General features: G+C 39.6%; 1 long non-coding RNA gene across 1 annotated transcript; it reads left to right on the top strand.

Moving 5' to 3' along the window:
- Window positions 1-15239: 15239 nt before the first annotated feature.
- LOC126101560 (uncharacterized) lies at window positions 15240-25480 on the top strand. Its single transcript, XR_007522340.1, has 4 exons — window positions 15240-15286; window positions 23130-23210; window positions 25045-25097; window positions 25223-25480. It is a non-coding gene; the product is annotated as an uncharacterized LOC126101560 (long non-coding RNA).
- Window positions 25481-72089: the final 46609 nt, after the last annotated feature.

Here is a 72089-nt window from a genome sequence, read left to right on the forward strand (position 1 = left end):
GATAGACTCAGCAATAGCTTAGTTTGTAGCAGGTGACGTTACCTCACTGCTGAAGCGCGAACGTTACACATATTCTCACTGGCGAATTTGCCTTCTGATACATGATGTGACACACTCCCTACATCTGACTATTGGATCATGGTTACCTGGCGTCTAGCTTTAACCACACTGATGTGTAAGAATAACTGGTTGAAGTTACATCTGATCTTATTGCGATTAACACATAAACAAATCACAGATGTATTCGTGTCCGGCACAGTTTTGCTGATGGAAGATACTTCTTCGAAAACAACACCACCTCGCTACTAAAAACTGCACGCACTTAATCAAGGACATCTTCCCTCTTGTGGCTTTGTTATGAAATGTAAAAGTAATTATATGATAATGACAAATTTTGTAAGTAACAAAATCTCTAGCTTGCAAGAGGCTCAAGTAACAGACTTGAAAATTACATAATCCTACAAACCATTTATTAAGAAGTAAGTCTAAGTATTCCTTAACTTGTGCTGTTGTGTTGTTATTCCTTACATTACTAGTTTCAACCGTTGTATTGTATTTTGTTGCTTGTCAAAGAACTTATTGAGTCTTTATTTTCTGTTTTCGTTTAACATTTATCTTGACCGACATGTGTGTTTTATGATTACATGTATGAGAAACCATCAATCATGAAATATACATATTACTGAATACATTGACATATCCAGCGTAAGAATATTTTTACACTTATGTGCTCTTCGCGTCCCCAAAGTATCGCGTTTTTCATGACATGAGTTTTAGTGACATTTCAAACAAAGTTTTGGGAACACGAAATATTACGATTTAGGTGTATCTGGCTTGGTTAATTACTCTGCGACCACAAGATTTAAATATCTCCTGTGCCCCAATCTTGTTCGCACTTGCGATCTGTTTTCATACGTAACGCAGCAAGCAAGCTGTATATAATTACCACAACTAGTAGTTATCCTTATAAGATAGCTGTATTGGGGTCTAAATAGTTCCCGTCCAGGCTAGCTAATTCTGATCATGCCACAAAAATCATTGTCCGTTTATGAGCGTCACCACCCTCTAGTTGCCCAAAGTTGATTTATTAATTTTGAAGTAACTTACTAATTGGGACAGCTGGTCGAATTTTCACAGCACTTGTGACACTGAGGCAGTGACACACGGCAGCGAAAGATAGCAACAGTAGAATTTGATTAACCAATTTTATTAATAACACTCATCTTTCATTTCTCTTCTTTACTGTAAGTTGAAGGCTCATAATCGATTCTTCGGTATAACTTCTAATGCTGGCCTAGAGGATGCTTGGGTTTCTTGTGTTAACCCTGCGGCGGGCGCATGGCGGCATACAGTGCCGCCAATTTTGTTTTCGTTCAATAATTACGTCAGCGCTCCGAGCACACAACAGTGGTGCTAGATATGCTTCGATTGTTTAGTCACGCGCCAAACTGCATTACTGCGCCGTCATTATACCGACCATAGCAGCGGTGACTCACCTGTGAAGTGGACGACTTCACTGAGACGGCACTGCGTACCACACGCGCCCTGTAATGTAAGTACATGTAACCGTACCACTGTCGAATGTTTTGATGATTAGAAACTTTGTTTTACAACTGCGTGCCTGAATGATGATTTATTTATTAACATTGATTTGGTATTAGAATTATTTTATTGTTTCCCAGGTCCGCACAAAGGATAGGAATAACACCAGAAGAAATTGAGCGTCTTCTTCTGTAATCACCTGACGAAGAAGATTACGCAGATTTCTCTGACAGCGATGGGGAAGCAGAAATAATTGAAACCGCAGATCATTCCAGCGAGTCTCAGCAGTCATGCGTTGACGGGAAGGAAGTGAAAGGAATGCCACATGATGACTGCCATTGTTATATTGGCAAGGACCAAGAAACTTTGTGGATAAAGAACCCGTTAGCACTACCAGGGAAACCAAAACGTAAGAATACAATAAAAGTCCTACCTGGCCCCAAACGCAATGGTAGAAAAGCTAAAACTGAAATTGAAAGTTTTCTCAATTTTTTTGATCCTGAGATAATTGATTATGTCTTTGGAAACACAAACAAGTACATAAAAGACAAGAGATAATCTGTAAAATACTCAAGGGCTAGAGATTGCAAAACTACTTCTGCTTCTGTAATAACGGCTCTTTTAGGAGCACTGTTTCTCATGGCAGTGCAAAGAGGAGGACACACAAATGTATTAGAACTGTGGGCATCAAATGGATCAGGAATGATTATTCTAAGGACAGCATGTAGATACAAGCTCTTTCTGTTCTTGCTCAAGTCACTGAAGTTTGACGATACTTCTACAAGAAAAGAATGACTAGCAACTGATAAACTTGCTGCCATCCGCAATCTCCACACAGCATTCCTGAACAACTACAGAAATAACTACAGTCCAGGGGAGATCACAACGATAGACGATATGCTTGTCCCATTTCGCGGACGTTGTGGTTTTGTTCAGTACTTGCCCAATAAACCTGCTAAGTAAGGATTGAAGTTGCATGCATTGTGAGATAGCAAGACATTTTATACTTTTAATTTTGAAGTATACTGCGGCCGACAGAATCCTGGACCATATGTTGCATCTAACCAGCCAATGGATATTGTGAAGAGATTGGTTGAGTCAATCAAGGGAACGCACAGAAATGTAACTACAGACAACTACTACAGTAGTTATCCTGTGGCCCAGCATCCTTTAGAAAATGGTCTAACGTTCATTGGAACATTGAAAAATAACATGAAGGAAATTCCTCCAGAATTGTTGACCAACAGATCTGGAGAAATTGGAAATGGTCCTTTCGGATTTCAAGATGACTTCTGTCTTGTTTCGTGCCAAACAAAAAGGAACAAGGCTGTGCTTTCCCAGTCGTCAATGCATGAAACTGCTGAAATCGACACCGCTAAAGGCAAGTCTGTTGTAAATTTGGACTACAATGCAACAAAAGGTGGAGTAGATACTGTGGATTATATGCATACTTCCTACACAATGGACCACAAGAAGATGGCCCTCAGCATTGTTTTTTCGTTATCTGAATGTTGCTGGGATAAATTCCCAGGTCTTGTTATTTGCAAACAATCCAGAGAAAAGGTTCAGAAGAAGAACCTACCTAAGAAACCTGACCTTGGCTCTGTTGGACTGCCATTTGAAAGAAAGGGCTCAGCTCTCTACTCTACCATGAGATATTCAAGGATTTCTGTCACCTCATCAATCAATTCCCGCCAATAACGATGAGACTGTAAGAAGGTGTGGGAGGTGCCATCATTGTGGTGGTAAAAAAACTAATAAAACTACTGTCACTCGCAATAGCTGCAAAAGATACGTTTGCAAGCAACATTGCCAAAATGTAGTCACATGTAATGATTGCAGAGCTTCTCTGGAAGAAGAAAGTGTATGATTCTTGATATGTATTTTCTGACTGCCCTATTCTTTATTATTACTAGAAAATTTTTATACATATTACACGTTTTTGTAAAATTTGCCTTAACAGTGGTAAACAATCGAATCAAATCTGTCATTATAATTTATTTAGAATTTGCTATTAAAGTAGCGCTTAGGAAATATACTGGAAACGTATGTCACATATTCTGTAACAATTTTAAATTTCCCATGCACCTTGGATATATGTATACAGATCATATTAAAAGTTGCTCTTAAGAATGATGTTATAAACAATAAATAATTAATTCCACCCAAAATTAAATAAAAACCTTTTTTATGTATTTAAAAGTAGGCAGCACTGAGTGCTGCACGTGCCTGCTGATGCAACAATCTTAAGCGTGTCTGCCACAGGATTAAATCACACGAACACTGAAGAAGTTTGTAGTGATTTATGCTAACACTTTCAATCATTTCGTTTCACAATACAAATTAGTGTAACACACATAACTTGTACCCCATCCTCACACTTCAGACTTGTACAACAAACAGCTCAAAGACAAAGATTTACATCTAACAACATGAAGCACTGAAAATACTAAACAATATCGACCTGATTGTGGATAATCATCTTGGGAACATAAAATTTCGTCAATAAAACACAAATATTTGTTTATCTTCTTATGAAGTCCATAATAGTCATTGTAAGTACATTAAGTGTTTATATAAGTTAAAGCTTAAACATTTTGTATAAGTATGTGCTAGTGGATTTCTGGGATTTAAATCTTCAATCTGGAATCGGTCTTTTCATATGATCCAAGATCGGTTAGTACATGTATCTCACTATAACCTGTCTTATTACAACTACTTGCCTCCACCAAAAAAATTTTAATGCATAAAAGGGAAAACGATTCTGATACAAAATGATAAAACTGGTTATGGCAACAAGATTTGGAGTATAGCAAATCAATATCCACATATTCCTCATTACATGAAATAGAACAATTTGACTACCTTAGTGTCATTACGTCATTCAAGAGAGGCAATAGCAAAATTTCGCTTTAAAAAGTTCTTTTCTCACTAATTTTCAAAGCAGTTTGAAAGTCTGATCTTTTACCTATTGTGTAGCTCTCAAACTTTTAGCAAATATCATGTAACATGTATGGGATATGGAGAAGATGTTAGATATAACAGTGATTTTATCATATTGGCATGACAGTATAACTTGTATTTCATGAAAAAGTCTGTAAACATTCTGATAAACCAAAAAAATACTGTGATCAACCAGTGTCTGTTAATAAGCACTACACAAAAAAATTCTTTTTCCCTTTCTTATGTACTAGTGCTTATAAATCTGTCTTCAGAAATTGAAATATCATTCATTGGTAATGCTATATGACCAAGAGGAACCATGTTAGAACACACAGAGTTCATTGAAGTGCTCTAAAGAAAATAGAGCAATATACTTTGGGCCATGGAAAAAAAACTAATGTACTTAGTTAGGAGCTTACAGCTTTTACTCAGAACAGTAATGAAATGTTTTGGTAACAACATTTTACAATGTCTTTTACACTTAACATTTTTCACTAATACCTGCATATCCTCTATAGAGCCTTACATCATCACCAGGTATGTCAGGCTTTCACTGAAGCAAACTTCACGTTACTTTCTTCAGTATTGTTACTCAGTGCATATTCATTTTACCAAACTCCACAGTTGTCTGTAATTTATCATCTAGAATGGGTACCAGGACCTTATTACTTCCAAATTTAACTTTCATACAGAACATTTAACGCTCAGCATATAAAAATTTGCAACAACAAAAATTATTTCTGGCCCTTCTTCGCAATAATTTTTTATGTACAAAATGGCAGGTGCATGAAGTGCAGACCCATCTATCACCTCACAGAATTTCTGGTGAAATAAAATAGGACACACCTCAGATTGAAAAGAGTAAAAAAAATTGAAGAGCGGAGTGGAAACAGAACCCTGACAGGAAAGACTCTGAGTCTACCAGAAGTTAAGAATGGTTACACCCAGCTTGGAAAGGCACCAGTCACAAAGTGGTGTACCTACCAAAGCCAGCAGACCCCCTACTTCCATTTCATGTGCAAGGTTATCAATTTTATCACTCTTTTGTCATTTAGTCTCCGATTGTTACAAACATTTTACATTTGTTAGTTTACATGTTACATAATAGATTACAATAGGATATGAAAAATTACTTTTCAGATATATCAAATTATGTTACAGAATGAGACAACTAGCTCTTTCTTATGTGTTTTCTTAAAAACTCAAATATTTAGTTATTTATATAAAATATATTTTCCATAGAGTACGCAAAAAATATCAACAACACTTAAATTTGCTTTAAAGTGCTGTTCCTTAACTATTTGTCGCTGTTATATTTAAATTCTTCTTTCACGACTAGATAAAGTTTACTGATTGAATGGGGTAACCTGAAAGTTCAATACATACACAATAAATAATATTAAGCATAAAATCTATCCTAGTACATGCAAGTAAATTACATACAGAAAAATGAAATTGCAGTTATTTTGTGAGAAACAAACACGCTCCCAAAACAAGTTTCATTGGGTGACAAACAATTAATTGTAGATAGCAAACAGAAGTGTTCTAATGGTCACTTCAGATTCCAGCGTCTTTTCACACAAACATCAAGACCAAAAATAACATGGAAATGGCACAAGTACTAATTCATTATATTCCACAAACAAGACCTGAATAAATGTTCAGGAATTGACTCAGACTTATACTTAAAGCTTTGGCTTTTCAAATGATTAGCTAGTTAAAACATCACTCTAAATATTGACAAATGACACTATAAAAAACTAATTACTTCTTATCCAAGAAGATAAAGAATATAACTTGAAAAGTAACGTGGTACAAGCAAAAAGCAAGTTACCACATTTAAGTTGTTAGCCCAAAAATTTATGAAAAACTGTAAATATATAGTTCTTTACCTATGGTCGAAAGCATTTTGGTTCTGCAACACGTTTTTGTTGCAGCTATTACCATGTTGTTATTCAGAATGAAAATTATTGCCGTTTATTCCATTATGTTTCTTCTGATGATAATTGTTACCATCATTGTGGTCACTATGTTCCTTCTTATTGGGATTATTACAGTGCCAATTTTGATTTCTACCTATTTCAAAATGTGTGTATCTACTATAGTTGTATTTTCCTGTTTTTCAGAGCTCTCATCTTGATACATGCATTTCAAAAACAGGTCTATTGTCATCTGGCAAATAGGCTACATCCCACTATACCTCAGCTTGTAGCCTTTTTAAAACATCAGTCTGAATGAGTTTATTAAAAGGTTTGCTCAAATGTGCAAATTTTTTAATTTGATTTTTGAAAAACTGCTTCATGCTAAGATGACCTTCACAGTAATTATGTCCACTGAGAAGTTCACTTTTTTATTCTATCTTTTTTAGTCTCTGATCAACATTTATCTAAATATCTTTTCTCAAAATCTGTATATGTTGTGCCATCAAAAAATTTCAGTTTGGTGTCAACATTACTTTCCCATATTTGAATTAGACTATTTACATTTTTTTTACAGGAGTTAATTTGTTGTGCACTTTTTTTAAAGCAATAGTTTCTCTGTCTTCAGCGATCTCATCTTTGATGTATTTGATTTTGGTGTTAAATTTAAGTTCCATTTCTTACATTTTGGGCTCAACAATCTCTAATCACGCATCCAACCCCAAATTTTTTCATTGATATTGTTTAGTTTAGCTGTATTTTTACCCATATGAGCAAATAATGCTCCTATTTAATGGCCGAATTCTCTAAACTGATGTTTACTTTCTTGTTCATGATTTTCAAATTGCTCATAAACTTTTGCAAACTGCTGCTTATTACCTTTAAGCATTTGATTAATCATTTTCTTAACAATGTCAGCATGGTATTTATATCAATATTACCATCCTTTTTAAAATGTACATGAATCCTCTGTGCCTTTTTTCCACACTACTGCATCATCAATGGAGTATTCCAGTTTTTATTTCGCAACACTACTTTAGTTTCCCCTGTCTTATTTCCATCCATTACCTTAGACTCCTATTCAATGACTTTCATTGCTCCCATGTACTATTTCCCTCCATTACCTTAGACTCCTGTTCAATGACTATCATTGTTAATGATTATTCCAAGAAACACTTCATCAGAAAAAGGGAAAAATAAGAAAATACATCCAGTACTTAACTTTGTTGTTGGACGTTGACATTGTTAATTGTTCACCTCACTTTTTGGTTTTCATTATTTTCTTCTTCTTCTTCTTGTTTTTGAACTCTTTTTGCTGCTGTTGTTACTGTCTTGTCACAGTGATTCTTACTTTGTAGGTTACTTGTATAAAATTTTCGCAATGCATCCACTTTCAATCTAGAATAAGAAAAATAATCGAACACAGTATTCGTAAGTTACTTTCAGACGATCTGGATGATGCCAACGTATTCTGTCCATCACCACCCTGTAGTTGCCAAAAGTTGACTTATTAATTTAGAAGTAAGTTACTAATTTGAGCAGCACATTACGTTTTCACAGCACTTGCCACACTGAGATAGTGACAAACTGCAGTCAAAGATAGCGACAGTAGAATTTGAATAACCAATTTAAATAACAATACTCATCTTTTATTCCCCTTTTTTGTTGTAAGTTGATTGCTTATAATCGATTCTTAGGTATAAGTTTTTATGCTGGTCTCGAGGATGTCTGGGTTCCTTCTATTAATTCATATGTTCACTGATGGACTCTGTGGTGATTAACGCTTATACTTTCAGTCATTTCATTTCACAATAAAAAACAGTATAACACACATAACTTGTACACCATCCTCACACTTCAGACCCATAAAGCAGACTTCTCAAAGACAAAGATTTGCCTCTGACAAGATGTAGCAAACAAAATACTATCATGTATCGATCCATTTGCGCAAAATCATCTTTGGAAGATAACATTTCGTAAATAAAATACAAATAATTGTTAACCTTTTAAGAAGCCCATAATCATCATTGTAATTTCATAAACTGTTCATATAAGTTAACGTTTAAACAATTTTGTACAGCTATGTGGTAGTGAGTTTCTGGGTTTGGAATATTCAACTTGTAATCTCACCATAACCAGTTTCATTACAACTTCCAAGGGATGCTCCATGAAATATATGTAAGTAGCGTAAGCTTTGGGGAAAATTAAATGTACTGTACACACACACACACACACACACACACACACACACATATATATATATATACAGGGTGTTACAAAAAGGTACGGCCAAACTTTCAGGAAACATTTCTCACACACAAATAAAGAAAAGATGTTATGTGGACATGTACCTGGAAACGCTTAATTTCCATGTTAGGGCTTATTTTAGTTTCGTCAGTATGTTCTTCCACCTACGCTCAATGGAGCACATTATCATGATTTCATACGGGATACTCTACCTGTGCTGCTAGAACATGTGCCTTTACAAGTACGACACAACATGTGGTTCATGCACGATGGAGCTCCAGCACATTTCAGTCGAAGTGTTCGTACTCTTCTCAACAGCAGATTCGGTGACCGATGGATTGGTAGAGGCGGACCAATTCCTTGGCCTCCTCGCTCTCCTGACCTCAACCCTCTTGACTTTCTTTTCTGGGGGCATTTGAAAGCTCTTGTCTACACAACCCCGGTACCAAATATAGAGACTCTTCGTGCTCGTATTGTGGACGGTTGTGATACAATTTATTTAATAAAATTGCAGCCAAATAGCCATATACAGTTACTTTGCTTAACATTTTACATTTACATTTTACATTTTTGCATATTCATTTATCGATTTCACTCTTTCACTGCACAGTTCTATGTGATATCGTTCACAGGCTTCGTTACACAGTTCACATACACATGTTGCGATTGGGTCGTAATAAGTTTTGTTCTTGCAGATTAGATGATGAAAGCCGTGAATAGAAAGTCTAGTTACGACATGTCGCTGTTCAAAGTTTGGTGCTGTCCATTGCTTCGGTGCCATAAAACTCCGGCCATATTTTTTCTCGTTTGTCCTCCATGATCTTCAGTTGCTTTCTGGAAGCCCTGGTGTGTGGCATCATATATCGAAGTCTGATGTCTTTAATTAGGAATGTCTCTCTCGCTAGCAGGTACACTAGTCTAGATCTTGTTGTCTTTGAGAGACCTAGTGCTCTTTTTAGATAGGTCGATTTTACCTTTTCTAGTGTTTCTAGATTTTTTTCTGTCAGTTGGTCCCATATATCCTCCATCCCATAGTCCAGGATTGGCAAGATTTTTGTGTTGAATAATTTCATGGCTGTTTCTAGACTGAGTAGGCGGATGTTTTTGATGTCCTGTATTGCTATTATTGCTTGGGCTGCACGTTCTGTTGTATGTTTTGTGAAGCATTTGGCTGTTGGTTGCAATGTCACTCCTAGGTATTTAAAGCCTGATGAGATTTTTATTTTTTGTCCTCTGATACTGATTTCCGCATTCTTGGGTGGTTTGCCTCCTTTTCTGAAAATTACCATTTCTGTCTTTGTTATGTTTATGTGTAGTTTGTGTTCACTGCACCATCTGCCTACTTTCTCAATGATTCTCTGCAGCTTCTGTATATCTGTTGAACCTACGGCTATGTCGTCAGCGTATGCATACACATACACATCTTATTCATTTTCTCCAATTCGGAGTACTTCTTCAGTGGCAAGAATGTACAACAAAGGACTCATTGGTTTACCCTGTAAGACTCCGTTCGATTGGAAAATGGGGTTCGAAAAAGAGAGGTTGTCTGATATTGCAATTAAGTTGTATTCGAGGATTGATTTGATTATTCTTGCCCATACGCTATCTTCTCCCATTGTGTTTTCCAGTTTTCGGACTATGAGCTCTCTTTCCAATAGGTCAAAGGCTTTGGTAAAGTCTATGAACACTGTGTAGAACATTTGTTTCTTTTGTAGCGCATCATCGATGTTGTTTAGAAGAAGCCTGACTGCGGCAAGTGTTGATCTTCCAGATCTGAAACCCATTTGTCGTTCTGGGAGATGACAGTCCACAGAGGCTTGGATTTTTTGTGTTATTATCTTTGAAAACATCTTGAATTGAGTATTTCCCAGGGCTATGCCTCTGTACTTGTTTGGGTCCATTAGGTCTCCTCTACCTTTGTAGAGAACTTTTATTGTCGAGTGTGATACAATACGCCATTCTTCAGGGCTGCATCAGCACATCAGGGATTCCATGCGACGGAGGGTGGATGCATGTATCCTCGCTAATGGAGGACATTTTGAACATTTCCTGTAACAAAGTGTTTGATGTCACGCTGGTACGTTCTGTTGCTATGTGTTTCTTCCATGATTAATCTGATTTGAAGAGAAGTTATAAAATGAGCTCTAACATGGAAAGTAAGCATTTCTGGACACATGTCCACATAACATATTTTCTTTCTTTGTGTGTGAGGAATATATATATATATATATATATATATATATATATATATATATATATATATATATATATATATATGTTTGTGTGTGTGTGTGTGTGTGTGTGTGTGTGTGTGTGTGTGTGTGTGTGTGTGTGTGTACTAGCTTACCTCTTGCTGCTTTGTTTGTATACATGGCAATGCCTGAAGAGGTTTCTTTGTTTTTATTTAATAGAATTTGTACATTGTTCACAAATTGGACCATCTTGTCAGCTTTTCATTGTAATTGAGGCCATATAGGCATGGGCTTTTCCAAATGTACTTCTGACCAAAATTGATTGATAGCTGTGTCCAAAGTTTTTGTTAATCATACCATTTGGGTCCTTGTGGAGATATTTCTGTAGTTACTTTCATCCCTTAAAAATGTTTCTTTACATCTATTCTTCAAGTGAAAAAACTAATTTCCCTTATTGTAACTTTGTAAGTTTTTTAATGTAAAGAAATATTTTATAAAAATTTTCATCCCCTATTGCACTCCCTTAGGGGTTGAATTTCCAGAAACAATGAAAAGAGTATGTTTTAATTTCAGATTCAAACTGTCATTGATGTTGCCTTAAAAATTCATAAGCTATTCTTTAGTAATCATTTATTTTCAAAAATTTTTCTCCTACTATTTTACCTCCTTAGTGATTTAATCTCCAAAAATGCTGAAACACGGATTTTTTATTTTCTGACTGAGAAACCAAATACCAGTTATCGTAGTTCTAGCTTCGAATTTTATTTAATAGTGACATACTTTAGAAAAGCTTTTCATCCCTTGTTTCACCCCCTGAGGAGTTGGATATCTGACAATCTCTTCTTAAACTGTGTCTACAATATAAATATACACACCCTCTCCAAACTTCAATTTCTTATTTTTAGTGATTTGGGCTGAGCGATGATAAGACAATGCATCACTCTGACCCTATCTCAACGCCTTAGTTTGAGTTTCCAAAAACAGTGAGAGACGAATTCTTTCATCACTAATCGAGAAGGAAAACACCAGTTCTGAAGATTTAGCTTTAAAGATGCATTCGCAATGAAATATTTTCATAAATCGTTTCCCTCCTTATTTCACCCCCATAGGGGTAGGTTTGCAGGAACAAGGACTTTTGTATGCTTTCTTTCTAACTAAGTAGCCAAATTTAAGTTGTCACAGAATTAGCTTTAAAAATGCTGTTTGGATTAGATTGGAATTTCGAAAAATCTTTTCTTAAATGTATTCCTGTCCACAATTTCACAGTTTTCAATTCAGAGTCAACAGTATTTAAATTTTATATATGTGACTCTCCCACTTCTCGCTCTTATCATAAAGGAAAATGTGACAGTTGAGGAAAGCATTTTATCTGTCCATGTAAAATAATTCACAAAGAAAATTGTTGTGCCTCTACAAGTTCCAGAATGGGAGAGCGAGAGTTAAGGGCATTCCGCTGGTGTGCATCATAGCGTATATAAGACGGGGTTATGGCACACTGTCAAAGAACAACGGGAGTTTAATGAGTGCAACCAAAAGTGGTGATTAATTTAGGTATTCTCCCGAGGAAAGATGATTCGACAATCCGTATCAACAGATTTATAATAGCATGGAATATTGATGCGTCTCCACCAATAAAAAATGTGTCCTTCGCGTTTCGTGATGAAAGGCTTGGAAATGACAGTGTGTTAACAAAGATTAAATCTATTGTTCGCCATTACAAACAACTTTTGGGTGTCACACGTAACACAAACGGTACCAAAATCTGTTAGGAACATGAGCAAATATTACTAGATGGAGATAAACATGGAGAAAACATCACTTAAAGTGTCTCGCAGACTTTAGCTCCCTGTCTTTGCATATGTGAATGACGGATTTCATGGTACACATCGAGTTTAGCTGACGGATGTGGTAGACGACAGAAGTGACGTATTGAAGCAATGTGACAGAATTTAACAAAGGAAATACTGATGGAAGCGTTGCAGTGAGTTATATGAACACCTCTTTAATTAAGAAATAGCGCATTGTAATCAGTTCTGTACAAGAAACAGGATAATACTAACAATTAAAGAGTAAAGCGGCGTTTGAAAGAAGTCAGTGAATAAGCACTGTGGTCCTACTTTTTGGTAGTATATGTCCGTGAAAATAAACACGAATCGATACAGACATGTAGTCTTGAGGATCTCGAATACCTGAGTTCAGATATCTAATCCCGAAAATAAACGAATTAAACGCATGTGCGCACACCAAAGTAGAGTGGGACTTTATTTAAAAGCTCTCATTTTAAATAAGTTTCTTGTCACTTGATCCTCTGATTCAGTGTCAGCAGCAGAACAGCGGCTATCGTGGGAAAGAATAGTCAATTTCTTCACAAGAATTTGTTTTCGGATGCGTTAAAAATGGAATTGGAAGACGATGTATCTCTGTTTGTGCATAACTGATGTGTATCGAAGAAATTAGGAGTGTGTTCTAATACAACAGCATTTTGCTACTCACCACATCAGTGAAAATAAGCGAAACAAGCTAGAAAATAAACTGTTAATTAAGAACGTTCTACTTTCATACTAGGAAACTGACTGAGTCCAGTTACCAATAAGAAAAGTTTTACAAGTTGATTCTGGTAAAAACAGCAACAAGTCACTGATAGTACTATTATTTATTTACAAAAATGTTAAACATAATGATTTCCAGCCGACACGTCGTCTTCAGCCGCACGTTTCCGTTTGTTGCCTATTTGTTGTTCTTTACATTTGTTGGTTCTTGCTTTACTCCCACGATTAATGTAAACAAGAAATAAATGAAATATAAAAATGAACAGCCGTCTGAATATGAATCTTTCGGTTTGAAACCGGTAACGGCGCTATTTGTGGAAATAAATAGCATTACAGACAGGGATTGGTCGCTCGTTTCATCTTTTCAAAATTCGAGTAATATTTTATACACAGCCTCACAAATGTCACTTTTCTATAAAGTAGTGGGAAGAAAGTTTTTGTTCCAAGTACCAGTAACACTGAGGCATTATTTTTTATCTGTGATAATATATGTTCAGGAATCTACATTCGTTTTGTAACTAGTAGAACTGTTCCAACTAACAGCACTGGAATTCTAGAGGGAAGTACAGCTAAGCACGTTTACGAAGGGATGTTCTCCATGACCTTGCACCTAAATCAGGCTGAAGAAAATGCAACAGAGCACCGAGATCACAACAGCAATGGATTCGCGTTTTTCCTTTAATGACACTTGGAACGTTTCCTATTTCCGTTCTTCATATGGTTATAGGACCTATTGTTCTAATAGAAAGAAAGGTTCTAAGAACATATACGGAGATCTAAGTACATGTTGAGAATCGGATATTCTGTTCTAATAGAACAATAAAAGGCTTTTGCTCTCCTTTCAGTGAACGACGAATTCTTGCGAACACTCCTAGCTGCCTTCGGACTTAGTTGCCTTATGGCTCTGAGCACTATGGGACTCAACTGCTGTGGTCATAAGTCCCCTAGAACTTAGAACTACTTAAACCTAACTAACCTAAGGACATCACACACATCCATGCCCGAGGCAGGATTCGAACCTGCGACCGTAGCGGTCGTGCGGTTCCAGACTGTAGCGCCTTTAACCGCTCGGCCACTCTGGCCGGCAGTTGCCTTATGCATCGCGCATTCTCAATGGCTGCGGAATGCATCGCTTACGATTAACATTTCCAAAGCCGGGAGTGTAAGGTATATGTCAGGTAACTGCTCATGATGAATGGAAGTTGAAACAACTTGATTTATGCCATCTTCAGTCCTATTCCTCGCACACGAAGGTTTTGGAGCATCTACTGCTCGTCGAAACAGTTACAATCGTCCGAACGTTGCTGTTTCTACAGCGATCCCTTCTGTTTGTTGCAGATGACACCTTGTCTGCAAATACCTGGAACAACTTGCCTAAAATATAGTCTCGAATATTGTATCTAAGAAGGGAAATAATCAAACACGTCAATGTCAGATGTAGATTGTTGGTGACTTCTAATCACTCATAACTTACAATCCGAGTGGATACCGTCTCATGCACGCTAGTTCCTTCAGTAGTCTCCTTTACCGTAGTCAAACGGGAAGACAAATGACACGAAACAACTTTTGGAAACATACATACTTTAAATGTTATCTTCGTCTTCCTTATAAGGCTTATCCTCAATGCCACATAGCTTACTAGAAGAAGTAGATAACGACTATGATAAAAATGTTCGCTGTCTAATTATCGCCAAAATACGCAACAAGAAGGAAGGTGATCAACTTGCCGAAAGTAGACTGTTATCACGGTGACGTTCTCGTTCTTATGCGTGCTCTTCCACGTCCAAAATTACTGGTGAAGAATGCTATATAAAGAAAGACGTCCACGATTACTTTCAGTCTTTCGCCATGGAGAAAACACTCCTTTCCGTACTTGTTGTCGCTGTGTGTCTAGGTAAGTCACCTTTTCCAAAGGTATAGGCGAATACTCGACTGTCATACACATTTACTTTCCTCAGCATATTGATTGTGTGGTGAACTAGCTAATCCAAGTATAAATAAAAGAGGAAACATAGATACTTATACGTAAGAACAAAATATTGTTGAGTGAGGAACAGATCATGAACAACAGAAGTATTTGGCAGTGGAGAACGGGAAAGGTTGGCCCTTTTTTTCTTGATTTATTTTTCGAACTGCATTTCAAATGTTTCCATTGATATTTGTATGTGAAAACTTTGGTACATTGTTTCAGCAGCTTTGCAGCTAACCATTTGTGGTGTCTCCCTGATTGTCTATTCACATAAACAATATTTAATACAGTAATACCACCTAAGCCAAATTACGCCAACAATGGAGTAAAATGGCCCAGTAGTTGGGGCAAGTTGCCGCACATAATTTTACCACTTAATTAGTTATCTAACTGAACATATGTCGACTTTAATACTAAGACTCGATTTTAATAAGAATTATCACAGTTTTTCGCAAAAACTAAAACCATAAATTATACTATCATTGTTATAATAACAGTTTGACAGAGTAGTATGTCCAGAACTTTTATCAGTCTTTGTCTGATTGGCCGATAGGATCTTCACGTTCTTAAAAAGGAAAAAGTTCTTACGGATCATTTTAAATAGGTGTGCCCACCGCTCATAACTTGGCCACTGACAAGGGAAGGCCTCAGACACGACCAACAGATTCGGCTCAAATTTGGCATGTCATTTATGTACAACTTAAAACGAAGGAATGTAAGATATTTTGGGTCAACATCCCCGCGTATTTGAAAAAATCACCCCTAAAGGTTATGACAAGCAATGCACTCAAAATTTGCGGGATCGATAGATAATTGTAAATAGAGCATTTTTCGTCATCAGGTATGGGGTCAAAAACGCATACTTTTCCAGAAATCGAGGTAAGAAACTTCTACAACTGCCGCCTCTATACCTATATGGTAAACGAATTTCACCGATAGCATAACGGCCAAGGTTGTGCCGGCACGGTAGCTCAGCGTGTTCGGGCAGAGGGCTGCGTGCTCTCTGTAATAAAAAAGAGAAACAGAGTCGTATAATCAATGATCAACTTGAACGGATGTATTGTGACATCCGCCCAGACCAAACGCAACGAACTATATCGAACAAATGAAGAAAAGGTAACTGGCTGTTAAAAAAACCTGGCGATAGAAATAAACATCACACGGCTGGCACAAAGGTGTGCAGTTTGGCGGTATTACTTTTACTGTGCACGTCGGCTGACCCTCGCTATCTATAAACATTGTGTATTAATTTATCCACTCCAGGAATCCATTATCAGAAAAAACTCGTTATCAGAAACGTATGGTCGTGCGGTAGCGTTCTCGCTTCCTACACCCGGGTTCCCGGGTTCGATTCCCGGCGGGGTCAGGGATTTTCTCTGCCTCGTGATGGCTGGGTGTTGTGTGATGTCCTTAGGTTAGTTAGGTTTAAGTAGTTCTAAGTTCTAGGGGACTGATGACCATAGATGTTAAGTCCCATAGTGCTCAGAGCAATTTGAACCATTTTTTGAACCAGAAACGTATGTAAACATTTTCCAACGAGTCGGTTAAACGATTGACCTCTTCTATAACCCGAGGACCAAATGTAACATTCGTTTCTTGTAAACACAGGAAAACCTTAGGCAACACTTTTTCAGAGGCTGTGATGGCATATTGCACCGTGTACGAATGTGTTAGATTGTTTTTACTATCAAGTGCGACAAGAGTTCGTTTTTCTCCATAATGCGATAACGTGCGTTGAATGTTCACCCGATACTCACATCCTGTTCTATCGGTGTTGATCACGTAATCACGACTAAAACCGGTTATAAGTGACGCTGTTTTCGTTCACAAAAGAGCCGCCACTTTCTGTGTATCTTCTATATGTTGTACCTCCTTATGAGAGACGTATTTAGTGACGTGCAGTTGACGAATTTTATACTCCGATTTGAGATTTTTTGCCCAAGATAATGATGCAGCGGACGTAAAATCCTTGTTGGCCGTATATTGAAGCGCTGCACCTGCAGCACACTCCTGAAGTATCCTCGTTGTTACATTCTCGTTACGAACGTCCGGTATTTGTCGTATCTTGTCTCTCATTTAACGATATCACTTTCCCACAATTTCAAGTCCTTCTTCCTTTTCAAGGCTGTTGTTGCTCCACTCTTTTTCAGTGTTTGTAAGTTCCAATTTGGATGATTCCTGGCTACCGCTAGCGCCTTTACTTTTACTTCAAGGGGTGTAGCACCGTAGTTCAGTCGTTTAGTAATCAGTTCGTAATACTCATCGGGAACAGATGAAGCACATATTCCCAGTGACGTGGAGATTTCAAAAGTGTTATTACCATTTTGCGATTCACTAGTTGGGATATCTTCCACTGAATCACCTTCTGCTTCGTCTTCATGGTATAGTACTTCAGTATCAACAAAAGTCGTTTCGTTCGTCAGCTCCAAAAATCGCTTAACGATAGCCGCTCCTATCAATCTGGAACGCCGACAAACAGAACTGCCTGCTTCCTGTAGTGGATTGATTTTGCATCTGTCTTGCAACACTTTTACAAACCAAAACACAGCGTCGGTATCTTCCCGCTTGCCATCGTCTGTGACAGGCTCCCAACTATATATTACAGCGCTAGTCGAAGGGTGTACATCCTCCATTGTTGAGATTATGCACCTGGAACAAACAATAACTAGTTACTACGGCATAGACAGACGAGCTAATTACTACAAACTACATACAATACTCGTCATATGTTACTTATGGAAGAACACTACATTCATTCACAAAACGTAATTCATTTGGTGCATTAACGATGGAAAAATCACTACATGTATCAGCGAGGTTCGCGGCAGCCTAATGACAGAAATCAACTCTTCCCGATTTACTTCTATAAGGCTCGTGCTGGACACCTTCACTCTTCCAGGTTCACAAATATAATATGACGAAGAGGCAACCGGGACAACATAACTCTCCCCGCGTGCATTCTGTCCCGTGCCCCACTGTAAACAAGCGTCGCGCGGTTGGCTATCTGTGATCCCTCGTGAGGAATTCGCAGCACTCTTACTCGGAGCTGTTTTCATGTCACAAGGTTCAAAAAAATGGCTCTGAGCACTATGGGACTCAACTGCTGTGGTCATTAGTCCCCTAGAACTTAGAACTACTTAAACCTAACTAACCTAAGGACATCACACACACCCATGCCCGAGGCAGGATTCGAACCTGCGACCGTAGCAGCAGCGCGGCTCCGGACTGGAGCGCCTAGAACCGCACGGCCACCGCGGCCGGCCATGTGACAAGGCTTAAAAGTTTAATACTTTATTAACTCACGGCGTTTGGGAAATCAGTTTGCCTACCTTATTATTATCATTCCTTATTGATTTACTTACCTTATTAACCCTCCTATCCCCATCAATTGAAATATGGAAAAATACGAGGGCTGTCCACAAAGTACATTACGTTTTCGTTTGTGCCCGTTAGGGGCGGGGCTAGCGCGGTCATCTTGGTGTCATGGCATTCCGCCGCTCAGTCGGCATCCTGCCGTGCTAGTGAGAGGTTCGTGCTGTACTCCGTTGAGTTTCTGTGACAGTTTGAAATGTCAGCGTTAATTGAAAATGCCGCGAAGTGTGAAGTGCGTGCTGTAATAAGGTTTCTGACTGCAAAAAACTGTACACCGATAGAAATCTATCGGCAGCTTTGTGAAGAGTATGGGGACAACATAATCACTGAAGGTGGAGTGCGTCAATGGGTCATAAAATTTAAAAATGGCCAAACTAACGTTCACGACGAAGAGCAAAGTAGAAGACCCACCATAGTGACTGCCGAACTTGTCGAAAAAGTCGATGCCGCGGTCCATGAAAACCGTAATTTCACAATAACGGAACTTTCTATGAGTTTTCCACAAATTTCACGAAGTTTGTTGCACGAAATCATTACCGAAAAGCTAGGTTACCACAAGTTCTGTGCAAGATGGATACCAAAAAAATTGACAGAGGTTCACAAAAATCGGCGAATGGCTGCAGCGTTAACGTTTTTGGACGCTTACGAGACAGATGGCAACTCATTACTCGATCGCATCGTTACTGGTGACGAAACATGGGTTAAGCATGTGAACTGCGAAACAAAATTGCAGTCAATGCAGTGGGGGCACACAAATTCCCCCCAAAAACCCAAGAAATGCATGCAGACAATGTCGGCAAGGAAGGTGATGGCGACTGTCTTTTGGGACAGAAAAGGTGTGATTTTTGTGGATTTCCTGGAAAGCGGCACTACAATAAACTCTCAAAGGTATTGCCAAACTCTGCACAACCTCAGAAGAGCAATACAAAACAAGCGCAGGGGAAAGTTGGGCTCAAAGATCTTGCTGATTCACGACAACGCCCGGGCCCACAAGGAAAATACCACTCGTGAAGTTCTCGAATCTTTTAAGTGGGAGTTGTTTCCTCATCCGCCGTACAGTCCCGACCGCGCACCGAGCGACTTCCACTTATTCCCAGCAATGAAGAAGTGGTTGGCTATGCAGCGTTTTGATGACGACGCAAAGATTCAAGAAGAGGTAACCACGTGGCTGAAGGCGCAGGCGGCCGAATTTTACGACGAAGGAATTTCCAGGCTCGTCCATCGCTACGTCAAGTGCCTTAATTTAAATGGCAACTATGTAAAAAAGTAGTATTTGAGTGTGGCTTTCATCTGTATATAATTAAAAAAATTTCCAATACTTTATTTATTTTTAATTCCTAAACGTAATGTACTTTGTGGATAGCCCTAATGCAAACGAAAAGAATAACATCCGCTAAGATCCTTCGAGGTTCGAACCCGGGTTTTCCGATTCTCAGCCAGTTACCTTTTTTTTCTCATTTTGTTCGCTTTCGCTCGTTGTATCTGCTCGGGGAGGACGTCGTAAGACATCCGTTTAAGTTCGTTGTTGATCGATTAACTCAGTTTGTTTATTACAGAGGGCAGCTAATCCTCTGACCGAACACGCTGAGCTACCGTGCTAGCAAGGAATTTAATTTGCCTATCTTATTATTATCATTCCTTATTGAGTTACTTACCTTATTAACACTCCTATCCCCACCAATTGAGATATGGAAAAATACAAACGGAAAGAATAACATCCGCTAAGATTCTTCGAGGTTCGAACCCGGGTTTTCCGATTCCCAGCCAGTTACCTTGGCCGTTGCGCTGTCGGCGAAAAGCGTTTACCATGTGGCTACAGAGGCTGCAGTTGTAAAAGTTTCTTTCCTCGATTTCTGGAAAAGTTTGCATTTGCGAACCCCACACCTGGTGATGAAAAATGCTCTATTTACAATTATCTATCGATCCCTCCAATTTTGAGTGGCTTGTTCGTCATAAGCTTTAGGGGTGATTTTCTCAAAATTCCGGGGGTGTTGACCCTAAATATCTTAGAGTCCTTCGTTTTAGGTTGTACAAAAGCGACCTGCCAAATTTGAACCGAATCGGTTGGCCGTGTCTGAGGCCTTCCTCTTGTGAGTCCTTTCATCAATTGAATTGCTGTGACAGAATGGTTTAAGGCAACCGAGGCACAGGACATCCTCATCTTCATCTTCTTCATCGTGAAGAACCTTCTTCGGAATGCCTACTTCCTTACTGTTTTTTATGTGAGGAGTTTAATCATGTAATTTAGCTTGAGAATTGGCACTTTTTAGGTAATAGGTTTTTGAGCAGAACACCAGTATTTCCCTTTACAGTGGTTTCTTTTCTCTCGGTGGAGGCTTGTTTTTCCCATTGTAACGCATCTTTCACTGGAGTGTCTGTCAGCGTAGCCGAATTCTTTGTGGTTAGTTTTCTGGTTTTTCCTTGTTTGCCATTTCTCAAATGACTGGATTTCTTCAGGCGTTGGGTAATGCGGTTCGTCAGCTGAAATGACGTTGAGCTTAAGAGGCGTTGTTTTGACAGCATAGCGCTACCATTGTGTTCCTGAGCAATTGAAGGACCAACTTCAGCAATTCAGCCACACCCATCAGCGTTAGGTTGTTATGAAAGAAGGCATCTATGAAAATCAAAAAGTAAAATATAAATAAAATTTAAAATCTTATACACGTTACTGATTTAAAATCTACGCAACCTATAATTGACTCACGTACAAAATTTCATTAGATATGACTTAGACTCAAAAAACGAATGTATCTATTAAATAAAAGTACTTCTTACATAAAGACAGCGAGGAAGGTTGGCCATGTAGACCAAAGTTCCCCCACTATTTAAGTGGCCGATTGTGCTCCGTTGCCATATTTGAATTATTTTAGTTCGTTTACGAACACGTTTTAAACACCTATCGCTGTAATCCTTGAACTATGGACTTTTATCGTCGTACTTACTTGTTTAACAAGAGTGTTGTCCTCAGGCACACAACAAAATATCTTCAATAAGCAAAACTTACTTTTACTAAAAGGAAAACTTAAAATCGTTGCCCGCCCTCTCTCGACAGTTTACGTACTCTAACGTATTTGTTTAAAGACCACTGTATTATTGCTAGTAACGTCCTTGGCCGGTGGCGCAACCTAACGATATAATACCAGTCTGCCATCGTGCCACTTATGACAGTGTTGACCGATCTCCCCTGTTAAGTTTCGACGTTAGAGTCATCTGCATAAGTTCATCACCTACAGCTCTACAGTTTTTATGGGAAATGCAGGTCTTTAATCCAAATTTCTAACAATATCTTCACTTTTACATTCTGGTGGCAGATACATATATACTTGGGTCAGAGTTTTCTTGTTCTTTCGCCTAATTTAAAATTAATTACTGTCGGCGACACTATACAACTTGACATTTCGTCAAGATGGGAAGTATGCAGTACATGGATGTGCAAACTTAGCAGAAATCTTGGAAAACAAGGTATTTCAGTACAAAGTAGATTATAATTGTTGTCTGAAGGTAAGGCTTCTGCGTGTATTAATCTTGTCTGTAGGGCACGACAATGTGTTACCTTACAGCAATTACAGTATTCAGTAACTGTCTTCTGTCAATGTAACTATCACTAATCAAGCTACCAATGATCATCCGTAGTATCTGAAATTAAAGAAAATCTCACCTAGAGTATCAGTTAGTGTTTCGGACACTATCTGTATGAGGTAATTCATTCTACAGTAAATGTACTGAAGTTTGACAGCACAGCAAAAGCTAGCGTTTCTGTTTGCTCACTCTGAAAGTGGCCGAAACGTATACGATCGAAATATCAGGACAAGAAATACATTTTATGTGTCTGCACGCCTCAAATTTAATGTATCATTCGTTGTGCTGCGAAAACATGATTGCATACATTAGTTTATCTTACTTCACTCTCTTATCACTATACTGTTAATGTCACTGTAGTCACTGCAATCTAACAGTACCATACGTATCAGTAGGAGCTGCACGGAATATGACTCGGATGATCTGGAGAGCACTGAAACAATAACGACTTATCATAATGAAACATTCTGAAAGCTGCAGCCAGCCGGAGTGGCCGAAAGGTTCTAGGCGCTAAAGTCTGGAACCGCGCGGCCACTACGGTCGCAGGTTCGAATCCTGCCTCGGGCATGGATGTGTGTGATGTCCTTAGGTTAGTTAGGTTTAAGTAGTTCTAAGTTCTATGGGACTGATGACCTCAGAAGTTAAGTCCCATAGTGCTCAGAGTCATTTGAACCATTTTTGAAAGCAGCAAGACTTCCTTTTCGCTTTATTTTTTTCTCTTAACGACAAGGACTCATTACTGTGGTATACAGTAAATTGTATCTCCCTGATTTCCTCATATTATAAGAAATATTTTGCTTTCTTTTTCTTTTTGCAGGCGTTTGCTCAGCACAGTTGTCGTGTCCTGATCGATGCTTGGAGCTATCAAATCAGATACGTGGTCCTGATTTTTCCTTAGGTTTGTATATTAGGACTGTATTTACTGAAAAGTGCTTGATCATTATAGCAATAGTCTGTAGCAATGTAGTTTGAAATTTTTTCATCATGTCTCTTAGTTACATTTTGGTCGGTCACTTTCACACGAATAACGGGCGTGGAGGTCGTTGCTTCACACAACACTTCTAGGAAGTTAATGATAAACATCGAAACGGCTTCCCTCCCCACACTAGCATAAAACTCCACACACACACCCAAACTCACTCAATACAGCCTCTACTGTGATGGAGTGTGGGTATCAACATCATTTCAATTACATTTAACTTTCAGAAGCCGGATTTTGTGTCAGAAGTTGAACAGTACGACAACATAATGTTATTGCTTTACTGCAATTATATATAGATATAAAGCATACTGTTGACGACTAAATATTGTATAAGAATTAAGCAGTTACTTTTTAAGTAATATAATTCACCTGTGTGTATTGAACAGCATAAAGTAAATTTACAATCCTTAGAATGTAGGCTAACTACGTGACATATTAATTAACCAGAATATTAATGCTGCTGAAAGGAGACGAAAGAATAATCTCCTACATCTAAAAGGAAGAACTTGGAGTGGACATGTTTGGTTAAGAAGGGTCTGAGACAGTGTTGTTAACTAGTATGTGGGGAAAACCACGAAGGACCTGAATGAATCTTTAGGAGAAGTAATATACGTTCAAGCCGAAAAGATACCAATATCACTTTCCGCTAGTGTTATAGCCCTTCTGGCTGCAGATAAGGAAGACTCAAAAGTCCTGCTAACATGATAGAGGTGCACACTTAGTCAGCAAAAGGGTTTAGGGATAAACAAAACAAAAGTGAATCTGATGAACGATGGCTGAATGGAGAATAACTATTCCTTTCACATCAAATTAGGAATGACATAGTGGTGTATAAGTGCAAGAAAGCTCCTGTATAGGAAGTAAGGTAGCAAAGGGCAGCCAAAGAAACTAATACATTAAATGAACATTAGCACAAAATGAGAAAGTTTTCTTCAATAACATATCTGCACGTGCATTAAACATTGATTTGGAAGAGAAGAAGAAATTCCTGAAAGCACATATATGAAGCACAGCACTTAATTGTAACTCAAACACGGGTTCACTGGGAAACTGGAGTCGAAGAAAGCTGAAACATTTGAAATCCCATGTGGTTGAGATGAATGAACAGATTTTTTGAGATATCTTCTATTTCATCCATGACTAGTTAACTAGGCACCAAAAGGGTTTGTAGAGGGCAAAAAGTAGCAGAGAGAGACAAAAGTTAGAATATGCAAAATCGGATTCTGGAAGATGAGCAAGGTAGTCACACTGATATGAAACGTTTAGTAAGATAAAATAAGGAGAGACGGACACCAAAGAACGAGTCGAAAGACTGAAGACAGAAAGATAAGAACACGGTGTTGTTCATATATTTCAATAAGTAAACGAACACTGAAACGTGGGATGCATGTACTAGTTATTCAGTCTTCTAACGTGGCCATGACTATCATAAACGTGTGTCTGTGTCGCAACATTTGACGACAAGCTTGAAAATTATTCCAATGATTGATGTTTTATTGGATTTCATCTTCCACGATGATAGACCGCTAACACGTAGCAAATTGCTTAGCAGCATTCATTCGTAGAACGTCCTATATACACATCACAGACACTAAGGTTGTATTGGGAGGTACTATAAATTACGGGAAAATGATGTTTTTCAATGGAGAGCTGTTAAAATATTTGCTTATGAGAACAATTCGATGCTAATACTATCTGTGTTTACAGATTCTAGGCCACACCAATAAAATATTTTCGTTCTGTTTGGTAGGTGATCTCTTCAGATACCTTACCTTTGCTTGTTGGCGATGCAGTAACTACCAGGTAAGATTTTTGTACATACATTGTAAATGAATAGTATAATAACGTTCCTTACTAAAATACAGGTGTTTCACTCACTGCATCTGCCACTATATATTAGAATGGCAATTTCTTTTGCTATGCAATAGACATCAATGACACCTACAACAGCGGAATCAGCAACAACATCTACGGAGTCGTCTTCAGATACAGAGACGACAACGTCCGAGGGCAGTGGGTCGGCACGCATCAACGCACGACCACGCCTACACAGCGCTAGCGTGCGGCCTTCACTCTCCAGTGCAGGGTCTCGCATCAATGCACGACGGCACCTATCCAGCGCCAGTGTGCGACCTTTACTCTACGCTTGAGGTTACAGTCGCCAAAACAGCTAAGACATTCCCTGAAGATAGCTTCTGTGGCATATCATTATTACTTACTTGATTCTTATTATAACTGCACCATATGTAAAAAGTGAATTCTACAAGTTTATTAATAACAGAATAAAAAACATTTTTACATTCACAAATCCCATGCACGTTCCCACACTCTAGAATCTTTAGGAACGGATATGAAATATTTTATACGCCGTAAGTAGGAAAAAAAAACTAGGATAGGATTCCGGGGATAGGATACTAAGTGCATAAGTTTGTAGCATTTTTGTTTTGAATGGCAGTTAGCAGAGAAAATGATGAAAGATCCATGAAGGTGGCGCACAAAGTCTTTGAAAGGGTAACAACTTTAAATATCTTGGTTCTATACTCAATGAAAGGAACGAGATAGACCAGTAAATTACCGCAAGGAATACAAGCAGGAAACAGGTCAAGGTATGCTCTGATAAAGCTATTAAAGTCCCGGCTTCTATCGAAATTTTCAAAGACCAATATTTATAACACAATAATACAACCTTTAGTCTTATATGGAGCAGAGACCTGGACCATCAACCAAAAGATGGAGAGAAAAATTCTGACGTTTGAGAACGCCATCCTCAGACATATCTTTGGACCAGTGAATGAAGGAAATGAATGGAGGAATAGAAAGAACTACAAATCGCTGGAGCTATACAAGTCTATGGACACCGTGACAGTGGACAAAGAAAGAAGACTGTAGTGGTATGGACACGTAATGCGTCGAGAAGACCTGATCATCAGGCAGATAGAGGAGGAAGATATTGGAGGCAAAAGACCAAGGGGAAGACCGCGACTCAGATGGACTGATCAGGTCAGAGAGGACATGAGTACGCTGGGGCTGTCTGAAGAACAATACATGGACCGAGGACGCTGGAGGAGGCTCATTGGTGAGGCCAAAGACCGACTGCGGTTTGTGTGGCCAACGCAGTAAATAAGTATGGTGGTATTGTGGTTGCTGTTTGTTTACTTTTCGATCGTAATTTTTTATTTGTAGTTACCTGTTGCTATCTGAGTTTACATATTGTCATTTTGAGATAGCGAGTGGAGATGTGGGTCCTAGAAAATGGAGTGCGAAGAGGAGAAATCGAAATATTATCGACATACTCTTCTGTTCGCGTAAAAGAAACGGGTGGCAGCAGCAGTGGTAGCCAAAAAATCTGCGCCCTGTATGGGGGTAATGCCACTGGACACAGCACGCCAAGAAAATGAATTTCTCGTTTTAAGGGGGATCGTTTCAACAATAGTGACTCTGCGAGTTCAGGAAGACTTCGGGGTTTGATGAATATCGTTTAAACCTAAACCTAGTAACGCACAGTGACCCACGTCTCCGTACTCGAGAACTGATAGATGCGACGAACTGTGGTCATTCCACCATCATGCGACGTTTATATGTAATTGGGACGGTTCAGAAATCGAGTATATGCTCTAAGCCAAAATCACAAGAACCAACGGGTGGCTATATGCACATCTCTGCTTGCTCGTCATCAATTGACTCTTGAAGAACATCAACCATCCCTATCATGCGTTTTTACAGGCGATGGAAAATGTTGTCTTTATGCTACCATAAGGAAAAGAAAGGAATAGTGGAGTCCCAAAGAAGCTGCAACTTCCCGTACATTAATCGACAGCAGATAATGTTGTGCGTCTGGTGGAACAGCGAAGGTACGGTTCATTACAAATTGCGAACCCGAGGTGTAACCATCAGTGCTGATGTTTACTGTCAACAACTGAGACGTCTTGCAGACGCAATCCAGTAATAAGGACCTTGAAGACTACGCGAAGTGACACTACTTCGCGATAACGTCCGCCCACATTATCCTAGACTGACAAAAAACACTATTCATAAGTTGGGTTGAGAAGTTGTTGCGCTCCCACCTTATTCATCTGATCTCACCGTCCACTAATATTATCCTTTTGCGCTCTCTGTGGAACAACCCTGAAGGAACTTCCTTTCCGCGTGAGAACGCCCTCCTTCGTCTAAAAACCACGTGATATCTACACTCCCGTAATCGGAAAGTTACTCCAGAGCTGGAAGACTGTTGCAAATAGTGAAGGAGAATATATTATTTATTACTAAACCCTCTGTTAAGTGTATCTGTTGTGCTTATTAAACTTATCGAAGAACGATACGGACTTATGCACCAGCCTAATACAAATAATGGTTAGCGTTATAATGGAATCGCTATCATTAAAGAAAAATATGAGCTTACTAGAAATACGTGTATAGTGCAGTTCCATGAAGGTAATCATGTAATTCAGTGATAAGCATCATATACATCCTTGTTTACTTTTTAAGACCGATAGTAAGAAAACGTCACTTCAGTCGCTGTGCGCAATGGTACATCGCCAAGAAAACTAAGTATCTGACGACTCTTAAGAGACGGTGGAACCAGCAACTATTGTTAGCGAGGTTTATTCTTACATAAGATTTTTCTGTAGCTCTTTATACCACATTTATTTATTTACTAGCTGATCCGGCGAACTTCGCACCGCCTAACAGTCAATGAATGTCGTGTTACCTTTTAGCTGAACTAATTTACGCTTTGATGAACGTAATACAATGATACAAAATAATATTAATATAGATAGAAATATAAAAGTATTTTATTTTGATGAATGATGATGAATACATACAGAATGAGAATAAAAATTAAAAAATAATAACAATTAAGTATTTCAAACATATGTCAGAAAAAATCATTGAAAACTATGTTGTGCAGGTTGGGATACACTCTGATTAATTCATTAATCGGAATTTCATTCAAGCACCTTGTGGTAAACGACATTCTTTGTTTTTTGGTCAGGCGCAAGAACAAATAATGCGGATGGTTTGCCGACACGTGAGCATGCCACGTACAATTGACCGTGAGAAAAACACGCATTTTCTAGATTGAGGCCACAAATAGTCAAGGATTGGCCCTGTGATTTGTTGATCGTCATGGCGAAGGCAAGACGAATCGGGAATTGAATTCGTTTAAACTCAAAGGGCATATCTGTTGGGATCATCGGAATCCTTGGAATAAGAACTTCCTCATCTTTAAATTTTCCTTTAAGTATCGACGCCATTCAATGGATTAATCATTTTGATATTAAAGTGATATCCATCGTCTCCTTGCCAAAACATCAGCGGGTATTGTAACGCGTCATATGAACGGTGTGTTTCATATATTCTTTGTAGTTGCCCAGTATTGCGTCGTGTAAGCACTATATCACGTGTTTCCAAGTTTTCACCAACAATCAGGATTGCCACTTCATCGATTGTTGGAGCATTAAATGTGCGTTCATGTGTTCCAGCTGGTCTTTTATCTGCTCTGATTACAACTTTATAGTCATCACTTGGCATGCGCTCTAAAGCAGTCTTAAACAGCCTGACCAATGCATGATGTTCATGAAGCATTTGCTGCAAATCTTGGAGAATTGCTCTTTTCGTAGCTGTGTTGATCCCTTGACGCCGGTCAAGTTGTTCTTCCATATTGCCCATGAAGTATATTTGCAAGAATTTGTGCTGTGCACTTTCAATAGGTTGCAATGATCCAATGCGATGGCAAATCTGGCCCTGAATCTGTAAATTCAAAGCCATAGTTATAGTTAGATTTACAAACACTTTTTTTTTCAAATAATAACATACCATTTTTATTTTAGAGACAAATACAGAAATCTAACAAACTACATTCCAAATTTTTTTTACAATCATAGAAAATAAAGTTTTTAACGTAAATTACCTTAAATGTCGGATTATATCCGTGTTCTTCGATAATTTCCGCCCCAAATGAAGTCATTTGGAAACAGACATTGTATTTTTGAGTGTTCGCTAGAAAATGTCGTGATTCTAGTGTTTCGCCATAAAGCAGGGAACGCAATGGCTCTGGTGGCGGGACCACTAATGGCAATGTCACTTTACCACTAAGGCAGCACAAACCAGGCGTTTCACCAGCAAACTTCAATGCGCCACAATGCTGGCAAACAACGTCCATTGGACCAATGCAAACTAAACGATGCAAGCTGTAGTCGATGGTGCAATCATATCGAAACGCTGCTCGATTCAAATCAATACTTGAAGCATTTCTTCTTGCACTTCGAAGATTATTCCTCTGATCATCTGTACGATAAGCTCGACGATTTCTCGTTTCTAATCTATCCGTTTCACGGCTTCTCTTGTGTTTGAGAAGCACGAATTGAGGCCCTACTTTGCTCCATCCTAACGCGGCGCTCTTCTCAGGCAATTTCTCGTTATTCGTCAGATAATTGACTCGTGATATTCCGTTGCCTAATTGCATTACGGCTCCACTGGGACAGATTAGATCTTCTAGGACGCGGCATTTTTATTAATAGTAATACTGAATATGCACTCGCACAATAGTACATAAAACAATCGAGCAGTAGACAATAGCTTATCAAGAAAAATCATAGACAACCTATGAAAAGACATTTACACTTTTGTTAACCTGTAGAATAAATCTTTAATTAATTTAATAAATAATTTACACAAATTAATGTCTAAAACAAACAAATATAACAGTACCTACCTGAACTTTCGAGACATTTTACACAAAATAAATTTCTGAACGCACACATAAATAGTTGTTACAGTATTTGACAGGACTGGACAACAAATGTTTGACATGTAATAAACAAATGAGCATTTATTGAAATGATTAAGTATTCATTACACATTTCTGAACGCATGCGTAATATTTTTCAACCTATTTAAAAAAAATACACCTAATAGTTTATTCATCCATTTTAAATAGGTTATGAACGCATGCATAAACGTCAATTATTACCTACAGATTTGACAAAAAAATTTGACAGCTCCGAAACTAAAGAACTTTTAGGGAAAATAACGCATTTTTCAAGTATTCGTCAATTTTTCATTACTTTTAAGATGTATTCTGCTATTCGGGACGGAGACAATTACAACAAATCAAAAACCATGAAAATTTTTATTCGTCAATTTTTCATTAATTTTAAGATGTATTCTGCTATTCGGAGCGGAGACAAATCCAACAAATCAAAAACCATGAAAACTGGTCCAGCTTATCTCGAGTTATAAGTGTTGTAACAAACCTGACTTTGTTTTATATATATAGATTCATTTAAACGGATTTGATTACGGCCTTCAGAGCCTCTTTCACATAGGACTAGGGATTCATCTAAGTTATTTAAGAAACGAAAAATATAATATTACAGCTAGTATTAAAATGATCTATGTGTCTGAAGTGGCAGTATGAGTAAGTTATAGTAACAATGAACTAACAAAGTTAATGCTCTTATCACCTGTACTACTGTAGCTGCTTTCAATGATAGTGATAAAAGTAAAATTGAAAGCAATGACAACAATAAAGAGAATAATAACAATAATGACAGTAGCAGAATATGAATTGACTTGTGGGTAGAACACACGTTTTCTAATGTAGAGACTTCTTGGGAAAAGAAAATTTAAAGAGAATATATCGGCTAAGAATACTGGGAAGTGAGAAGGTTACGTTGGAAAGAGTGATGTACAAAGATAACAAGTACGTGCTGGGACAATGGCGACCCTCATTGTTGATTTAGTAGATACGTCACTAACTCTCTTCTGAAGCTCTTCTGAATCTAACGCAGAAGGTTATTCCACAGTTGGGTTCAGTTGGGTTTCTGCCACTGAGGAGGACTTCGAGAAAGTGGCCGAACTATGGCTACTTTGTTGATCAGACAAGAGTTAAGGTCGAGGGGAGATTTCAGATACAGTGTTCGTTGATAAGACAATAGAGAAGACACAGGGCATTGAAATCTCTGTGTTAGTCTGCACCCATCCAGGATGTCTGTGTGTGGTGAAATGTGATCAAATAGTCGAACACCGAAAATAAATCATTCTCAGACATTTGTAACCGGTTCCAGGCACCGTCAGGTTTTCGAGAAAAGCTTGCAGGATACATCGCTGTAATCAGTAACTGGAATTATAAGTGTTTCTACAAGTTTCTGTTTAACGTCAAGAGGGACAACTTTTTATATTTTTGTTGGGTATGAGGAGACGCTGATGCCTTCTTGCACACTGCAGGTACGTGCTCAGTCCAATCTCGATTTTCATCTGTTATTAGTCCTAGACTCTGTAATGAAGGACGCATGTTCATATTTGCCCCGTTTAGGATTAAAGAAGGTATTGATTCCCGATATTTTTGAGCTAATGAGCCAAGAATTACTAACCAGTACCGCATGAGTTTTGGATGGGTTGAGATTTAGCTCTGTTCCTGCACCCATTTTGACAGCGCACATTGGTCGCTAATGTGATTCTCGATTGGTGGCTTCAGGTTTGTTGGTTTTGCATTTATATACAATTGGAGCTCATGAGGTTACATATATTATCTGTGGTATCCCGCCCACTCGTCTTATATAGGCTGCCTAGGAAGCTGTTTTCTCAGACCGCTAGACAACAGTTCTAGCAAATCGTATTAATGGTGTTTATTGCAGTAAGTTAAATTGACAATACTTAACTTTGCGTATCCACAAAGGTAGGTCGCAAGCAAATGGTGGCTTGCAAATAATCAATGCCCTTCGGTATATACAATTTCAATGCAAGCAAAAGAATTCAGTTCATAAATCACTGCTGTAGCGTTAGTAAGATAATTGCCTCGTCTTACTAACATGCTAATTGCCTCGTCTGCATCCATGGCAAGCTCCAACTCGTGTGTTTCCTATATTAAGACAGGTTGGTATTCGTCCAGTAGGTTGTGTAAAGATAGATAATTTGTTAGCTGGTTTTGGTCTATATATTCCAAGGCATTGGACAGTGCGCTAAGAGTGCGAGTTGGTCGGTTTCCAGAGAGTTCTGTGCGAAATCTTTTTAGATAATGGCTTAACTATCCCCCTTTTCCAGGCTTCAGGGAAAACACTTTCGATTAAGAAGTGGTTGAAAACATCTGCTGTAGTGGGCAATAGTTGGTAAACAATAAGATTCATCAATTTGGTCTGTGATGCCATGTCCACTAGTTTATCACTGGTCAACATTGATTTTGTTGCCAATTAATTGACAGTGAATTTAGGGTAACTTTATGGCCCTGAATTCGAATGCGTCACTCGTTTTGCAGGATTGGCTCTATTTATTGTGGTAACGTACCATAGGTAGATAAACAAACAAACCAAAATTCAAAATAATGTGATTTCTCTTGAGTTTATCGTCAGACCAGTCAGGCTCAAGATTGCAACAGTAGTCTGCCATCATGTGCTTGTCCCATCTGCCACCATATCGTTGTTCCATCACCTAAAAGTCGATTTAATATGACACCTTGTTCCTCGCTGTAGTCACCAAGATTGTCCTGAAATCTATCAAGATGGCTGTGGAGGTAGTGAATCTTAATGCTCATATCAGCCCTCAAGCTCTTGATGTTTCTGAGCATGTTTTGCTACTGTTCCTCATAATTATGTGCCTTGTGGTTACCTGAGAAATTCTTGACTATAGAGACAAAACTGTTCCAGGCAGATGCTTCAGTGCAATTCATAACTTTAATGAATTGCAAATCATGTATAAGCTTTCGAATTAGGGGACCATTTAAAGGAATTAAAAATTATTTTCCTTTCCCTTGTATAGTATTCTTCTCAGCAACCTCGATGCATTAACTGTTAAACTGATAGTGCGAGAATTCTCGCACCTGTGGCCTCCGCAGTGTTGGGAATTGTGAGGAAGATACCTCTCCGAAAGTGCGATGGTATATCGCCAGTCTCACACATTCTACGCATCAGTCTGAGTAGTTCCCCTGTTTTCATTTACCCCAACGATCCTAGAAACTCTGTGCAATGCCCTCCATCTCGTATGTCTTATCTGATCTGAAGCCTTCAGAGCTCTTCCAAATCTTGAATCCAACACAATGTTCCCCATTCCATCCCAATCGACACTAGTTTCCTCTTCCGTCACGTCATCGGACAAGTCTTACTCCACAAAGAGGCCCTCACTGCACTCTTCGCACCCATCCTCTTTCTTCTCTGCCTCTGCCATCAAATATACTAGCTTTTAATTTTTTATTACTCAGTCCAGGGAATTATTTGCATATATATTTGAAACAGTCGCTTCATTAGACTAAGCTTGATATGAAGCGGTGGAAGTCTCTGTCAATTAACGGTTCTTTAAGGATACTAGTTGCTCCTACAGTAAAGCTCTATCTTGATGGCCACGAAACTTTTCCCAGTGAACATGCTTTGCTCTGCTGGCCCATATTCAAATAAAGCAAGGGAATGTTGTGTATCCACTTTGCTGTCCAAGCAAAAAGTTAACCGTTTTTAAATCAACACAGATAAGCCATTGGTGTTGACTATAACGAAATTTCTAGAGAATCATCTGGATACTTTCGTATTCTTCATAACGTTTCGTCGAGTGGCTAATTGGAATGGATGAATATCAGTTGCCATTATGCAGTAACATACATTTTAGGCTTCTGGTTGAGGTATTGATAAAAAGCCTCCAGTCTTAAGGTGGATATTTCGGTAGTCCCACTTTTAGTAATAAACCAGGTATGTCACTGCAGTAAACAGGTGCATCATCGTGACTGAAGTATGGAAGTAGATCTTCTTCTATTGTCTGGTAAGCTGTGATTTTAGTTCCTGGTTGTAGACAATTCTTCTCATTTAGTCTAGATGCCTAGAGTTCAAACGACTGTTTAAAAAGACTGATGTCTCTTACCAAATCGCTCTGTATTGGAGAGCTGATGTCTTGTGGAACTTCTTCGTAATCAGATTCACTGCTGATAATGTAAAAGTCCTGCAAATCATCGTCATCTGAGGGAAGTAGTTGTTGCAGAGTGGTGAAAACTGGCACAAGAATGTCATCGCTATGTGGCTTAGGTCGCCTTGCTGATTCAACATGAGGATATTCCCACTTATGCTTCTTGTAGCAATTGAAACATTTTACACTGACAACGCAAAAATTAATATTTATTATGGTGGTTTTTGGCTCTCGCCACAGCATTGGCACTCCAAAGTTTAAACCCCTTCGTTTACCATTAGTCCACAGTCGTAATGACTAGACACATCTTTTGCAAACTTTATGAGGAGTCCAGTGTTTATCTTGGTCTCGCAGTTGATCCCAAAAATACGCAAGAGTGGTCTGTTTCACAAAGCCAGTGATATTCTTCCGTTGTTCTTGCCGAGTGTATTCTCCACGAATATAGCAGAACACATCAGGAGAGTTGAAACAACCTCTGTGTGAAGAACTGATGTTTATCTATGAAAAAAATAAAATAAAAATTATATTTGCAAACACACGTTATTATAAATATGATAAGATGGAACCAATAAGATAATATATGTTACTAAATGATTTATAGCTCACATTTAAATAACAATAATGTAATAACTAATCGTCATATACCTTTTTCTTGATACAAAGAACGAGAAATTTTTCACTAACAAAAGCTTTTAACTGCTATTACACAAATAGCGCCCTCTCACACGCTCGTTTCTGGCCCTAATGCCGCTCTGAGCACAAACAATGGGGTGGGGTGAGCCTGACCTACAATGCAGCAGTGTGACCAACTGGCTCTCCTTGAAATTGTGAGACTCAAGAGGGTGTCTCAAATTACTACCACGTCCCATAATCTCACCTTGTCCTCATTTGAACGAACGCAGCCACAAAATGTAAAATGAATAGGCATACAGAATTATGCATTTCACAACCGACTTACTGATAATTTAACGATTAAATGCTACGCGTCAGAGATAGCCTGTATCTAAGAAACTAAAGCCAATTGGAGAAATCCGTTTTCGGATTTCGATCCAGCATACCACATATACCCAGTATACGTTCAAGTAACCCTGGCAACAATAAAAAAAAGTTATTTTGAGTTGTGTTATGATCAAATACGAATTATGGCTGGGACTCAGCAGAAAACAGCACCAACTTGACATCACATATTACAGAAAAAAGCAGACATTGTAATACTGCAGTCACAGCAATTGATCCCAGGCGTAACTTTCGGCCATAGTTCCGACAGTATGCTCTGATGACGTACCGAATGTACAGTTTTGAAGTTACGTGCTCACCGGTCGTTTTTCACTAACTACTCGTCACTGCGTTCAGTTAAGGTCCGATCGCGAAGTACTGTACAGCGGTGTTAAAGGGCTGTGAAATACTGCTGCGGTATTGGCAACATGCTTTGTTCATTGTGACAAAGTGCGCCGTTTCCCACTTTTAGATCATGCCAGCGATACCTTTACTTGGAAAATTTTCATGTCGCGATTCACAAAAGCATCGTGAACACGTGAAATGAATGGGTGTGTCATTAAAGAAGTAGAGGAGCACAACTCCCCAGTTAACACCACTGTTGTGCGTAATTTTCTTTGGATTTTAACACTGAAAACGTGATAGTGAAGTACATGTGAAGGAGATGCGCTGTTCCTCAACGTGATAGCCATGATTAAACTGAAAATCGAAAATAATAACCTCATTTCGTAATACTTCTTCAGTTGGTAAGGTTTACTCATTTCGCTTTTGAAGGCCCAAATGCAGAGTATCAGTATGAGAATACTGTTGCATAATAGTGAACGTTATGTCCGCCCCCGTCGCGAAGTAGTCAGTCGGCACTCAGCTGTGTTGCCAAGCAGATGTGCCGGGGGCTCTGTGCGGTGCTCCACACGCGGGCATTTGTTTACTCGAGTAGGTAATAATATCGTAAGGTAAACTGATGTCGCTTTCATGCCAGGGTAAAATTAACGTTCCATGCCCAGTACGTACAACCAAAGGCAATATAAAGTAGAGCGTTTCCTGCGTGAAGTAATGCTTGACGATCCACAGGGACTCCCCGGTATATATCTTTCGATCGTCTCCAGCACAGTTTACCTGAAATACGTCGATGAAGCAGCGTATGAACGGATTATTCGCCGGTCCACCCATGGATATCGTTTTCATCACTAGGACGGCAATGTGAGAGGAGTGAATGTTGGCCATGCAGGACTCTCGGTTCGGACCGTACGAATCTTCGAGCTGCCTTTTGAAGTTCCGGCCATGCTAGTCGTGGACAACCTGCGGCATTGCTGGGAAGTACTAAGTAGCAGAGAATCAAACTGCGCAAACGCGTCCCATCGTACGTGACCGTCGGTGGCTGTCGAGCGATCGTCAACCACGGACTTCTTCAGGGTGTGGTCAGGAATGGCATATTCCCCCTGAATGCCTGCAGAGACCTTATAAAGGCACATTTGCATGCCATGCGTGAGTTTCCTCGGAAACACGGAATCTTAATTAAATAATTAATCTCTGATAAATAAATAAAGCCTATGGCACAGAACTGCAGCGCTTTGCCGCTGATAAAACAAAATACAATTAGGACACTCTTATGTACTCTAAGAAGAAGTACATCGAGTAGAATAGCTGGTGCGGGAGGCACGTATATTTTATGAACTGGCACACCGCCATATTTGATGTTACATACGAACACTGCGAGTTGCAATCTCACTAGGCACTCGACCCTGTAGAGATTCTATATTTATGAAAGTAAGTTGAATTATTTAATTGTAGGCTTATTCGTTGATTACATCTGATTTATCTAACTGTGTAAACTTTTTTTTTTTGTTTAGTACACAGTCACCTCTGTACGACGTATTGACATGGCTGGCAAATTATTCTAATATTGAGATTAGACTGAAGAAGTATTACGAAATGAGGTTATTATTTTCGATTTTCAGTTTAATCATGGCAATCACGTTGAGGAACAGCGCATCTCCTTCACATGTACTTCACTATCACGTTTTCAGTGTTAAAATCCAAAGAAAATTACGCACAACAGTGGTGTTAACTGGGGAGTTATGCTCCTCTACTTCTTTAATGATACACCCATTCATTTCACGTGTTCACGATGCTTTTGTGAATCGCGACATGAAAATATTCCAAGTAAAGGTATCGCTGGCATGATCTACAAGTTAGAAACGGCGCACTTTGTCACAACGAACAAAGCATGTTACCAATACCGCAGCAGTCTTTGGAAACGATTTAAATACGAAGTCCGATTATTTGAATCACGTTTCACGGTCAACTACGAATAACATTGCATTTACGAAAAAGCCATTGTCAAGCGTCTGATACCAAGTAATTAAACGTCCACGTTCCAGATAAGCAAATATGAATTACACCCAATCACTATCATACATATATATAATAATTAATATTATATTTATTTTATTTATTTATTTATTTTATACTGGCGACCGTGACAGAACGTTGTTCAGTTTGTCATTTGGTACATTGTTCTCTTTGTTTCATGTGAAAAATCAACTTTCTGGACCTGGACTTGAATATATGAGAAATAACAAAAATCTTAAGATATTTTCCAATTCTAAAATTTTGAGGGAAGACGCAACGAAGCTTCCAGCAAAATAACGTAAGACGCTGCATCTTTGCATTGGCAGGCTTGACCAGACGCATAATTCAGTGTATTAGCTCTTCAGTAGATTCAGTAGTATTTCTTTCGCGCGTAGCAGTTTTCAGTGATAAATGTCATTCTCAGTGCTTTTCCTTAAACAATAACTTCCGCAACAATACCAATACACGAGTGTACAATATGGCCGACTTCTGTACGTTACGTTGTAACATGGCCAGCAGCCATTAACAATAATCCCATATTCAGTTCACATTTTTAAATTAAGATACAGCCATTGTTGTTATGAGCGATTCATGTTCAACTGCATTTTATTTTAAAACCAGTGTCAAACTTTATTTTCTCGAAGCATATCTTACGTGTGGCATGGTGATACCTAGAAAACAATACGCAAAGATGGAACAGCAAAGACATACTATTCAGACGCAATCCGACTCGGACGAGAGACAAATGTTAGAAAATGACTTTACAACAGCAACCGGTAGTGACGATTCATCAAATACTGACGCCAGTGTTAACGGAAATTTTGACAATAGGCCGTCCACCACAAAAATTTCAAAGTCTCAGTCAGAGCCCATGTTAATACAGGACATCACGTCTAATGACGCGGCGGGGGCAGTGACCTTGCAAACAATAAACATTGCCAACATGTTACAAATGCTAATGAAACAAAACGCAGAAAATATGGCAACCTAAAAGACACAAAATGACGAAATTAAATCTGACATTATAGCAATCAAGACCTGGAATGGCACTTTATGTAAACGTGTGGAACTTATAGACGCCACACTGACCAAACAGATGACTGAACTCAGTGCGAAATTTTCCAAGCTTAATACGATACAAGAAAAGACTAAACATGACGTAGCACTTTTACAGACACAAGTAAAAAACCTTTATGTCACATGTGAAGCTCTTACTGGACAAATTCAAACATATCCTACAGTATATGACTACCTTGAAAAACGAATTACTGACGTGCAGAATAAATTTGACGATGTTGAACAACACCTGACTGACAGATTACAATCTGATGCCACAGCTCATTTTCAAAGTAAATATGGAATTTCATGATTGGGTAGAGAACAAAGACAAACATTTTGATAGATGCATGCGTGAAAATTTACCAACAATTGTGCACGACTCCGTAGCGGAATACATCACTAATAACAAACTGCTGATTAGTGACGCAGTACAGTCTGTCACTGCACCAATGACACAATTCACCGATCAACCACAGTCTGAATGTAACGAAAATATCAGTCAAAATGTACATTTCAGAAACGAATATACATACGAGTATGACGCACACGTACCGCACACAACAAACGCACAAGAACAAAACACACCACGACAACAACACGTACCACGTCGTGCAAACACAAACACAAGCTATTATCATGGTAAACCACAGCAATATTATCGTAATTACTCGCCATCTGAACATTACAGTAATTACAGTGGAACAAATCCATATCATAATGCAAAGGAAGAAGAAAGCTTAATAAAACACAGGCAATTTCAGACTTTTATCCCAGAAAAACGAACCATTCATCCGGTGATTTTTCTTAAATCTTTTAGTAACGCATTTCCACGCACTTGGAGTTACCGGAAAAAGATGTCATATATTGTCGGTTACATCCAAGGCGATGCAGCTGTCTGGGCATACAGTCAAGCTGACGTATCTACCACGTACAGTGAGTTTGAGCGTGCCTTTCTGAACAAATTCTGGTCGCAATCCGTCCTACTCAGAAGACAAATTTTAGAACCTGAAACTTTTAACAGTAAAAATGGTAACTTATGCAGATATTTTGAAAAATACTTGAAATGGGACATTTTTTGGACGAACCAGTCGCAACACGTGATATACTCCGTGCGTTTAAGGCCAAATTGCCTTTCAACACTAAAGAAAAACTCCTACATATTCCGGATGACGATCCAGATTATTTTTTAACAGCTTTAGATTCGGTTGACATGTTACTAGAAGATCAGCGCTTCGCGCGGCAAAACAGCAGCCACAATGTTTTACTAGTGGTATGCAAAACATGCAGGCTTGCCAACTCAATTCTGGCGCGCCGACAGTTGGATACGTGGTACAGCAAAAACAGCAAACTCACATGCCGTCTCAATACTAAAATCAAAATCAACACGCGTATTCCAATACAAACAACAGTTACAACAGTAATAACACTTCATGCGGCAATCGATACAAAAGACACCGCGGTAATAACAACAACAACAACGGTAACAACGGATACAAATATAGCAACAAAACACAAACATAAATAGAAATAATATTAACTACGAGCCAAGACAGCATCAAGGCTGGACTCGTAGCGATCACTACTTTCATTGAAACACTGCTATACCACAGCAGCCCCCAGGTCAAAATTGGAGCATACCTTACGACCGACAGGTAAGTCATAATGCGCAACAGCAACAACAACCGCAAAAGTTTGGAGATCACAACAGGCAATATCCGAATGTGAATATAATAGAAGTGACACCTGATACACAACCTCATTCTGTGTCAGTACCTAATGCAAATGCTAATCCAACAAACTAGAAACAGTCACTTCTATGCGCCGGGTCGTGGCTGAAGAATTCTTGGGGGGGCGACTTCAGTGTTAATCAGTTATTTGACACCACCATTGAACAACAAAATATTGATATGCCTAATAATTGTAAACAAAAACTACCTGTTTTATTTATAACATACAACCACAATGAGAATATATCAGATGAACTTTTGCAAGACAGTACACAATGTCGTTCAAACACAAATGAAATTGTTTTAGCGTCTACTACTGGTGTAGTAGGTGGGATTCCAACTACTATTATCTTAGATACAGGTGCAGCTGTGAGCGTTTTGTCTTTTGATTTCTATAAAAAGATGTGTGAATTGGAGCCTGTGCCTGAGTTTCCCGCCCCAAACTGTAAAATAACTACTGCTCTAGGTAATAAGTCATGTACGGTTAAGAAGCAAATTTTTGTAAACATTAAAATAGGTAATGGAACCGTACAATGGCCATTCCTGGTTGTACAAAACCTTGTGACAAATTGCATTTTAGGATTAGATATTATGAGCGAGAAGGACTGCATTATAGACTTCTCCAAAGGTAAATGTATTTTAAATGATAAAGGCAGTGTAATTATTATTGATTTGGACAGGAGAACTCTGAAGCATGACAAACACTGTACAGGGTACAAGGTTCAGTTAGTACTTGACAATGACATTCAAGACACGCACACACACTCATCTGACACAGAGCTAATGCACTTGAAAACATTGATTGATCATAAGATAAATGAAGCTACAGCTCTCAGTGTACATGAACGTATGAAACTACAGGAAGTGCTATACAAATATTTACAAATTTTTACCAAACGATTAGGTGTTATCAACACCTATGTCTACAAAATTGAAGTTAAGCCTCACAAGATCTTCTACCACAAGACATATAACGTACCGTTATCTCAACGACCTGCTGTGTGGCAAGAACTAAAACAAATGTTAGAACTGGAAAGTCATTGAACCATCCACCTGACCTTACTGTAGTCCTCTACTTGTCAAAAAACCAAATGGTAGCATTAGGCTAGTGTTAGACGCACGAGTAATTAATGAAATAATTTTACCGGTTCACACAAAACCCGAAAATTTAGAAGAGCAATTACAGAAATTTCTAGATGCAAAATATTTTTCCACAATAGATCTCGCTAACTCATTTTAGTATTGACTACACTGACACATCATTTACAGATACGAAACAAACATCACACAAACATAATAAAAAGAAAACAAAAATTCAAGGCAGGAATGCTTGTACTACTTCGTCCTCATCATAAATCTGTAGCACTCAAACGACGCCATGCTAAGTGGCGTTTGCTATATGAAGGACCTTATATTATTGTTAACATGCCGCATCCTGGTGTGTATCTGTTACAACATCCTAGAACTAACAAAATTATTGGGCTATACGCACACCGAGATCTTAGAGGACCTGACGAACCGACAGACGTCATCTGTGAAGGGACCTTTTACTTCGAGAAATAGATTAGACGCACATCTCTCAGCAAGAAAAGCATCTACCAGTAGCCAACGCCGCACAGACACTATACACACGCGCACAAAACGCGAGGAATCTAACAGTTTTCCCTCTTATTATTTAGAATATTTATTGAGTAGTGAAAACGCCTGGTCTTGCCTACTGATGTAATGAATGTTGTGTCTAACCTATCTTAATTTCAGATGACATCACAAAAAACAATCGATAAAATCCCAGCAAAACCGTTAAAGAGAACGTAAATATCTGCAATTCATGTAATCAAATGTGACATAAAGTAATAATTTATAGCTATGTACTGATGATGTAAACATGTTTATGTGTTACTGCATTATGTTTATGCTAAGAAAATATGTGACGTGTATATGTATGATTACTTATGTTTTTTTAAAAAAATGATGTATAAAGTAACTGTTACTATGCGAAAATTTGAACGTTAACGAGTGCCAAAATGTGAAAAACTTTTAAAAAACTGCATAGTGAAGGACTGTTCACGGACATTAACGTACATTAATAAGTCTGTAACTACGCAGAAACGTATGTGAAAGAAACTGTTAATGATATTCATCATGCATCGTACCTTTGTAAACGTGATGAACGATTTCTTTGATAAGTAACTACGAACATTTAGGTGAGCTATATTTTAAAAGAAAAACTGGGAATGTGAAGTGCATAATTGGTGCATTGTCTAGTGACATTACTACAGTACCTAACTTCAAGATGTTAAGTGGATTAAATGGTCACAACGTGCCTGTCCAGAAAACAACACGACGAGTGGAAGAATTTTGTTTGGAATTTCAGGGAATGGAATGTTCTCGAAATGTGACGGACACACTTACCTGGACTATTCGAGGATCGACGCCAGCTATGTGCCGTCCGAGCTTCTGCAACCAAGCTTCCACGGAATATTGAAAATGAACTGCATATGGACCAATTACTCGACGGGTCCCGTCCGATCTGTAATAAACAATGCTTGTCGTCACAACGAACTGCATCACGACGACTATAATGGAAATAGGAAATGGACATGCTTATGAATCAATTACGTTGTTATACAGCGATGTTACTGTGATCAAAAAACTTTACCTCGACGACACTAACCTGTGAAAGATTACTGTGCAGCAGATGAATATAAACTGTAATAACTACACGAAATGTGTATAGGTCAACGCACCTGAAACAAAAAGACGTTTTTCTTCGGAGCATTTCAATGCAATACTATGTAACTAAGAATATTCAACAATCTAAAGTTGTATTGTATTATAACAAATATTGTAATATTAAAATTAAGTTACCTTTCATAGAATGTACTCTTCATATGTAATCTTGGTGGGATACTTTCTTTGTGCAACGACTAAAAAACGCGTGCGCACCCGAACAATATGAACTGCAATACTGCGCCGCGTGATCTAAATTTACGATATAACGGCAGTGCCGTAGTCACATAGACGTTTCTGCGCATGCGCCCACTCTATTTTGCCAACATAAGAACTTTTACGGCGCACGCGCGTCATTCAAATTTTGTATATAATACACTGTATAATGTATGTCATGTAAATACTTGTAGAAAACTTAGATTTTCTTGTACCTTTAGGTGACTTGCTCGCCTGCAGTTGTGTCCTTTCGCCTCGCAATTCAGGGGGCAATATAAAGGCACACGTGCATGTCATGCGTGAGTTTCCTCGGAAACACGGAATCTTAATTAAATAATTAATCTCTGACAAATAAATAAAGCCTATGGCACAGAACTGCAGCGCTATGCCGCTGATAAAACAAAATACAATTAGGACACTCCTATGTTTCATTAAGAAGATGTAGGTCGAGTAGAATAGCTGGTGCGGGAAGCACGTATATTTTATGAACTGGCACACCGCCATATTTGATGTTACATAAGAACACTGCGAGTTGCAATCTCACTAGGCACTCGACCCTGTGGAGATTCTATATTTATGAAAGTAAGTTGAATTATTTAACTGTAGGCTTATTCGTTGAATATGTCTGATTTAACTAATTGTGTAAACTTTCTTTTATGTTTAGTAGACAGTCACCTCTGTACGACGTATTGACATGGCTGGCAAATTATTCTAATATTGAGATTTTGAGTCCGCACCTACCGCAGCAGTCTTTGGAAACGATTTAAATACGAAGTCCGATTATTTGAATCACATTTCACGGTCAACTACGAATAACATTGCATTTACGAAAAAGCCATTGTCAAGCGTCTGATACCAAATAATTAAACGTCCACGTTCCAGATAAGCAAATATTAATTACAACAAATCACTATCATACATATACAATAATTAATGTTATACTTATTTTATTTTTTTATTTAATTATTTTATAACCTCTCGTCAAGATATCTCGTGCAGACACGACCCTACAGTGCAACCGGAGACGCTGATTATTACATACGTTGAGGCAGCGAGGAACGTGATGCAAGCGGCTGCTATTCCGTTACGATTACCCACCACTGCGAGTCCGGTTGCCGCGCCCACCAAGCCACAGCCTGCATCGGAACCGTCGACATTTTCGACAGCAACAACGCCGTCTGCAGTTCATCCGTGGGAGGGAGGACATCACCTGAAGGTCGATTCAAGCTCTTACACGGAGAGATGGGTGGTGCCTACCGTTCGTCGTGATCCACGGGACGCAGACACACCTTCCCGCAAGCAGAAGACGCCCAAAAGACGAAAGAAGTGGGGGCTGTCAGCTGGGAACGCTTCGCAAGACAGTGACACGTAGCAGGAAAATGAAGACAACCGCCCTCCGGCCCGGGCTGTTGACCTCACTTCAACGGTTCCTGTTTCGCTGCTGCCAGCGTCCGCCCAAGGGCAAAGACAGTTTGCCGATGTTCAACCCCCTGGAGATTTTGCCGCTAACACACCAGATGAACATCATCCGTCGCCTAACGTACCACATCTCCAGCTTGGTGAATGGACGTCTGAGGTGGAAGAGGTGATGTCATACTCGAGCGACCATCTGATGGCCGCGATTGGCGGATCCTCGGATGGATATCTTGTCTCAGCCGATCACTAATGCATGTGTTGCGGGTGACAGGGACGGTTAGATGGACGACGTGGCGCTTACTGGTTTAAAAGACTGTAGGATAGGAAATCGTACTCCCCAATTATCTGGGTGTATCGGATAGGTACAATCAATGTGAACGGAATTAGTTCCACGATCGAAACCCAGCTGTTAAAGGATATGATTCTGGCGGCGGACATCGATATCGTGCTTCTTCGAGAGTTAAGCCCGTATCTGCCCATGAATGTTTATGAATACATGTCTTAAGTCAACCCAGTAACCGACTGTGATGGTGGTACGGCCATACTACTACGTGACGGCGTAGAAGCGACCGGTATTCAGTATCTGCCATCAGCGCGAGGCATAGCGCTCACAATCGTTGCGGTCCGCCTTGTGACTCTGTACGCCCAGTCTGGTACTACGAAGCGTCGAGAGCGAACAGTATTACTCTGCGGACGTAGCTCCATTGTTTCAAGATGCTACAGAGTACTTCGTGCTGGTCGGGGACTTTAACAGTGTCTTACGCCCTGACGATCAGATCCCTCACCATGTCTCATGCCCTTGCCCTTCACGAATTGGTAAGGGTTTCCACGTTACATCGACAATAATCCATGGTGAACGACGGGATTGTACAAACTTCACCAATCACTTGGCCAGCAGGTTGGGCAGGATTTCAGTTTCCCGAGACCTGCGGGGAGCAACTGTAGGCGCCAAGCTGTGGCCCAGTGCGTCCACGACCTTCAGGCCTTCATTAGCACCTTGACCCTGCAACGGAAACAGACGAACTGTAGTAGAAGATCATGAACGCTTCATTTAAACATTCCCCATTAAGAGGCTTGCAGTCTAGCCGTCACTGATATCTGGCAAAAATGTGAACGACGACGTTATACGTGTGATCCTACGACACGGTGGTGGACACACTGCTCCAAACCAGCTATTCGCCGCACGCTAATGGCATATAGACGAGACAGAGTGCTTTGGTAATGATCGACCTCTGAATTTTACTATAGGATCTTGAAAGAACTAGCGTCGCAACAGCCTTCGCCAGAGCTTCTAACAGTCACAAACATGGCTCCCGCAAATCACGTCTGCCGGACTGGAAATCACGCGGGCTCGAGCGGGACTGCAAGATTCCATCCCAGAAGAACATTCTTTTCCTTATTACATCGTCAGAGAATGGAGTCAGCGTAAGAGGTGACTCATCACGGTAGTTAATGCAGTGGAGGTGCAACGTGCAGAGACGCACACCGCTATCTCCCGTGTCATCATAGATTATTAACGCACTCTCCGTCACGCAGATCAACGGACTTAGAATGACGTACAAGAGTGCCTGCACGATCTGCCGCTTTCTACTTAATTTCAACTACCACTACAATGAACTTAGGAACAGCCCATCTATAATTCCATTTGCCTTCTTGAAACATTAAACATTTATATGTCGATTGATGTTGCCAGAAATATCAAACAACTCAGTCACCTATATTTTATTATCTCCATGATAACTGAACAGAGGGAACGGGTTTGTTAGAGTATGCGGCTGAAAACATGCGTCTATGAAGAAACTGACCATCTTGTCTTACAGTGGGAGAAATGTATTAACTGCTACAGTGATTGCTTTTGAAATGATAAACAGTTTACTTAATTTTCTACGTACGTTTCTACAAAAACAATTTACTCTTGCATACAATACTAATCTGATGACTGATATTTCTGGGAGGCTTAGATGATATTATTGTAATGTGTGAGTGGGTTGACAACTGGTTACTGACTTTGTGATGAGATGCCTAGTCTTCACACAAATTTGCCAGAACATGACGTAAAATAAGATTCCACCAAAAGTTGAAGGGGAATGGGCCCAATTGTTGATGAAATAATACATAAATGTTAATTCACACAAAAAGTATTAAAATATTTTGCACTTAAATACCTGTCAAATGATCTTGTTTCCAGGGAATTTGGATGAGGACATTGAGAGACTAGACTGTGTTTAGGCTGTTGCTAACGACCTGGAACATGGTATGATGCCATTCTCAATCCTGAGTTCATGAGGAATGGCATCAGTTGTCTGTGAAAGAATCCATCAGTGTTGATTGATGTTAAAAGTGTTTCTACAATAATTTCCACTTACATACCATACATATCAGGCGTTTTCCATTTCTAGGAAGCTCAGATGATGCTGATAATACTGAGATAGATGTTGACATTGAAATTAAGACTGCAGTTAGCGCAATGCCTAAATTCCGCGGATGATATTAAATCCATCTGGTTCATCAGAACTGTTAACAATCCACAATACCCTACAATTAAATGCAGCGAAGTACTATGCTGGAATCTCACATACACCTTAAAATAATATGGTATTGGTGTTGAAGAGAATTTATTTATATTTGTGGTGGTGGTGGGGGGGGGGGGGGGTTGGAGGGGACGGATGATATGATGGATCACCAAAATTGAAGAGTGGTTCCAAAATCTTACCTTGAGTGCCATACTGGGCCAATTTTCTGAAAAGTTGGGAAGCAGGACCCATACGAGGAGTATTTAGGAAAGCATCTCATGGATTACTCTACAAAGGAACCAGTGCTTGTGGGAATGCCTAGAAAACAAAACAAGTTCTTCAAGTTTACTTACACTCACCGTCAACAGCGTCTTCCCTTTTAGTATATGCTGATTCCTAGAACCTCCTAGAGATTGTGACACATTTTAAGTGTGACCCCACTGCCTCCCATAGAAGCTTCACAGAATGTCATGTACCATATGGGTAAGTTTATCAAACTGTGTGCTCATATAACCCCACTCTTAACCATTCTGAGCCATACATGGAGGTTATTGCTATGAGATATCTGTTCTCTGAGAACAAATGACTTGCAAGGGCTGTTGATAGATTTGTTGCATCAATATTCCCATGATTAAATAGCAGGAATATGACAATTTATAAAAGAAAGCAGCTGACTGTCACATTTGTGAGCTCCCATTAGATAGAATGGTGGAGACTCCATGTAGAGAAAGCTGTCTGTAATGGGGACTTCCATAGCGCAGCACCAATGCATGCCTCATTAATACCAACTGTCATGACAAATAACCATTTTCTTCCTAAATTTGAGAGGCTACGATTCTCAATTTATCGCTGATATTTCCTTGAGAAAAGACAAGGTTCGAGTGCCTCCTGAGAACGTTGAAAAATACATTTTATTCTTAAAGTGAATTGCCAAAGATATTATTGTAGAATGAAGGCTTTCACGACCGGTTGACATGGCTGTTGATATACTTTCCGGGATGTGAGGTCGTGGTCCAAGAACTTTTCTGCTCCTTACGTTTCGTCCAGGACTGCGCTGGACTTCCTCAGAGGCGCTGCTCCGCTGAGTCTTGCCGACTGACTGGTCGGGTGTCTGAGAGCGACTTATATATTGTGAGAAAGGGGGCCGTGTTTCAGGTGACACGTGATGAGCAGTGATAATCCATAGCAAAGATAAGGTTGACTATCGATTACCACCTTGTCAAAGATAAAAATTGTTAGCAGTTTTGTAGAGCCACTGTCCATATATCGCTAAGTTTCATAGTCTCCTCTTTCCTATTAAAATTATCGTTATGTTTATAAATCTCGATAGCTTCTCTATAAATCCGTGGATAGTAATTTAACGTTGTAGATAAAACTTGGGTATCCGAAAACTTCACTTGGTGGTTGCCTGGTTGAAGAGCATGTTCCGCTACAGCTGACCTTTCTATTTTTCCAAGTCGGCTAAGACTTTTATGCTCTTTCAGTCGCGTGTTTACGCTTCTTTTGGTAGTACCAATGTAAACTTTACCACAGGTACATGGAATTTTATACACACCACATGTTGACAGAGGGGGGCGTTTATCCTTCACTGATCGTAGTACTTGACTTATTTTCTTAGTTGGCTTAAAGATCGGTTTTATGTCATGTTATCGTAAAATCTTACCGATCCGATCTGTTACTTTTTTAATAAAAGGGAGAACTACTGTATTTTTCTGTTGTTGTGGTTCATTCTTATCTTTTGGGTTTCTGTTCCTTGGGCGCAAAATGCTATCTATCTCTTTTCTTGAGTAGCCGTTCTTTTCAAAAGCCTGCTTCAGATGTTTCACTTCAGCATCCAAATGTTCAGGTGTACATATCCGTTCCGCTCGATCGACGAGACTTTTTATGACACCTCTTTTTTGTTGAGGATGATGATTAGAATTTTTATGTAAATATCTGTCCGTATGTGTTGCCTTCCGAGAAACTTTATATTCCAAGCTTCTATCGGGCCGTCTCATAACTAAGACATCCAAGAAAGATATTCTGTTTTCCTTTTCTATTTCCATGGTAAACTGTATTTTTGGGTGAATTTTATTTGGATAATCAAAGAAATCGTCCAAGGCCTTTCTGCCATGGGACCAAACCACAAATGTGTCATCTACATATCGATACCAACGAGACGGTTTGTTATTAGCTTTGTCTAGGGCTGATTGTTCAAATTTCTCCATATAAAGATTGGCAATCGCAGGGCCTAATGGATTACCCATTGCTACTCCATCAAGTTGTTCATAAAATTCATTATCCCACTGGAACTGACTTGATGTAAGACAATGTCTGAAAAGAACGGTAAAATCTTCTGGAAAAATATCCGCTATGAAAATCATAACTTCGTTAACAGGAATCATTGTGAATAAGGACACAATGTCAAAACTTACAAGAATATATTCAGGGGCCAGAGTAAGTCCCTCTAGTTTTGCAATAAAATGACGCGAGTCTTTTATATATGAGTCAGTTTTTCCAATCAATGGTTGTAAACAAGTTGTTAAATATCTTGCTATTTCATGAGTGGGAGAATTGATGGCACTGACTATGGGTCTTAAAGGAAAATCTATTTTATGAATTTTAGGTACACCATACAATCGAGGACACATAGCTTCACTTTTCAATAACGTTATTTTATCTTCTTTTCGGATAGAGGTAGATGACTTAATCAAATTATTTGTTTTCCTAGGTACACTGGCTGTAGGATCCCTCGCAAGTTTTTTATACTCCTGATGTTAAAAGGTTCAAAATTTTCCTTCGGTCATCTTCTGTATTCATAACAACAGTAGCATTCCCTTTATCTGCGGGAAGAACGACTATTTCTTCATCTGTATTCAAATCCTTAAGAGCCTTCCTCTCACCTTTTGTTAAATTACTTTCTAAAGGTCTGCTGTGGCTTAAAACTCTAGTGGTTTCAATTCGAATTGCATTCGCGGTTGCCTTAGGGAAATTTCGTATACCTGCTTCTACACTCCTGGAAATGGAAAATAGAACACATTGACACCGGTGTGTCAGACCCACCATACTTGCTCCGGACACTGCGAGAGGGCTGTACAAGCAATGATCACACGCACGGCACAGCGGACACGCCAGGAACCGCGGTGTTGGCCGTCGAATGGCGCTAGCTGCGCAGCATTTGTGCACCGCCGCCGTCAGTGTCAGCCAGTTTGCCGTGACATACGGAGCTCCATCGCAGTCTTTAACACTGGTAGCATGCCGCGACAGCGTGGACGTGAACCGTATGTGCAGATGACGGACTTTGAGCGAGGGCGTATAGTGGGCATGCGGGAGGCCGGGTGGACGTACCGCCGAATTGCTCAACACGTGGGGCGTGAGGTCTCCACAGTACATCGATGTTGTCGCCAGTGGTCGGCGGAAGGTGCACGTGCCCGTCGACCTGGGACCGGACCGCAGCGACGCACGGATGCACGCCAAGACCGTAGGATCCTACGCAGTGCCGTAGGGGACCGCACCGCCACTTCCCAGCAAATTAGGGACACTGTTGCTCCTGGGGTATCGGGGAGGACTATTCGCAACCGTCTCCATGAAGCTGGGCTTCGGTCCCGCACACCGTTAGGCCGTCTTCCGCTCACGCCCCAACATCGTGCAGCCCGCCTCCAGTGGTGTCGCGACAGGCGTGAATGGAGGGACGAATGGAGACGTGTCGTCTTCAGCGATGAGAGTCGCTTCTGCCTTGGTGCCAATGATGGTCGTATGCGTGTTTGGCGCCGTGCAGGTGAGCGCCACAATCAGGACTGCATACGACCGAGGCAAACAGGGCCAACACCCGGCATCATGGTGTGGGGAGCGATCTCCTACACTGGCCGTACACCACTGGTGATCGTCGAGGGGACACTGAATAGTGCACGGTACATCCAAACCGTCATCGAGCCCATCGTTCTGCCATTCCTAGACCGGCAAGGGAACTTGCTGTTCCAACAGGACAATGCACGTCCGCATGTATCCCGTGCCACCCAACATGCTCTAGAAGGTGTGAGTCAACTACCCTGGCCAGCAAGATCTCCGGATCTGTCCCCCATTGAGCATGTTTGGGACTGGATGAAGCGTCGTCTCACGCGGTCTGCACGTCCAGCACGAACGCTGGTCCAACTGAGGCGCCAGGTGGAAATGGCATGGCAAGCCGTTCCACAGGACTACATCCAGCATCTCTACGATCGTCTCCATGGGAGAATAGCAGCCTGCATTGCTGCGAAAGGTGGATATACACTGTACTAGTGCCGACATTGTGGATGCTCTGTTGCCTGTGTCTATGTGCCTGTGGTTCTGTCAGTTTGATCATGTGATGTATCTGACCCCAGGAATGTGTCAATAAAGTTTCCCTTTCCTGGGACAATGAATTCACGGTGTTCTTATTTCAATTTCCAGGAGTGTATATTCGCGATAATATCTTCAAGTGGTACTTGTACAGGTGTTATAGCGTAATTTCCTCCTTTTGCAAGGACAGAAATATCGTCTTGAGATAACACTTTCTTTGACTTGTTTATAACAGTATCAGTCATCATCGTATTACTTGTAGTTGTTACATTAGCTTGTAACTTTATGAACTTTTCCTTATGTCTACTAGTAGTCATTTCTGTCGTAGCTTCCATAGTTGTAAACGTAAGATAATCAATTGTATTACACAGGTCTATCTGTATCTTACAAGCTAAGAATAAATGAATCTTCAGTAACTCATAGTCAACAGAATCCATTTCTCGTTTTGTGTAATGTATCCTTTCTCGAATTAATGCTCTTTCTGTGTAATCATAAATCCGGTGTACACGATCTGTCCGGAACATCCTCTTCAGCTTTAAGAAGTTCGGTATAGAAGACGAGTCTCTACAACGTAACAAAAAAGTTAAAGTACAAATTAAATGTGCTCTATTCTTACGTAAAAATTCCAGGTGTCTAACTGATTTTGAGAAATCCTCCCCGTAGAGTCTTCTGATTGTAGAATGAAGGCTTTCACGACCGGTTGACATGGCTGTTGATATACAGTTGGCAAGACTCAGCGGAGCAGCGCCTCTGAGGAAGTCCAGCGCAGTCCTGGACGAAACGTAAGGAGCAGAAAAGTTCTTGGACCACGACCTCACATCCCGGAAAGTATATCAACAGCCAAAGATATTATGCTCTACCTCCTACAACAATATGTTGTTGACCCATAGTCAGTGCCATCAATTCTCCCACTTATGAAATAGCAAGATATTTAACAACTTGTTTACAACCATTGATTGGAAAAACTGACTCATATATAAAAGACTCGCGTCATTTTATTGCAAAACTAGAGGGACTAACTCTGGCCCCTGAAGATATTCTTGTAAGTTTTGACATTGTGTCCTTATTCACAATGACTCCTGTTAACGAAGTTATGATTTTCATAGCGGATATTTTTCCAGAAGATTTTACCGTTCTTTTCAGACATTGTCTTACATCAAGTCAGTTCCAGTGGGATAATGAATTTTATGAACAACTTGATGGAGTAGCAATGGGTAATCCATTAGGCCCTGCGATTGCCAATCTTTATATGGAGAAATTTGAACAATCAGCCCTAGACAAAGCTAATAACAAACCGTCTCGTTGGTATCGATATGTAGATGACACATTTGTGGTTTGGTCCCATGGCAGAAAGGCCTTGGACGATTTCTTTGATTATCTAAATAAAATTCACCCAAAAATACAGTTTACCATGGAAATAGAAAAGGAAAACAGAATATCTTTCTTGGATGTCTTAGTTATGAGACGGCCTGATAGAAGCTTGGAATATAAAGTTTCTCGGAAGGCAACACATACGGACAGATATTTACATAAAAACTTTAATCATCATCCTCAACAAAAAAGAGGTGTCATAAAAAGTCTCGTCGATCGAGCTGAACGGATATGTACACCTGAACATTTGGATGCTGAAGTGAAACATCTGAAGCAGGCTTTTGAAAAGAACGGCTACTCAAGAAAAGAGATAGATAGAATTTTGCGTCCAAGGAACAGAAACCCAAAAGATAAGAATGAACCACAACAACAGAAAAATACAGTAGTTCCCCTTTTATTAAAAAAGTAACAGATCGGATCGGTAAGATGTTACGATAACATGACATAAAACCGATCTTTAAGCCAACTAAGAAAATAAGTCAAGTACTACGATCTGTGAAGGATAAACGCCCTCCTCTGTCAACATGTGGTGTGTATAAAATTCCATGTACCTGTGGTAAAGTTTACATTGGTACTACCAAAAGAAGCGTAGACACGCGACTGAAAGAGCATAAAAGTCTTTGCCGACTTGGAAAAATAGAAAAGTCAGCTGTAGCGGAACATGCTCTTCAACCAGGCAACCACCAAGTGAAGTTTTCGGATACCAAAGTTTTATCTACAACGTTAAATTACTATCCACGGATTTATAGAGAAGCTATCGAGATTTATAAACATAACGATAATTTTAATAGGAAAGAGGAGACTATGAAACTTAGCGATATATGGACAGTGGCTCTACAAAACTGCTAACAATTTTTATCTTTGACAAGGTGGTAATCGATAGTCAACCTTATCTTTGCTATGGATTATCACTGCTCATCACGTGTCACCTGAAACACGGCCCCCTTTCTCACAATATATAAGTCGCTCTCAGACACCCGACCAGTCAGTCGGCAAGACTCAGCGGAGCAGCGCCTCTGAGGAAGTCCAGCGCAGTCCTGGACGAAACGTAAGGAGCAGAAAAGTTCTTGGACCACGACCTCACATCCCGGAAAGTATATCAACAGCCAAAGATATTATGCTCTACCTCCTACAACAATATGTTTTGCGCATGCACCATTTCCGAAACTTGCTGAAACAATGCATCAAGTGGACATACACAACATTCGATGTTCAAATCCCCATGATGAAAATTTTCTGATCAGATGAAGAAGGGGAGAAAGTGGAGGAGCAGATTAGTGTTTAACTTTGACAACGATGTCGTTAGAGATGGAGAACTAGGTTGGATTAGGGAAGGATGGGGAAGGATATCAGCCATGCCCTTTCAAAGGAAACATCCCAACATTTGCCTGAAGCGATTTAGGAAAATCACGGAAAACCTAAACCAGAATGGCTAGACACAGGCCAGGCAGAAATGCGAGTCCAGTGTGCTAACCATTGCACCACTTCGGTCTGTATTAGAAGGGGGTCTTCCCTTTTAAATACCTGGAATATATGGAGACTTTCAACGAAACCACATTGTCCAACATAACCACCTCCATCAGTAAGCTTACAGTATGGGCATGTACAGTATGTTAGAAAGCAGTTCAACATACCTAATTTAAAGGAGTATACAAGACTTTATGTGAACATGGGTACGTAGCGACCTGTATTTATTTGCAATAAAATCAGGAGTGTATGCATGACCACATACATGCTGAACGCTGTCTTCTATTACACAATACAGGGCTTTTGTGGGACACTGTCTTGCTAAAGACACCTGTTAACATCGACCATTTGATCGATGTCAAAATGCTGATCGTTTTGCAAATCGTGCTGGACTTCGCCAATGTGTCCCTAAGCAAAGCAAATAGACATGAATGACTGCGGAGTTCATCACTTCCAACGATTTGAGTTATATCCTATACCTTGACATAAATAGTTGATAATGGTTGTTATCAGGAGAAAGAAAACTGGCGTTGTACGGATCGGAGCGTGGAATGTCAGATCACTTAATCGGGCAGGTAGGTTAGAAAATTTAAAAAGGGAAATGGATAGGTTAAAGTTAGATATAGTGGGAATTAGTGAAGTTCGGTGGCAGGAGGAAAAAGACTTCTGGTCAGGTGACTACAGGGTTATAAACACAAAGTCAAATAGGGGCAATGCAGGAGTAGGTTTAATAATGAATAGGAAAATAGGAAAGCGGGTAAGCTACTACAAGCAGCATAGTGAACGCATTATTGTGGCCAAGATAGACACGAAGCCCACGCCTACTACAGTAGTACAAGTTTATATGCCAACTAGCTCTGCAGATGACGAAGAAATTGAAGAAATGTATGATGATATAAAAGAAATTATTCAGATAGTGAAGGGAGACGAAAATTTAATAGTCATGGGTGACTGGAATTCGGTAGTAGGAAAAGGGAGAGAAGGAAACGTAGTAGGTGAATATGGATTGGGGCTAAGAAATGAAAGAGGAAGCCGCCTGGTAGAATTTTGCACAGAGCACAACTTAATTATAGCTAACACTTGGTTTAAGAATCATGATAGAAGGTTATATACATGGAAGAACCCTGGAGATACTAAAAGGTATCAGATAGATTATATAATGGTAAGACAGAGATTTAGGAACCAGGTTTTAAATTGTAAGACATTTCCAGGGGCAGATGTGGACTCTGACCACAATCTATTGGTTATGACCTGTAGATTAAAACTGAAGAAACTTGCAAAAGGTGGGAATTTAAGGAGATGGGACCTGGATAAACTGAAAGAACCAGAGGTTGTACAGAGTTTTAGGGAGAGCATAAGGGAACAATTGACAGGAATGGGGGAAAGAAATACAGTAGAAGAAGAATGGGTAGCTTTGAGAGACGAAGTAATGAAGGCAGCAGAGGATCAAGTAGGTAAAAAGACGAGGGCTAGTAGAAATCCTTGGGTAACAGAAGAAATATTGAATTTAATTGATGAAAGGAGAAAATATAAAAATGCAGTAAATGAAGCAGGCAAAAAGGAATACAAACTTCTCAAAAATGAGATCGACAGGAAGTGCAAAATGGCTAAGCAGGGATGGCTAGAGGACAAATGTAAGGATGTAGAGGCTTATCTCACTAGGGGTAAGATAGATACTGCCTACAGGAAAATTAAAGAGACCTTTGGAGATAAGAGAACCACTTGTATGAACATCAAGAGCTCAGATGGAAACCCAGTTCTAAGCAAAGAAGGGAAAGCAGAAAGGTGGAAGGAGTATATAGAGGGTCTATACAAGGGCGATGTACTTGAGGACAATATTATGGAAATGGAAGAGGATGTAGATGAAGATGAAATGGGAGATACGATTCTGCGTGAAGAGTTTGACAGAGCACTGAAAGACCTGAGTCGAAACAAGGCCCCCGGAGTAGACAACATTCCATTGGAACTACTGACGGCCTTGGGAGAGCCAGTCCTGACAAAACTCTACCATCTGGTGAGCAAGATGTATGAAACAGGCGAAATACCCTCAGACGTCAAGAAGAATATAATAATTCCAATCCCAAAGAAAGCAGGTGTTGACAGATGTGAAAATTACCGAACAATCAGTTTAATAAGTCACAGCTGCAAAATACTAACACGAATTCTTTACAGACGAATGGAAAAACTAGTAGAAGCCGACCTCGGGGAAGATCAGTTTGGATTCCGTAGAAATACTGGAACACGTGAGGCAATACTGACCTTACGACTTATCTTAGAAGAAAGATTAAGAAAAGGCAAACCTACATTTCTAGCATTTGTAGACTTAGAGAAAGCTTTTGACAATGTTGACTGGAATACTCTCTTTCAAATTCTAAAGGTGGCAGGGGTAAAATACAGGGAGCGAAAGGCTATTTACAATTTGTACAGAAACCAGATGGCAGTTATAAGAGTCGAGGGGCATGAGAGGGAAGCAGCGGTTGGGAAGGGAGTGAGACAGGGTTGTAGCCTCTCCCCGATGTTATTCAATCTGTATATCGAGCAAGCAGTAAAGGAAACAAAAGAAAAATTCGGAGTAGGTATTAAAATCCATGGAGAAGAAATAAAAACCTTGAGGTTTGCCGATGACATTGTAATTCTGTCAGAGACAGCAAAGGACCTGGAAGTGCAGTTGAACGGAATGGACAGTGTCTTGAAAGGAGGATATAAGATGAACATCAACAAAAGCAAAACGAGGATAATGGAATGTAGTCGAATTAAGTCGGGTGATGCTGAGGGAATTAGATTAGGAAATGAGACACTTAAAATAGTAAAGGAGTTTTGCTATTTGGGGAGCAAAATAACTGATGATGGTCGAAGTAGAGAGGATATAAAATGTAGACTGGCAATGGCAAGGAAAGCGTTTCTGAAGAAGAGAAATTTGTTAACATCGAGTATAGATTTAAGTGTCAGGAAGTCATTTCTGAAAGTATTTGTATGGAGTGTAGCCATGTATGGAAGTGAAACATGGACGGTAAATAGTTTGGACAAGAAGAGAATAGAAGCTTTCGAAATGTGGTGCTACAGAAGAATGCTGAAGATTAGATGGGTAGATCACATAACTAATGAGGAAGTATTGAATAGGATTGGGGAGAAGAGAAGTTTGTGGCACAACTTGACCAGAAGAAGGGATCGGTTAGTAGGACATGTTCTGAGGCATCAAGGGATCACCAATTTAGTATTGGAGGGCAGCGTGGAGGGTAAAAATCGTAGGGGGAGACCAAGAGATGAATACACTAAGCAGATTCAGAAGGATGTAGGTTGCAGTAGGTACTGGGAGATGAAGAAGCTTGCACAGGATAGAGTAGCATGGAGAGCTGCATCAAACCAGTCTCAGGACTGAAGACCACAACAACAACAACACAATGGTAAGCCATGCAATATTCACTGCTGATAGTAGGGTTGCGATAGCTTCACATGAAGAAATCGTCAGATGAGGTAAATTCACAGGTATGGCTGTGATTTCTGGTACGATGTATCGTGGAGACAGAACTGGAATATACTAATAGTCTGCATGAATGGTACAGCGATTTGCCACTATGTCCAGAATGATTGGTTCCATTCTAAGGTTCCCTCCACAAACTGATGACGATCGTGGGGGGATAAACAGAAATACATAAGCTCTACAGGAACCTCCAGAAGAAGATGAAGTTGGGTATGAAAGCGATTAGAATCATATACACCACCTCCTTCAACAAGTCACACTCATTGAAAGAGTGAGTATGTGGTATCACCGCCAGACACCACACTTGCTAGGTGGTAGCTTTTAAATCGGCCGCGGTCCGCTAGTATACGACGGACCCGCGTGTCGCCACTGCCAGTGATGGCAGACCGAGCGCCGCCAAACGGCAGGTCTAGTGAGAAGTACTAGCACTCTCCCCAGTTGTACATCCGACTTAGCCTGAGATTGTTCACTGAGAATTACGCTCTCATTTGCCGAGACGATAGTTAGCATAGCCTTCAGCTACATTTGCTACGACCTAGCAAGGCGCCGTATTCAATTGATATTGAGATTCTATTAATGTATCATCAAGAGCGATGTTCTACAAATGTGGATTAAAGTTAAGTATTCCAGAATCTACGTACTTTTCTTTATAGCATTCATTACGTATCCTGTTTCAGACCTCACGCCAGCCTGCGTGAGTTTAAGCGCGTGCCTTTCGGCTTCCTCTCATTGTGTCTAGGCTGTCTTGTCTAGACACAACAGAGTATATTGGTGTTAACACCGACATGAGTACATCTGTAATGTAACAGATTTTCTGAATTAAGGACCAACCTAATTTTTGGCAAGGTAATGGAGAATTTGAGAAATCATCAAGAAATTCACATAGCGATTATATTGCCAAGTCAGATTTTAAACTGTCCACAATCTTCTATGAACAATGCGTTGCTGTGGAGATGGCTCAGGTTTTGATACAGTGGGCAGGACCTGTTTATATAAGTAAGTATTCATTGGGTATATTCAAAATCCATATTTACCACTTTCATTTTAAGTTAGCTAAAACTTATGTCACAGATCCAAAACTACTTTATATGTAAGCAGACAGCTTCATCTCTGTGTAAAGAGCTGCTAGCCACATGAAGTAAGAAAATACCACCCTGAAAGATTTGATACATCTGGATTCATTCCTGGTATTTCTTATGCTAGGGGCATCTGCTTACAATAAGATTATCACTCTCATGAAAGAGGGGCAAATGGGTCCAAGGTAATGGGCCTTACATCAAAATTTACAAGTACAATACAGAAATAAATGCCACTCCAAGCAAGGCAGAGAGTGTCCATCCTCCACTATCAATAGGTTTCACATTGATGATTACAAGGAGTGTATGGTCAGTGTTGTTGGTTGTGGTCTGCCTTAACATTGACATATGGTGCACCAAGTAAGCTTTAGATCACACAACCATGCGGTACACATTCTATGGATATTGAAGATTGTTCTTTGGTGCATTTCATTTGTGAGACATTTGGGTGACAATGAGAGTGTGTGTATCGTGTACATGTGTGTATGTCTGTGTGTGTGTGTGTGTGTGTGTGTGTGTGTGTGTGTTTATGTATGTGTGTGCTCATAGGTGTGAGTGTATGTTGTCTTGTAGGGACACCTTGTAATATCTTAAATAGGTGTGTGGTGGAGTTAATTGCATACTATACGCATATATACTGTACAGATATATGATGTGTATATCCCAGCTTACTACATACTATGAGTGCACTTGTACATTACATGTGTGTGTGTGTTTTTCTATAGTTGTTTCACATGCTGTTAGTTGTCCCAGGCAGTATTATTACTGTCTCTCACTTCCCATGTGAAAAAGCCTCTACTGGAACAGTGATAACAAGAAAGGATATTTTAATATTATAACAACTGCATTAAAGAATACTAACAGTGTCTAAAATTTCTATTGAAGAAAATGATGTGAAAGTTGGATATTTTAACAATGATATTGAAGTGTGATGTGAGGAATGTAGTATACAGATTCTTTTCACGTAACTTGTGTCTCTGTAAACCCAATCATGAAAGCTGCCAATGGCCAGGAGAGTAACATGATGACCACATGCCTTACTGTTTCTGAATAGCTTTGCCTTTCAGCTGAGGATGACATGAGGTTCGAGTCCTCCCTTGGGTATGGGTATGTGTGTTGTACTTACTCTAAGTTAGTTTAAGTTAAATTAAGTAGAACCGTGGACCTTGCCGTTGGTGGGGAGGCTTGCGTGCCTCAACGATACAGATCGCTGTACCGTAGGTGCAACGACAACGTAGGGGTATCTGTTGAGAGGCCAGACAAACGCGTGGTTCCTGAAGAGGGGCAGTAGCCTTTTCAGTAGATTCAGGGGCAACAGTCTGGATGATTGACTGATCTGGCCTTGTAACACTAACCAAAACGGCCTTGCTGTGCAGCTACTGTGAACGGCTGAAAGCAAGGGGAAACTACAGCCATAATTTTTCCCGGGGCCATGCAGCTTTACATTGGCGTCCTCTTGGGTAAAATATTTTGGAGGTAAAACAGTCACCCATTCAGATTTCCGGGCGGGGACTACTCAGGAGGACGTCGTTATCAGGAGAAAGAAAACTGGCGTTCTACGGATCGGAGCGTGGAATATCAGATCCCTTAATCGAGCAGGTAGGTTAGAAAATTTAAAAAGGAAAATGTATAGGTAAAAGTTAGATATAGTAGGAATCAGTGAAGTTCGGTGGCCAGAGGAACATGACTTTTGGTCAGGTGAATACAGGGTTATAAATACAAAATCAAATAGCGGTAATGCAGGAGTCTCTTTAATAATGAAAAAAATAGGAGTGCGGCAAAACTACTACAAACAGCATAGTGAATGCATTATCGTGGCCAAGATAGACACGAAGCCCTCGCCTACTACAGTAGTACATGTTTATATGCCAACTAGGTCTGCAGATGACGAAGAAATTGAAGAAATGTATGATGAAATAAAAGAAATTATTCAGAGAGAGAGGAGAGACGAAAATTTAATAGTCATGGGTGACTGGAATTCGGTGGTAGGAAAATGGAGAGAAGAAAACGTAGTAGGTGAATATGGATTGGGGCTAAGAAATGAAAAAGGAAGCCGCCTGGTAGAATTTTGCACAGAGCGCCACTTAATCATAGCTAACACTAGGTTTAGGAATCATAAAAGAAGGTTGTATACATGGAAGAATCATAGAGATACTAGAAGGTATCAGATAGGTTATGTAATAGTAAGACAGAGATTTAGGGACCAGGTTTTAAATTGTAAGACATTTCCAGGGGCAGATGTGGACTCTGACCACAATCTATTGGTTATGAACTGTAGATTAAAACTGAAGAAACTGCAAAAAGCTGTTGATAATATGGTACGTTAGAGTAAAAAAGAACATATCGTATATAGACATTCCACGTCCCAACATTGTGCAGGAATATAATATGCACATGAGAGCAGTGGACGTCCATGACATGTTGGTCCAAGTATACAGAATAAACATAAAAAAGCAAGAGGTACTACTTGAGAATTGTTTTCCATTTCATACACATGGCTTGTATGAACGCTTGGCTGTTTTGCAGGCGACATTAAGCTCAGAAAATGAGAAATATACACCACAGCTGAAGTTTTGAGCAGAAATAACAGGCGAATTGCTGAAGAAAGGAATTGGTACACCTGCAAGAAAGAGGGGCCATCCAGCCACAGACTCTCCAAGTCTACCTGCTCCTAAAAGAAAGCCTAAGGCAATTCACCTAGTCGCTGACGTGCGAATTGGCCCAATAGGACACTGGCCAGAGCATTTAGAATCAAAATCAAGATGCAGACTTTGAATAAAGGCATATTCAAGAGCTAAATGCTCCAAGTGCAATGTTTCATTATGTTTTAACAAACAAAACTACTGATTAAGAAATTTTCATTGTAAGTAAATCAGTAAAAAATCAAATTCGTAGCACTTTCTTGTGTTAAAAATAAATGAAAGGCTCAAACAAACATGCTGTTTTATTCCTTAACAAAACAATAAAGAGTCTTAACACTTACTAATAAAATAAATAAGAAATTTGTTTATGTATTTATACTGACAACTTTACACCTAAATAATAATTACGGTGAATTTCTGTGACAATGATGTCATTTTGAATCATTATATTATTTATTAACCAATAGCTTCAAAAGAAATTTTGCAATGGATATGGCATATGTGCAACATATACAGTAAACACTCGTCATAAAAAAAATTTCAACAATTTTTTTTCTAAATCTGATGCACAAAGGGTTAACTGACGCAATATTCTTCAGTACATGGTCTTCAGTGGCCAGTAGACATGTCAACACTTACACCCATTTACCTGGTATACCAAATGGTCAGGCACCTCACATCTAAACATGACTAATGAAAGTTTAACTTTTTTAACGAGGATGTATCATCTTGCTACTTTCGCATGTCTCCATCCTTATCAATGATTGTTTTCTGTTCCACAGCACCAATTCTAAACAACCAGGGAAGTTCTACTCCCTCCCCATTCTCTTATAATGATTAATTAGGGGAAAACACGATGAACAATATTATCGTCAACATTCTGATGCACTACGCAAGTCACACAATATCTATATTTGTGGTTTGGATCTTCGCCAGGAAACGACGTAAAATTTTGGTGACAGGCGTGTGGCGTGGGTGTTTTACGATAGGTTGAGGAACGTAAGAGAATATCTTCCAGTTATATCACGTGGTAATACTATAAGAAGAACTAGCACATAAGTCCATCTAGATCTGTTCCGCAGTCCACTATACGACGCGTGGCGGAAGGTACTCCGAACTCTGAGTCATTTACCCACTCAAAAACAGAGCGAGAGAAAAATGATTGTCTATGTGCTTTCGTATGTGTGCTAATTTCTCGTATTTTATCTTCACGGCCTTTACACGCAATATACTGTGGCGGTAGTAGAACCGTTCTGCAGTCAACTTCCAGTGTTGGTTCTCTCAATTTTCTCAATAGTGTTCCTGTTACAGAATGTCGCCTTCCCTCCATGGAGTTTCATTTTAGTTCCTGAACCATGTCCGTAATACTTAGATGGTGCTCGGACCTATTAGGAATATATCCAACCGGCCTTATCAGAATTGCTTCGATGTCTTCCTGTAATGTGACCCGGTACGGATCCAAACACAGGAGCAGTACCCACGAATAGGTCGCACTGGCGTCCTATATGTTGTGTCATTTACTCTCCCAATAATCCGACCATTCGCCTTCCTTACAACAATTCTCATATACTCGTTATATTTCACATCTCTTGCAGTATTACGCCTATGTATTTAAACGACGTGACTGTGTCGAACAGGACACTATTAACGCTGTATCCCAGTATTACGGTTTATCATCCACATTAACTTTCATTTTTCTACATTTGGAGCTAGTGCCATTCATCGCGCCAACTATAAATTTTGTCTAAGTCATATTTTGTCCTCCTACAGTCACTCGCGTTCGACACTTACCTTGCACCACAGCATCGTTTGCAAACAACCGCAAATTGATGTTCACCCGGTCCCCCAAATCATTTGTATATTATGTAGAGAACAACGGTGGACCTGTCGCACTTCCATGGAGCACTCCTGACGATATCGTTGTTTCTGACGAAAACTGGCCGTCGAGGGCCACATCCTGGGTTTTATAACTTAAGAAATATTTGAGGCACTCACGTATCTGTGAAACTAATCCATATGCTCGTACCTTCTTTAACAGGCTTCGATGGGGTACCGTGTCAAACGTTTTCCGGAAATCTATAAATACGCAGTTTGCCTGTTGCGCTTCATCCATAATTCGCAGCATATCGTGTGAGAAAAGTGCAAGCTGAGTTTCGCACTGGCGATGCTTTTGGAAATCATGCTGATTCGTTCACATAAGTTTCTCAGTCCCAAGAAAATTTATTATCAATTGAAGACATAAAGTCTGTATATGTGTCCGCGTTCATTTTATTTTGAGCACTTTTATTTTCACAAGTCCGTCGTTATCACATAGATTTCTATCCACTTTATGACCGGTTTCGGCTTATCGACATCTTCAGATCTGTTGCAAGCCACCAGGTTCAGTTAATTAAGGTTAAATCTATACAAGTCTTAGTGATGGATGAAATATAAAATATTTATAGTTACGTGTGACAGCCATACATACCGTTAAAATATTCTGATATAAATCATCGTCAAGTTAAACTTGTGCTTGATAATAATCAGATTACGTCAGTATTTATACAAAAAGCTAATGCCAGCAGAGGGAACTTTAGCCGGAGTACATACTAAACCAGTGCCGCTAATATAAAAATTAAAATGCGGTATGCATTGTCTTTAGTTAAAATATTTTCCCCCTAGGCTAAACGAGCGACTGTAATTAAAAACATATACTGATATACACATAGTTGACATCCATAAAAAGTACAAATAAGATACAATACAACCGTTGTCTGGTTAGGGCTACTTTTTATGCTGGCATTCATAAAAGTTGTATGTTATCTAACCAGGCTAAGAGTTGTAAGAGTTGTATATGTTTTTAATGATAGGCGCTCGTTTAGCCAAAGGGGAAAAATTAACTAAAGACAATACATACCGCATTTTAATCTTTATATTGGCGATATTGGTTTACTATGTACTCTGGCTAAATTGCCATCTGCTGGCATTAGGTTTTTGTATAAATACTGATGCAGTCTGAGTGTTAGCAAGCACATGTTTAACTTGAGGATGATTTATATCACAATACTTTAACGGTATGTATGACTGTCATACATGGCTACAAATATTTTATATTTTATATTACATGCATCTCTAAGACTTGTATAGATTTAATCTTAATTAATAGAATCCGGTCGCTTACACAGTATTTATATTTACAACAGATCTGAAGATGTCGATAAGCCGAAACCGGTCATAAACTGTAAAGAAATCTGTGTGGACAAGACGGGCTAGTGAAAATAAATGTGCTAAAAACTGATTATGTTCGAACTGCGAATGTGTTCAAGGATTTTGCTGAAAACCGATGTGAGGGACAGCAGTCTGTCATTTTGCTGACCGGTTCTTTTGCGCTTCTTACGTGTATGAGTTAACTGCGCTCTTTTCCAGTCGCTTGCGACATTCCGCTGGGCGAGAGATTCGCGGTAAATGCAAGCTAGGTAAGGGGCCAATGCTATGGGATACTCTTTTACCCGCTTAGCGATTTTACATTAAGACCAAAATTTTCACAAGTTCTCTGTCATATGTTTTGCTAATGTATGACGGTGGTAGTTTTTGTTTGCTTCAAGCATAGATCTTTGCACAGACGCTTCAATCTCTACTCTCCTTTGCTAGCAGACATTTACATCTTGTCTTTTGAACTTAAAGCGTAACAGCGTCCGCTTCCTCAAATTTTCTCGAATCTTGTTATTAGACTATGGTTGGTCTTCCGTCCTTAACCCACATACTACGCACATAATTATCTAGATCACGATTTACAATCCGCTTAAACTTAGTCCCAGTATGATTAACGTTGAGCAGTTATAAACAAAATGATACCAGTTCAAGTCAATATGCGTTGCAGTGTCGGAGAAACAGAAGACATATAGGCCATCAGACTGAGATCCATGCCAGAGGTTGCCCCAAGAAGCAGACGAGCAGAGGAGCCCCGCTGGTAGAACGAGCCACATGGCGCCAAAACATCTGAAATACCATGTGTAAAATGACGTCCTCCAGCAGCGATGAGAGTTGTAAACGTTCGGAGGAACCGCTAGTAATATTTTCTAGAACATTTGAGAGTAACAAAGGGGAAGTGCAGGAGTTACTGAGAATATACATGCTGCATTTGAGGTAGCTAAATTTGATGACCAAGAACTATTAATTTGATAGCTAAATTAAAAAATTACAGGTGATACAAGACCTAATTTAGTAGTCAGAGGTAACAGAAGAAAAACTTCCGATAGACGTAAGACAGATTTTTACAAGCTTATATTATTTCAAGCCAGACAACATTTAGGGGAATTGTAGCCTGATGGGGAAATGGGATGAATTGGCAATCAAAGTCCCTTAGGGCTGCCATAAGAGTGTGACTGAAAAAGTGAATATAAGCGCCATAATAGAATTGGTTTATGCACTAGGACGAGCATACTTCCTTCAGATATTGTAAAATGACAGAGCGCAACATGTTGGAGAAGGGCGAGAACATTAGTTTAAGTGACGCAGTTCATTTCGTGCTGTAAGACGAAAGTGCGAATATGCCAAAGAAAGTGGAAGTAAAGTGACAACAGTAAAATGTTGGCAGGGTAACAATAACGAAACGTGATGAGTAACATTACAGTGTCGGAATTAGAGACATGTATGCAGATACGGTGATAAGGACCGAAAAAATGTCAAAGTGAAATGGGTGCAGACACATACTAAGGCAGAGTTAGCTAGAAAATTTCTAGATTTCTGTTACTATTGTGACGAGTCAGAGCAAACAGATGCAAAGTGTAACTGTTAAAAAGTCAGAGACGTTGCCGTAAGGCCTCTGAGACTTCCAGATGTTATTTATGTACTAAATACTGGCAAGCAGCACACTGGTGTGGAGAGAAACTCGGGAACACTCCTGAGAAAACGATGGGATATTCAATAGCTGCCTCGTGTGGCAGTCATGCGTGGCCACTGTCAAAAATGGCCCAATGTTAGGGTAGTAGCATGCACAGCAGAAAATGACTGAGGTGACAGAGCTATGGGATACCTTCTAATATCGTTTCGGACCTCCCTTTGCCCGACGCAGTGCTACAGCAGCAGGACGTGGCACAGACTCAAAAAGTTGTTGGAAGTCCTCTGCAGAAATATTGTACCATGCTGCATCTATATCCGTCCATATGTACGAAAATGTTGATCGTGTAGGGTATTGTGCAAGAACTAACTTCATCAGTATATGTCATAAATCTTCTACAGGATTTAAGGAGGCGGTCCTAGTGGCCAGATCATTCTTTCGAATTGTCTACAATCTTTCTCGAGCCAATCACGAAAAACTGTGGCCCGGTGAATGGCGCATAGTCCTCTATAAAAATCCCATCGTTATGTGGGAACATAACGTCCGTGAATGGTTGCAAATGGTCTCCAAGTAGCGGAACATAGCCATTTCCTGTCAATGAGCAGTTCAGTTGGACCAGAGGATCCAGTCCATTCCATGTAAATACAGTCCATACCACTATGGAACAGCCACCAGCCTGCACAACGCCTTGTTGATAACTTGGGTCCATGGCTTCGTGAGGTCTGCACCACACTCGAAAGTAACCGTGAGCTCTTTCCAAATGAAATTGATACTCATCTGAACAGGCGACTGTTTTCCAGTGCAGCTTTTCTTCGAAATTTCTCGATGTTCTCCGTTGATCCTATCTAGTATTACAGGTGATTCAAAAATATTTCTGTTTGCTGATGACACCAGCTTGGTAGTGAAGGATCTTGTGGTTAATATTGAAACAGTATCAAATAATGTAGTTCATGAAATAAGTACGTGGCTTGTGGAAAATAATTTGATGCTAAATCACAGTAATACTCAGTTTTTACAGTTTATAACTCACAATTCAACAAGAACCAATATTTTTATCACATAGAATGCCCATATTATAAGCGAGACGGAACAGTTCAAGTTCCTTGGCGTTCGGATAGATAGTAAGCTGTTGTGGGAAGCCCATGTCCAGGATCTTGTTCAGAAACTAAATGCTGCTTTATTTACCATTAGAACAGTATCTGAAATAAGTGACACTTCAACACCAGAAGTAGTCTACTTCGCATATTTTCATACGCTTATGTCGTTTGGTATTATTTTTTGGGGTAATTCATCTGATTCAAAAAGGGTATTTTTGGCTCAAGACCGGGCTATTCGAGCTATATGTGGTGAAAGTTCGAGAACCTCTTGTCGATCCCTATTCAATAGTCTGGGAATTCTGACATTCCTCTCACAGTATATATTTTCTTTAATGTCGTTTGTTGTTAGCAATATTAGCCTAATCCCAAGAGTTAGCAGCTTTCACTTTAAGGCAGAAATCCAATCTGCATGTGGAATGCACTTCCTTGACTCTTGTGCAGAAAGGAGTGCAGTATTCTGCTGCATCCATTTTCAATAAGCTACCACAAGAACTCAAAAATCTTAGCAGTATCCCAAAATCTTTTAAGTCTAAACTGTAGAGTTCCCTCATGGCTCACTCGTTCTATTCTATCGAGGAGCTCCTGGAAGAGTTAAAAAATAAACAAATTCCAGTGTTACATTGTTGATTTTCTTTATTTAAGCTTACGACTTGTCAACTGAATATTTTTTTTTATATTTCATTTTATCTGTTTCTAATATCGTGTTGTAATTTCATGTATTGACTCGTTCCATGACCATGGAGACTTCTCCTTAATTAGGTCCCACGGAACAATAAATAAATAAAAACCCCTCACCGCGTAGAGGTACTCCAAAAGAAGACGGACAAGCGTAGTGTAGGAATTCTCTTGAGCAGATCTGCTGCTTTTTCAAAGTGTTTTTCAAATAAATCGCAGACCTTGATTTGCTTTCTGCAAATTGTCTGTTGTTCTTTTGAAGTTAAGTTGTACGAAACTGTAATTCCTAGATATCAGTTTAATTTACGGGCCTGATTGATTTATCACTTAACTGAAGTTTACCGGATTCTTCTTAGCACTCATGTGGATGACCTTACACTTTTCTTTTTTTATAGTCACTTTCGCATCATACAGATATTTTTTTAAGTCGTTCCGCTATTTATTTTGATCTTCTGATGATTTCGTAGACGCCAAACGACAGTATCATCTGCAAACAACCTAAAACGGCAGCTCAGATTGTTTCCTAAAACATTTATGTTGAAAAGGAACAGCAGATGTCTACAACACTACCTTTGGGAACGCCAGAAATCGGTTCTGTTTTACTCGATAACTTTCCGTCCCTTCCTACGATCTGCGACCTTTCTGGCAGGGAATCAGGAATCCATTGGCGTAACTGAGACGAAACTTCGTAAGCATACAGTTTCATTAGAAGCTGCTTTTGAGGTACAGTGTCAAAAACCTTCGGGAGATCTAGAAATACGGAATCAATATCAAATCCCTTGTTAAAAGCACTCACCATTTCGTGTGAGTAAAGAGCTAGTGTGTTTCACAAGAACGATGTTTCCTAACTCCGTGCTGAATGTGTGGCAATAGACAGTTCTCTTCCTTGTTAATTCATAGTGTTCGAAAACAATATTCACTCCAAAATCCTGCTGCATATCGAAGTTAATGATTTGGGCCTCTAATCTAGAGGATTGCTCAAATTATCTTTCCTGAATATTGATGAGACTGTGCTACTTTCCAGTCTTTGGGTAAGGTTCTTTCGTGAAAAGAGGGATTGTACATGCGTGTTAGGTATGGTCTATTGCACCAGCATTCTCCGAAAGGAGCCTGCACAGCAAGACTTGCTTTTATTGATTTAGGCTTCTTCACTACTCCGAGGGCATCTACGTCTAAGTTTCTTATGTTGACAGCTGTTCTTGATTCGAATTCTTGAATATTTGCTTCGTTTCTCTTTGATGAATCAATTTTGAGGATAAAGTTTAATAACTCCGTCTTAGTGTCTCTTTCATCTGTACCATTGGCATTTTCCAGTAAAGATACCGAATATGTCTTGCCGCTAGCATTCTTTACGTAACATCAGAATCACTCTCGAATTTATGCCAGGTTTCAAGAGAAAGTTTCGTTGTGGAAACTATTATAGGATATCGCATTGAAGTCTGCGCTAAGTTTAGAGCTTGTGTAGAAGGTCGCCAATCTTTGAGATTTGGCGTTCGTTTAAATCTGGAATGCTATTTTCGTTGTTTCCGCAACACTGTTCCTACCAATTTCATGTACCAAGCGGATTCGGCTCCGTCGTTTGTTAATTTACTTAGTCTAAATCTCTCAATTGCTTTCGATTCTATTTCTTTGAATTCAAGCCTCATTTGGAAGGATTAGTGCTTGTGTTTCAGGAAGGCGTCAAGAGAATTTTTATTTGTTTTCTGAATACGTTTATTTTTCATTTATTTTTAGGGTATTTAGTCTCTCTGCGACAACCCTGTGTTCACTAATCCCTGTACCCGTTTTGATGCTCGTTATTAGCTTATAATTATTTGTTGCCAAGATGTCAAGTGTGTTTTCACAACCGGTTAGTATTCAAGTAGACTTGTGGCCGAACAGCTGGAAATAATATCCAGATAATGCGTATAGCACAATTGTGCATGATGTTTTATGCATACCTCCGTATTTAAACATGTATTTTCGCTAACATATCGAGGGTAAACTAAAGTCACCACCAACTATAACTGTATTGGTTCGGTAGGTGTTTCAAATTAGACTCTAGTTTTCTTAGAACCTTTCAAAAATTGTATTATTTGAGTTGGGAAGTCGCTAAAAGGATGCAATTATTACTTTATTCCGGTTGCTACGAATGACCTCCACCCAAACTAATTCAATTTCGGTACAAGATAAATTAGTTCTAACAGCAAAAGACATGCCACCACCAACTGTGTTTAGCCTATCGTTTCAGAAAACCGTTAAGTCCTTATCAAAAATGTCATCCCACATTGCCTTCTGCGTCTATCTCACACAGTGTTGTTTGTCTGTTAGCACTGACAACTTTACGGAAATGTCGCTGCTCGCGATCGTTAAGTGAAGGCGACAGCCGATGTATCGTTCGTGGTGTTCGGAAATGCCTGCAGTTTGCTATTCTTGGCACGCTCTTGACACTGTGGATCTCGGTATATTAAATTCCCTGACGATTTGTGAAATGGAATGTCCCAGGCTTCTAACTCCAGACACCACTCCCTGTTTAAGGTTTGTTAATCCCGTCGTGCGGCCATAATCACGTCGGAAACCTTTTCCCATTCATCACTTGAGTCAAAATGACAGCTCCGCATTCACACTGCCCTTTCACCCCTTGTGTACGCGATACTACCGCCATCTCGATATGTGCATATCGCTTTACCATGACTTTCGTCAACCGTGTGCATTTACAAATTAGTTACAGGAGAAGCTACAACCAAATGTGTACCAGCTGACAAGCATGAGGTGCGAAGATTGAAAAGTGTGACACATGGCACTTTGAACATGCTTGGGATGGTGAATTTGACGCTTAAACTAGCCAGAAATCTTTTAGGAGGAAACAAACTTCAATTCTGAAGAAGGGAAGAAACGTCCGTTATAATAGTTAAGTAGGAAGATATTTCCTCGCAAGAAAGGTAGTGGCCATAGTCTATATGGGTAGTTAGTTAGAAGTGGCTGAGAGTAATATACCGTTGTGGAAGGCACACGATGATGAGATACAGAAAGAACAAACGAAACCACGAAATGTTACTGGACAGTTGGGACACGAATTGGCCTTGAGGACTAACAATGGGACGAGTCGCAGCAAAGGAATTTCAAATGGTGGAACAATGTCAGCGAGAATTACGGACCAATGCAGTTGTTAGGTGACGAAAGAAAAAGCAAGCTACGCGGACGAAAGGAAACAATCGGGTCAAGGGACGGGAAGATCATGTGGAACCGAATAAAGGAATACTGCATTATTCAAGAAGACGAAGAAACGATAGTGTCGAAACAGAAGCCCTACTAAGAATCATACGAGGGGAATGAATTATAAATGATATGAATGCAAACGAGGAGGAGTGTCATATAAGATCTGTATACTTAATTACTGAATCAATATGCTGGGAAACAACAGCAAGATGTAGACATGTCCCAAGAATATAATGCTCGCATCGCGCCAGTCAGGGACGCTTTGCGAACACGGCACATAAAATGAAACGGAAAACATGAATGACAAAAGTTATGCCGTCCTGAGTGGCCGAGCGGTTCTAATCGCTACAGTCTGTAACCGCGCGACCGCTACGATCGCAGGTTCGAATCCTGCCTCGGACATGGATATGTGTAATGTCCTTAGATTAGTTAGGTTTAAGAAGTTCTAAGTTCTAGGGGACTCATGGCCTCAGAAGTTAAGGCCCATATGCTCAGAGCCATTTGAACCGTTTTGTACCATCTCTTGATACTAGAATGCCCATGTCCCATAAATCGGAATCGTGGAGGAAGGACTTTCAACATTAAAACGTTGGTGCTGACCGTAGCTCATGTATGTATGTTAATTGGTCAAACACATGGCATAGAAATATGTCTCATGAAAAATAAACTTCATTAACAGTTTCATTTCGTCTTTCTGCCTTGGCAGACCGTTAACCCTGTGAAAATTCCTTCTCTGTGTCCCTAGAACCAAACCTAAAACTACCAAGCAGGCTCTACGTT

The sequence above is a fragment of the Schistocerca cancellata genome, chromosome 9 (genome assembly GCF_023864275.1).
Source record: "Schistocerca cancellata isolate TAMUIC-IGC-003103 chromosome 9, iqSchCanc2.1, whole genome shotgun sequence".
Taxonomy (NCBI): domain Eukaryota; kingdom Metazoa; phylum Arthropoda; class Insecta; order Orthoptera; family Acrididae; genus Schistocerca; species Schistocerca cancellata.